The sequence below is a fragment of the Danio rerio genome, chromosome 10 (assembly GCF_049306965.1).
Source record: "Danio rerio strain Tuebingen ecotype United States chromosome 10, GRCz12tu, whole genome shotgun sequence".
Taxonomy (NCBI): Eukaryota; Metazoa; Chordata; class Actinopteri; order Cypriniformes; family Danionidae; genus Danio; species Danio rerio.
In genome coordinates, this window is record NC_133185.1 from 9,266,677 (window position 1) to 9,338,765 (window position 72,089).

Consider the following 72,089-nt stretch of genomic DNA (forward strand, 5'->3'; position numbering starts at 1 on the left):
CCTTTTTAAAGATTTAATATTAATATTTTTGGTTCTTCTGAGTGTGCCAGTTTAGGTTCAGTTCAAAACACAGTTCAGATTTTTTATTATAAAGAGTTCAAAAGTGTCACGTTGTGGGCATGTACACAGGTTGCTGTTTTAGGGGTGTGTTGCTTCACATGAAAATAAGTTAAGACTTCCTGCCCAACGTAACAAAGGGGCGGAGCCAAGAGCTCCCCCACTCTGTGTTTGGCAGACAGAGAGAAGCTAAGCTAGATGGGTGAGAGGATCAGAATTCAGCCGTACATGTACGACTCGGACACAGACCAAGCAGAGAGTACAAAATCATTTGTGTCATTGTACAGTTTTACAGCCAACTGCTAGTTTAAAGAGCCCATATTATACATGAAAAAGGGTCATATTTCGGTTATATGGGTCTCCAACAACATACTGATATGCATACAAGGTCAAAAAACACTTTCATGGTCTTATAATATGCATTTATTTTTACCCAATTATCCCAGCGACTCCCATGTGAATTGTTCAGCGATTCATTTGTTCCCAAACACCTCCTTAGCGCGAAGCTAATCTGCGCTGATTGGACCGATGACAGCCTGTTGCAATTGGTCGACAGCGTTCAGCGCTAGACAAATGCCCAGTGCTAGACAAATGCCCAGCGCGGTTTGTCAAGCCCCCGGCGGACGGGCCTGCGCGATAACCCCGTGACCGTCATAACCCCCCGCACGGGAAGTATGAACGGCACTTAGCAGTGAAAATGAAACCAATAGTATGCTCATCATTTACTGAGCGTGATTTCTGTGACCTAGTTTTTCTCCCTTCCTAGCTGTAACTCAGCTGTAATTTATTGCTGTGGTACCTCTTGCTTGAAGTGTTATATGTTCTCAGGGCTTACCTGTACTCTGCTTTGCACAAAGATCCCATCCCCAGCCAGGGGGTTGTAGTGATTACCAGTGTGTTGCATGCAGAACTGTTGCAAACAATTTATTTGTGTTGAATTTAAAAAAACAAATTAAATTGAAAAATGTTCAACTAAATTTGTTTGTTTAAATTCAACACAATCAGATTGTTTACAAACACTTAACGTAAAAAAAATGGAGTAAATCCAACCAAATCATCTTTGAATAATTTTTTTCAGTGTAGCAGGCTGCCATTGTGCCTGATAAACTAGCCGTATTTTGCATGCACCCCTGGTGTATTGTCTGCCCATTCTCACAAGTCTCATACACCAGTCTTTTCTGATTCTTTCTTTAACAAACGAACGAATCGCCCACTGTAAGCGTGTAGACTGCTGAATCAATTATTTGCCCTCACACTTTCAATAATATCCAGGTAAGCACAGCTTCTTCTTGACTTGTTACTTCAGGATCTGTTTGTCTTCGCGGCTGTGTTAGTGGGCGGGGCGCAGGTTTACATTTTCCCGGGTTTGCGCCCATAACAACCATGTTTTGTAGTCACGCCGAAACAGCTAAAGACTCGTTATGAAGACGATTCATTCTAACCACTACGAGTCGACTCTTTTTTTAGATGAATCAATAGTTTTAAAAACTGTCCACTTTCAGATTTAAGCTTTAGCTGGATATTTCACTTCACTTAGATCTGTGTTACACACTACATGGAAGCTCATTTTTGAAAACCCACAATAGGGGCTCTTTAAAGTTCTGAGCTTGTACACCGAGACTAATAACCACGCACACTGGATTAACTTTGACTGAGGCACCGGATGCGCCGCTCAGAGCTGCGACATGGCACACCAGACACGCACATTCGCATGTTATTTAAAATAAAAGAATTCAAATGGCGCTCTGTGGCACGGCAGAAATATGAAGTGTCCCGATTCATGGCTGGGCGCCGCGAACAGCCACCGGCTGGGAGCACGGTTGTGTGTACTCTGACAGAAGGCTTGCACTTTCCAGCTGCACCTAGTTAAGAACAGGGAGCATCTGTGACCGCGAAAAAAAACGGCTGAAATTTAGGGTAGACGCAATGAAAAGTACACATTTGCAAACCTACCTACAAACAAACTAAATCAAACAATAATTCTGATTACAACAGTGCTCGAAATTGCGACCATTTTGATCGCATATGCGCCTGAAATTTTATTTATGCGACCTTAAAATATATTCGGGAGCACTTGTGCGAGTGCTAAAAATTGTTGTGCGCGACCAGTTTTTACTGCAAAATGTTCAGCACATGCGCGGATTCGGAAGACACGCAGAATGCATCTCTAAGCTCTTTGTCTGCACTTAAAACGCGAAACGTAGCGCTCGCGAATGGTTTAAAACAGTTGTAATGTCGACTTGCTGCAGTAAAAGCCAAGTCTGTAATGCTTGCCCCGCCTCCGCGCTCTTCTTATTGGCCCACCACTGCTCTAGCACTGAACGCGAATGATTGGTTAATATCAGCTGTCAATCACTGCCTTCTTGCTTGGGATGACTACGCGAAAAACTAAAGTGCTTAAGATGAGAATGAAGATAACACTGGCAGATTTTGTTTTAGAAACCACCCATTTACAAATAATGACACATCTTACTAGTGATCATGTGCTGAATGTTAATCCACCATCTACACTTTTCCAAGAGTGGATAAAATACTTCCGTTGGCTTTAAGTCCGCTATAAAAAGTCAGTGGGATGGAGTTTTCAGGTAACTGTTTGCCACATTTAGCACGAGAGCTTCTGTTTAATCCTTCATATAAATCGCCAAATGCTATCTACCGTGCAAGGGGCAGCTATATGTAAAATTGAACACCATGTACACAATTAATATCGCTACTCATATAAAGACCGGTATTGCTATTAACATGTATGCATATAATAAGGTACAGTATGTCAAAAGCATCAGTGCAATATCAGACAGCACTTGTGAGAACAGCAGAGTTATATCGGTAACAGATTCATTCAAGCAGTGCGTGCAGGGCTGGTGAGCGCTCCGTGTATCTTTTGGTCACTCAATTCTATTATAAAAATGTATTATCTTTGGATAACGGGATTTCGTTGAGACATCTTTTCCTCACGCTTGCATATATATATATATATATATATATATTTTTTTTTTTTTGCTTGTTAGTTTGATTACTGTTGATTTCAAATGCAATAAATCTGTTTGTATAAAACTTGTAGTAACGGTGCTCATAATTGGTGGGTGCGACTAACTTTTGGCTGATGCGCCTAAGTTTTTAAAGTTAGGAGCACCGGTGCTACCAAGCAAAAGGGTTCATTTCGAGCCCTGTTACAACGATCATGTGGTGAATGTTGATCTTGTGTTGAGCCCAATGAGCCTTATATCTAAAAGTAGAGCAAGGGTGTTCCTTTAGTGACATCGCTTTGACTCTCATGCAGAAAATGGAAGACGTGAAACAACAAGCTGAGGATATGGTGATGCGCGCATGTCAATCAATATTAGTAGGCTTGGGGAATGCACTCCTATGTCAAGTTGCGGTAGATTAAAAAAAAAAAAAAACGCTCCAATTGGTCCACCGTATTTATATTGTTAAATTGAAAAAAAAGGACTGTGTTTATATCACCCCAATATGATGGTCTATACACTATACCTACACACGTCTGTCCAAACAGCTTGAAAAGTAGATTTTTCACCATAGGTGCCATTTAAATCAGCTTTTATATTTAAATATGGATTCCGTGTTCGCAAAAAGCAACATTTCAAAAAGAAATATAATTGACAACTCAACAATGCTGAATTAAAGCAAATCAAAACCACATACATGTGAATCAAATCACCAAAATGGCCACAATAACCACTGCAATTATGTTAACAAAACACGCACCTTTCTGGTCAGCAAGCTTTTTCTCCTCATGCCAGAAGCCTCCAGTTGCAGGCGTCCTCTTATGGCTAGCTCAATGAGCATACACCCTCTCAGACCAGACGATATGCAATCGTTCCAGAATGATGTGTAACCCTACACAAGACAAACAAGAGTTATTTACTGTTCTGCAAATAACATCCGCAGATAACATTTACTGCCGTCATAATGGCTGATATAAAAAAGGCATGCTTCCATATACTAGCAGGTGTGCAAATACTGCAAAAAGACGTTTACTTACACTAACAGAACAACAAATATGATGCACATCAACCGTTGGCACAATAAATAAACAACAGTCAGATGTCCATATGCAAAAAATAAATAAATAAAACTATTAATAACTATTTGTAGATCCGCTTGCTTCTACGAGTGCTACAGAGATCACACAGTGCATCAGTGTTTTCATCGTGAAAGTGTGAAGACGTTTTTCAGACTGAAAAAGAAAGTTGTGCTGTTACAGAACCTGGTATTAAAATTATTTTTACCCTCTCCTTTTCAAATCATTAAGTAATTTGCTTATAATTGTTGAATATTTAAAAATGCTCAAGATTTTTCTTAAATGCACACTGATACTAATTAATTATACAAGTAATATTTATTATTGACCTTCATAATCATGTTGAACTCCTGTCTCTATCCTACAGTATAATTAGTCATTTTATAATGATTAGTATTTATGTCAGTGGTCAGTCGCTTGGAGCAAAGGGTCTATTGACTACCTCTGTACACACTGCTCTATGGTTTAGGAAAGGCGTACCTCTCCACACCAGCCATCTCAGTCCCCGGTGAAAGAGTTTTCTCACCAGCAGGAGACATTGTAAATGTGCAAAAACCTCACCTTATGCTAGAAAACAGTGATATGCTGATATTCCTTTTTAAAAATGTAAAATCCCAGCACAGTCACAGTTTTAGTTTGTTTTTATTGATGTCTTTTTTAGTTAGTATAATAATTTTTTTGCAATTTGTTAATATAATTTGTAAATAGCAATTGAGTTATGACCGTAAATATATTATTTTGCAAAAGATCTGCAGCATTTAAGAAAAATTAAAGGGCTTTTTTTACATTAAACTAGTTTCAGAGAATTTTGTTTAAAAAATCTTAACTAAATCATATCAGATCATAGGGCTGGGCGATTAATGAAAAAGTAATCGAAATAGACAATCAGAACCTATAATTGAACAAATTTTTCCAGGTCAATTTTTTCCAATAACTTTTACTGCCACATGTGGAGTCATGTGCCCCCGCTCTGTTAAGGGTGATTTATACTTCTGTGGCTAAAGCATGGATATGGTCCAGCGAAGCCTTCACAAGCTCGCCTACCTTTACCTGTGCACCTCTCAAAAAATTTACATTTGCACTACATTGACGATGATTGAAAGCTGCACCAGAGATGCCTTGAGATGGCATATATCATATTACAATAAAATTATTATGTACATTAAAATATTTGTTTACAGAAGATTAGAAAAGTGCACTGTTTAAATATTATTTACAAGATATACAACAGTTATTTTATTTAGAAGAGATACTGCTTATTTTCTACTTTTAATATGATTTCCAACATTATTTAAAGCATATTTGTGTTTACTAGAAGAAAAAAACATCAAAGGGGTGAGTAAATTAATACATAATTAGCATTTTTGGTGCAAACTACTCTAAGACAACTTAAAAAAATGTACTATATGTTCCAGACTGCATTAGCTTAGTTTAACATCTCTATAGATTTGATCTTTAACCTAATGCAAGTATCTATGCGGTTTTGCATGTTTAACGGGAAGGAAGTTGTAAAGAGTTACATAATTCACAATTACGACAGAAGACTTACTTTAACTCTAAAAGATCTTTGCCTTTAGTCATTAAAAAAATGTTGACACGGAGGTAAAGTTGGTTTTACATTTGCACATTTGGACTTTCTACTTATTAATATAATTTTAGAAAAAGGTATTCTTTGCCAATTGTAAACAGTGAATACATATAAGCAGCCAATGACTATCAAAGTACAACATTATAACAAATAAATAGTACTAATGCTGTTTTGAAGTCATACTTGCATGCGATTTCAGACTGATTATTCAAGTAAGTTACCATGGTAAACAGTATAAGGCGCATGTCACAAGTTGTCACTTAACGAATACGCGAGTAAATAAACAACTTTATCTCAATAACAAACCCCTAACGTTACTGGGACCCTTATAGCATGCTAAACCGAGGGTCTCCAAGAACAGCTGCTCTTAACACACTTAATCTCTATGGTATTACAGGATTTATCTAGTCCTCATGTTAACTTGACGCTCCGGGCGACTAGCAAAGCCACACAAGTCAAACCTCTCGATCCTTCAGTCCGAGCAGCAAGACTTCCTCCATCAAAGTCAGCCGTGTCTCTTTGGAGTCGCCCTTGTCTTCGTCCTCCTCCTCCCCGCGGCGAGACTCGAACTCATCCTCACCGTCGATTTTCTCCTTATCGGCGGCGGCGGCGTTACGCGAGGCCTCGGTCCGTCTCTGCACCAGGCCCGAGTTTCTCTGCGTTAGTGAAGTCATTGTTCGCACGAGCCTAAAACACCACCGTGTTCAGCAGTCTTTTAATTATACATCCGTCAGAGTCTACAATGACAATATTCGTGTTGTCTCGTGCCTTTATGAGCGTTTCATTAATATCCTTTCTGTTGACGTGGATGTTTACATGCATCCGGGCGGGACGTTCCTCCTCTTCCACTCTTATTTCCTTATTCAATATGGCGGAGATTGATGACGCAATGACGCATGCAATGTGACGTAAACGTGGACGTTTGAGAGAAAACACGCGTGTTTCTATTTCTGGGGGTGACAAATTTGTATTTATAGTTTTGATCAGATGTATGGTCTAACAAGTAACCATGGATTTCTTATAGTAAGAGTGTAGTGGGCCTACAGTAAGCATGTTATTTTTGGTAGTCGTAGTATCACCATTTTAGTAATAAGCTACTATACGGTGTAAAACAGTCGTTCAAGTGTAACAATGTAATGTGCTATGATGAGTGAAAACCTCACAAGGCTGGGGCTTGCTTACTGAAATTAATCAGTTCGATTGTCAGAATGAAAAAAATCAGAGTTAATTCAAAATGTATAGGCCTATATTGAATATTTGTGAATTTAGTTACTCTCAGCTCTTTTTCTATAATTATTACATTATTATTCATTAAACTGAATTGAATGTTATAAACATTATGATTGAACCACTCTCCATTATAGATTGAAACCTTATGTTTTAGGTAACCATATTATCTTTTGCATGTTTGCTATATATTCTTGCTGTAGTCCTTTATTTGAGAAACTCTTTTTTCCAGATTGATTTTGAGTTTACAGTGTATCCGGAAAGTATTCATAGCGCTTCACTTTTTCCACATTTATTTATGTTACAGCCTTATTTCAAAATGGTTAAAATGCATTTATTTCCTAAAAATTCTACACACAATACCCCATAATGACAATGTGAAAAGATTTTTTTAAATTGTTGCAAATTTGTTAAAAATAAAAAACCTGAAAAATCACATGTACATAAGTATTCACAGCCTTTGCTAAATACTTTGTTAATGCACCTTTGGCAGCAATTACAGTCTCAAGTCTTTTTGAATATGATGCCACAAGCTTGTCACATCTGTCTTTGCAGTACTTCTCATGCTCTATCAGGTTGGATGGGAGGTGACGGTGTACAGCCATTTTCAGATCTCTCCAGAGATGTTCAACAGGATTTAGGTCTGGGCTGCGGCTGGGCCACTTAAGGACGTTTACCGAGTTGTTGTGAAGCCACTCCATTAATATTTTGGTGGAGTGCTTTGGGTCATTGTCCACATTCACTACAAAGAGTTCAATTTTAGTCTCATTAGAACAGAGAATTGTGTTTCTTATGGTTTGAGAGTCGGCGACGCAGTGGCGCAGTGGGTAGCATGTTCGCCTCACAGCAAGAAGGTCGCTGGGTCGCTGATTCGATCCTCGGCTCAGTTCGTGTTTCTGTGTGGAGTTTGCATGTTCTCTCTGCATTTGCATGGGTTTCTTCTGGGTGCTCCGGTTTCCCCCACAGTCCAAAGACATGTGGGACAGGTGAATTGGGTAGGCTAAATTGTCCGTAGTGTATGAGTGTGTGTATGTTTCCCAGAGATGGGTTGCAGCTGGAAGGGTATCCGCTGCGTAAAAACTTGCTGGATTAGTTGGCGGTTCATTCCGCTGTGGCGACCCTGGATTAATAAAGGGACTAAGCCGACAAAAAATGAATGAATGAATGAATGAATGGTTTGAGAGTCTTTCGGATGCCTTTTGGCAAATTCCAGGTGGGGAGTGGTTTCCGTCTGGCCACTCTACCATACAGGCCTGATTGGTGGATTGCTGCACAGATGGTTGTCCTTCTGTAAGGTTCTCCTCTCTCCACAGAAGAACGCTGGGGCTCAGACAGGGTGACCATCGGGTTAGTGATCACCTCCCTGACTAAGGCCCTTCTCTCCTGATCACTCAGCTTAGATGGCCGGCCAGCTCTAGGAAGAGGCCTGGTGGTTCCAAACATCTTCCACTTACAGATGATGGAGGCCACTGTGCTCATTGGAACTTTCAGTGCAGCAGATGTTTTTCTGTAAACTTCCCCAGCCTTGTGCCTCGGGACAATCCTCTCTTGGAGTTCTACAGACAATTCCTTTGTCTTTATGCTTGGTTTGTGCCTTGACATGCACTGTCAACCCTGGAACCTTTTAGACAGGTGTATGCCTTTTCAAATCATGTCCAATCAACTGAATTTACCACAGGTGAACTCCAATTAAGCTGCTGAAACATTTCAAGAAAGATTAGAGGAAACAGAATTTATCTGAGTTTAATTTAGAGCTTTACTGCAAAAGCTGCTGATGTACATGTGATTTGTCAGCTTTTTTATTTTTAATACATTTCCAACTATTTAAAAAATATATTTTTCACATTGTCATTATGGGGTATTGTGTGTAGAATTTTGAGGAAATAAATGAATTTAATCTATTTTGAAATAAGACTGTAACATAAAAAAAATGTGGAAGAAGTGAAGCATGAATACTTTCCGGATGAACTGTATATATATCTCCCAAATAGCAAGTTTCAAGTTAATCTCTTAATAATCTAAACCTGAGTTTAAACTAATGATGCATCAAGATTAGGCTATAGGTAATCCAAGATTATTGTGAAATTACAAAGGATAAAATTGTTAAATTATTAAATTGATCTTCATTGGTGCAACTCACCAGTAATCTGCATGACATAAAAAATGTCAACACATTCTCTTACAAATTTGTCCTTTAGCTTGGTGTAAATTGTGTTTTTACCTTTTAATCTGCTTATAGGCATCTAATGAAAAAAAATGTATAGAGAATTTTTATTTGTTCATTGATTTTCTTTTAGCTTTGTCCCTTTTTATCAGGGGTCACCACAGCAGAATGAACCACCAACCATTCCAGCATTTTATAATTTAACGGAGGCCAGCTAGCGAAGTGCTATGCAGGTAAACTTACTCCTTCTGACCTGAAGGTGCTCTAGTGACAGATGCTAGAGGCCATGGTCCTTAGCCTCCTTATTAGAGCAACCAACTCCCATGCAAAGAATCACTCGTTCGACCCCAGCTCAGTCCAAGCTGGGTGTAGTAGGATCGGTGGGTTACAAAAACATTAAAACAAAATTACAAAAATGAATATATTATATATTACTATAACAAATAACAAAAATAATTTGTGTTGCCCTTGATGAATGAATTACTGTGTATTGAAATACACCCAAAGCACTTTATTAGTTTCTCCACACCTCAATTTTCTATAATTAAACAAGCAAAACTACATACATTTTTTATGGGAATATATTTATTTAAGATGTGCACAATACACAAACACAATCTACAAACATAAATCAGCAAATTTTCTGCACAAATCGTCAATCGACAGCTGCTGATGACTGGTTTTGATTTTTTTCACTGGAACTGAATGGTCCACGTCTGCAGTGTCCTGTTGAAGAAACAGACATAATCAGAATTCTAAATGAAAATTTGCATTAAATTATTTGCATGTGGTTGGTTGACAAATATGTTTTTAAAAAAGTTTATTTTTAACAATGTTTTTGAAGAAGAATTTAAATTTATTAATGTAGTTTGAAGTCTGGTGTTTGAACAAATATAAGGAATCACTAACTTTATTTATCCCACAGTTTTTTTTAATGGAGCAGCACAGTAGTTAAGTGGTTTGCATAGTTGCCTCAGAGCAAGAAGGTTGCTGGTTTCAGTACCGGACCCTGGATGTTTTTCTTTGTGGAGTTTTGCATGTTTTCTCAATGTTTACTTGGGCTTCCTCCATGTTCTAGCTGTGAGGCAACTCTGCTAACCACTTAGCCACTGTGTTGCCCTAATAATTTTACCATTTTCTTTTAATTTTTAAAAGTTATAATTTATTGAACTATGTTTGAGAAAGTCTTACAATAGGCGAGTGTAGAAAATGTAATAACAGTTGTAGTTGTAGCTTTTTTAATGAGAAGTCTATGGAATAAAAAGAAATGTTTAACCATTCACTGTTTTTGTAATAATTTTCAAGTGTGACAGTGAAAATCAACGATATTTTAGTGGACAAAAAGTAAAACCAAGAAAAAAACTATTGGCCAAAAAACTAATTTTTTGTTAAAGTGAAATAAAGTAATAGAAACTAACATCATGAACTGAAATCTACAGGGTGTAACCGAAATAAAATAATAAAAAGCAAAATAATAATCATTTTCAGAATTAAGAATCACTAATTTTATGCAAAAACACCTGTAGATTAGGATTTTAGAGCTAAAAAACAACAGTGAAGTGCATTAATATATAGGAAAACATATTTTCTATAAAAAGATTCATTTTTTTCTTCATTTGCCAAAAAAAGGTAAAACATACATGTTTAACTACATTATTTTTGATATAAAGAAGTTTTTATTTTTATTAATTTAAGTTGTGTTTTTGGGTTCAGTGTCTGTTCAAGCAATATTTTTATTCTTATGAGTAAGATATTTGCAAGGGGTTAATGTTAGTTGTGGAAACACTAAACTTTGCTCAATACTGGACATATTCTGCAAACTCTGAAACTATTATGACTAAAACTGAAACTATATATATATAAAATTAGAAATGTGTTCACGAAATAAAAACTAAAACTAACAAAATCTTTAATCAAACAAACAAAACTAAAATTTACACCAAAAGTACAATAATATCAAAACAAAAACTAATTTCAAATAGCAAACCTATCACAACCTTGATGAAAATTCAACTCCATCTTAATCATCCATATTTCAAATAAGGACGCAGAAAACATTAAATTCAATATATTTTTAAGTAAGTCTAAATTATATGGACAGAAATTAAAGTTAACTTACAGTTACAGGTGTTCCCTGTGGTGAATTTGGGGATCTCTGCTGCCGCTTCTGTCTACGTAGCTCCTCCTTCCACTTCTGCCTCCGCTCCATAAGGATGTCACTAAACTTTTTGTCCATTGGCAGAGAAATTGTGGTCAAAGCACATTTTGCAGTAAACATTCTGAAGGACACATGTTCAGTCTGGCTGCTGGAGACAGGCAGTGATGCTGAAACTGCAGATCCCTGTGAAGACTCTGTATGTCCTTCCTCTATGGGCTTCACAGCCATGGGGGACCTCTGTTTATCTGTGACTTGAGGCTCATGCTGTTGCACCTCCTGGTTCATTGACTCATGGATCTGCCTCGGCTCCTCAATCCTCATCAGGATTGCATCCGAAGATGCTGAACTCTGAGATTCAGCCTCCTCAGATGCATGATTGAAGACTATCGGTGAGGGCCATGACAAATCTCCTGCCTCCATTATTTCCCACCTTGGCCATTTGTTGCTGTCCCCATAGTCAGGCTCTTCAGAAATGGGGTATGTGACCTCTACCTGTGCCCACCACAGGCCTGCAGCCAAAGCTGTGCTGAGCTCAATTAAGAGTTCCTGAGATGAGGACTGCTCCATGGCCGTTGGTGGAAAAGTGTCTGGAGAACTGAGAGCAATAGTTGACATGTTTATACTGATTTGATGGTCAAACACAATCAGATTTGAATCAATTCTGCCAACTGATATCTGAAAAACACTGGTTGTCTCTTCTCAGTGGTGTCTTGAGCTTTCAGTTCATGAAGAAATGTTCACAACAGTCTGCTGGAATGCAGGCTACTTCCAATATTCCAGTGTTCCAAAGTTCTAATGTTACCACGGCAACGCAACTTTCAAATTCAAATACACTGCAGTGGTTTTGAATACAAAAAAACAGTATTGCCATAACTGGAGGAAAGTTGGTGGAAATTTAAATATATTTAATATTAATGTCTAGAGATGTTAAAACACGTCTTAGACCAGGGGTCTCAAGCTGCCGGGGGCCATTTACGGCCCGTCCTCCTCCTCGCAACTGACTATCACTATCAGAGCAGTCGCGTCTAGCAACTTGTGGTGTTGATCCGCCACCTAGTCGACATTTAAAATACTGCATTCAGATTAGTTTTACTTTTATTTTCCATGTGTACTACACACACACATGTGTTTTAATTCTGTGGCTGATTTAAACGTTACAATGTCACTATAAGTGCTCTATTTTTAGCCTACTAAAGCTCTGTTTTTGTAAATATTCAAGGGTTGATTATTCTCAGTTTCATACCGCCTGTATTTTGTTGTACAAACACTTCTTCATGGCTGACACGTTATTCTGGTGATGTAATAAATCTGATAATTTTGCTAATATTCGATTCAAATGGTCTCATTTAATAAATTTTCCTCATTCACTTAATAACATTTGCATAAAAACTATGTAGCCTACATTAGTAAACTTGTACTGCTGGTTGAATTGAATATATGTACAAAAAAGGAAAGATATTGAGAAGAACAATTAAATGCCAGTAAAGTCACTTAAGTTACCCAAACTGCGTTCTGCTGTTCTTATACTATTGGGACTATACAATTAGTTGGGACAGAATAATAAGTGTTATGCTTATTATTTGTAGTATTTTCATAGCAACAATTTTGTATTGTTCTGCTTTTATTTTATTTGATATTCGTCTGCATTATGAAATAAGAAAAATCAATAATAAGTTCAAATCCTAAAAGCAGTATTGCCAGTTCAATTAGTGGTGAATTTTGGTTCAGCTTTGAAGCATCTTTCCAGAATGCAGTTTCATCAGTCAAGCTAAATTTAGTTTGTATTGTCACTGGATCAGAGCAGTCAAATCATTATATATTGACATGTTGACATGAATATTACTGAACATTAAGCAATATTATGGTTATTGCTAATAGCTCACCTCAAAAAAAAAAAAAAAAAAAAAAAAAAAAAAAAAAAAAAAATATATATATATATATATATATATATATATATATATATATATATATATATATATATATATATATATATATATATATTACGTATTGCAGTTATTTAAGCTGTATTATGTAAATGTGTACAAAAAGAAAAAAGTTTGGATACGCATTGTGTTTGTGCTGAAGTTCATTCAGTTTAATTAATCTATATAGTGCTTTTACAATGTTGATTGTGTCAAAGCAGCTTAACATAGAAGCTATGCTAAATTGAAACTGTGTCTGGCTATTTTTATAAGTTCAGTTTATAGTTCAGTTCAATGTGCTTTAATTTTGACTGCTGCAACACTAGATAAAATCTATTTATGAATTTATCCTTCAGTGCAGTATAGCAACATTTCACTAGTATTTACACTATTCACTACATTTAGTCATTTAGCAGACGCTTTTATCCAAAGCGACTTACAAATGAGGACAAGGAAGCAATTTACACAACTATAAGCATGCATAAAAAAACCAATATTAGTGTTGGTAAAAACATGCACTCGTTTTTATTAATTGAAATATATGTAAATGGCACATAGAGCCTGCAGTACGTTTCCTTTACAAATGGTGAATGAGAATAAGCTAAATTCTATTCTAAAACATAAAACCACTTACAAAAAGCTAACATAAATTCTAATCTTATATACAAATCACATAAATAAATTATGAGGCTATTTATTTAAAAAAATGTATTATGATTATTATTATTATTATGATTATTATTATTAAGTTGTTTATCGTTTTTTAAGTCTATTTTTTAATTTGACACTTCTATACTTTTATTGTTGAAAATATACAATATTGGAAAATGTATACAATGTATTAATAAAACTAAACCACACAATTATACTAGACAAGTAAAGTTAATTGGGAAAAAATGTTATATACGGATTCACACAAGCTAAGAAAGTAAAAAAATATTAGGTAGTGCTTCCCATTTACAGTTAACCCACTAATGTAGTTCACGTGAAGGAGCTGAATAAAATGTTTTAAAATAATATTTTTTTATGCATTTAGACATTGACTGCAAAATCACAGTTATAAACATGTGTAAAGTCAACAAAAAAAATCTGAAATGCCTGGTAAAACGTTTAGCAAAAGTATAGATTCATGTATAAAAAATACAGAAGAAGATAAACCTGCTGTGGCCGTATCTAACTGTTTGAGGGCGGGGTTTTCGGTAATTAGCTCAATGGTCCAGTGCTTAAGGCGGATACTGATTGGCTCTACTGCACCCACATCAAATCAAACACATAAAAAAGAGCGAGACAGACTCACATTGGTCACCCTGTAAAAGTGCAGTTCAAGAGAAATCTCTATTTAATCGTCAGTGTCTAATATCGAAGATAACAGCGATATATGCTTCTGTCTGACATGGGAGAGCAACAAAACAGTAAGTTGTCATTGTTGCCTGTGTAATGTTTGATGAGAAGCTATAATTCGCATTTTCTAGTGACATTAATGGCTACAACTTGCATATTAGACGTGTGTAATGTAGTGCTTGTTCTTAAAGGAACCAAGCTGTCTTCATTCTGCGTGGGTTGTGGGCTTGAGATCCTGGACCGCTTCATTTTGCGCGTTTCCCCTGATCTGGAGTGGCACGCGCGGTGTCTGAAGTGCGCGGAGTGCCATCAGTTTCTGGACGAGTCCTGCACCTGCTTCATCAGAGACGGCAAAACCTTCTGCAGAGAACACTACAGCAGGTGAGTGGAGCCTATACAATAAATGAATAACTTTCACAAACACTATTACTCCTTTTTCTTTTACTACTTGAAGTATACACATGGTGTTAAAGAAAGTTTTATTTATTTACTTACGTTTTTGGTGGTTTACTGCAATAACTAATAAATGTTAGCCTATTCAACGCTATGAACAGTTATGAAATCATTTACTGTTCCTTAAAGAAAAAAATAAGCTTGTTTTTTATACGTTTTCTAAGACGGCTTTCTTTTCTTTTTTTTCAAAATTTTTACAACACAACTACAATTTAAATTCACAAATACAATCATATGTGAAGATGTAAATGCACAATATTTCTTTTTCTCTTCTTTTTTTTCTGAAATAAAGCATTAGTTTTTCCGTCGTAGTATTTTCTTTTTAACAAATATTTTAAATAATTTGCTAACATTGTACTGCAAAATTACATAATTCTTAACAAAATGCAAGCTTTTGATAATATATTGTGTTTTGACAATTAAAAAAACATACTGTGCTAAATAATTTTTGATAGTTTTTTTTAATAATGGTCTATGTTTGATACTTAATGTATTTGCTAAAATGAACTAATTATGAACAATCTTGTACAGCATTTATTAATCATAATTCAACATTTACTAATACATCATTAACATTCGTAGTTGTGTTTGTTAAATGAATGCACTTAGAATTAACATTAACTAACAATGTTAAATGAATAAATACTGTAATAAATAGATTTTTATGTATTTGGATGTTCATGCTAATAAAAACACAATTTTGTATGAAATTTTAAGACGTAAACTTTATTGAATGTAGCCTAAATATTTTAGTCATGGTTAGTATTATTACCCTAATGATAATAATGATGTGGATGTATTATTTTTTACGCAACAAATCCTCTTTGTTCTGCAGATTATCCACCAGCAAGTGTGCAAAATGCGACAAAGCCTTCATAAGCAAAGAGTTTGTGATGCGTTCTCAAGTGAATATTTATCACATCCAGTGTTTTCGATGCGAGGGATGCAATCGTCCATTACTTCCTGGAGATGAGTATGTTCTGCAGGACGGTCAACTGCTTTGCACCGATCATCATAACAAACTAATGAGTGCTTTTATAAACCAACAGAAGGAGGCTGGCGATCCATTCGGTGAGTGTATGTTTTTCGAAAAGCTTCTCGTCTGGCACTTCAGTGTTCATTCATAGGGTAATCAAGAAATTCAAAACACTATAAAGTCTAATGTGAATATGTTTTAAGTTTTGAAGAGATACAACTTCAGATGCAGTTCAGCACTATGCCTTAAATGAGTTAATCCAGTAATTTGAAAATGTTTGACACAAATCCCACAACTTTTGTCACCATTGCCTGAATTTGGTGAAAAATTTGATTAATGGAATTGTTTGTGAGCTGGTCATCAATGTCATAAAAGACACCATGTTTGGTCTGAATGAGCTAAAATATTGCAGAGATAAAGCCTCATGTCTACTTTGGTAAGCTGTTTGTAGAGTTCATTTGTATGTTATTCAAGAAAAATCTAACACTGGTCACTTTGTATTCTGTAACGTCTTGCCAACATATTTTAAACATGATTAGGAAAAAAAAATTGAAAATTAGTTTTTTCATGAAAAAATTATGTTGTTCTTTGTGAAGAGATAACAAGGAATTTTACTCTAGCCTTTTAAGTTCATTAGCATAAACCTATTCAACATTGTACTGTTAAAACACTATTGCACTGCATGACGGTGTGGTTTGATTCAGTACAGCTCACTTTTAGGGATCTTAGCAGATGCTTTTGCACTAAACAACTTAAATTTGAAGAGGCATTTAGCAATTCAACTAGAAAAGGCTATACGTGCAAGACGTACTAATAATACAAAGGAACTGCTCCGAGTTCGAAGGGGGTGAGTCTTTTTTATAGTTTCAACTTGGTTGAGGTTCCAAACAAGCTGTACCATTACCAAAACAATACACAGTACTAATCATCAACTACTAGTCAAAGGGTATTATCACTAGTGTTGTTGAAGTTGCAACATGAGCCACCAAACCGGCTATATTTCCATAGTCAGCAGCAGCCATTGCTGTATTATTAATCCCCCTTGACTAAACCATTTTTATACCACAGCAGAAAAAAAAGATACTGAAATTGCAGCATCATAGTCAGTAGAAGAGATCCAGATGTTCTTTTCATTAGTTGTTTTAGTGAGAGCAGGATGAGATGACCAAAAGTGAAAATGTTTTCAGGTAGTCATGGTACTAGAAGCTGCGCAACTATAGCATTAATCCCATCCACTTTTAGTGGAACTAAATTGCAGTGAAAGTGCGAACCGAGCATAGCATTTCCATCCAAAGATGCTTTTTAGAATTTTGCACAAAATTAGAATATCGCATAAAATATTTGTACATAAAACACATCCAATAAGTAAAAGAAAAGAAAATGATTAATTTCTGATAAACCGGTGAAACATTTTGAAAGATGAAGATGAAACACAATGAAGACAATGTAAAAAAAGCTGGGTTCCACACAATTCCTTTACGTTCTTCCAGCACAAGTCAATTAGTTAACTTCAGCTCACTTTAAATAAGCATTTTGAAAAATAACAGCCATAATCCTTTTTTGGGGTGCATGCGGTGGCTTTTGGTGGCAGGAGAGCTCTTTTGGTGGCTCTTTGGGAGCGCAGACGCTCAAGACAGTACTGGGAGGTAATAATACTGAACCACTTTCATAATCAACATCATCGGTCCACTGGTTTGTCTGTTAATGCCAATCTAAGACATATATTTTTGTAAATTTTGTTAAAATAATGTTATTTTCAGTTAAAAAATGTATTTAAAAATCTGATAAAAAGTTTATCCTATTCACAGTTATGAGTATGCATGCGCATAAAAATAGGTTGATGGACACATGCTATTGTTACAGATTCACGTAAACAAGGATTGTCATTAAATTAAATTCTATTCACATTTACTTGTTTAGCACTTTTACAATGTAGATTGTGTCAAAGCAGCTTCACATAGAAGATCATAGTAAATTGAAATAGTGTCAGTTCAGTTTTCAGAGTTTAAGTTCAGTTCAGTTTAGCTCAGTTCAGTGTGGTTTAATATTTACTACTGAGAGTCCAAAAAATAAAGAGCAATCCATTGATGCGTAGCTCTACAGATCCCGAACCATCCAAGCCAGTGGTGACAGCAGCGAGGAAAAAACTCACCAACTGGCGAAAGTGAAAAGCTAAAAAATCTCGAGAGAAAACAGGCTGAGTTGGGCACGACTATTTCTCCTCTGGAGAAACGTCTTGTGCAGAGCTGCAGACTAGGCGCCAGAGGCTGGAAGCTGGACCTAAGCGAAGACTCATCTGTCTCTGTGGAAAGCATGAGAAAAGAATGTGGAAAGGCTTGCTTTACTTTAAGTTAATAGCTTTTTTAATTATTTATTTTTGTGAGTATACTTACGAGAAGTACATTTGAAGAGAAACAGGAATATGGGATGGGGAAAGATCCAGCAGTCAGGCACTGCACTGACCATTCTATTGACCTTTAGTTGGATTATATAAGTCACTTTGGATGTAGCAGGTTTCAGTTAGTAAAAAAAGTGTATATTTTGAAATTACAGTGTGTTGTTTTAAAGTAAACTCTCTCTTTATGTCACACTACTACAGAGGAGATCAAATCCACACTGTCCTGGTCCTCAATGCAGAGGTGTTCAGAGAGGGCGACCCGCGTCAGGACGGTTCTCAGTGAGACTCAGCTCTGCATGCTTCAGACCTGTTACACTGCAAATCCCAGACCTGATGCTCTCATGAAAGAGCAGCTGGTTGAAATGACTGGTCTCAGTCCTCGGGTCATTCGTGTCTGGTTCCAGAACAAGAGATGCAAAGATAAGAAGAGAAGTCTGACCATGAGACACACACAGAAGCAGCTTGAGGGGCATCTGGTTAGTAGCACTTACTTTAAAACTAAAGCTGCAGTCTGTAATTTTTATTTATTTATTTATTAAGTACATAACCAGTCAGTGTTCAAAACTATTTCCTTACCCTAGCCTGATTCACAACGGTGAGCTTGTAATAATGCTTTATGTTTTATAATTTCATTGCTACTGGTAGGTTTTCGCATGAAAATATGGGTGGTCTGTTGTTCATTGGATGGGTCAGTCAGTTGACAGCGGCTTCTATTGGAATTATGCAAGAACAGCAGGCGTGAATGGCACTTGAGAAAAAAATTTGAGATCTCAAAAAGTGTACACAGCGGCCTCTGGTGGATTCGCAAAAAAAAGAAAAGCATAGCTCCTGGGACCAATTTGGCGCTCTCCAGAAATGTATATTGCGGTTCATTTTCAGAATGAGCCTGGATTGTTTTTTTATTTAAATGAACAATTTCCCATGAAATTCAAATGTTACATCAATTAGAAATTAGACTATACAAATACTAAATGTAACAGTAAAATCATGTTGAAATTGAAATCCGGTTGAATGGGAAGTTGCTGAGACTTATTTCAGTATGTCAATGTACTTCCAACTGAAATGGAATATTGAGTAGGGACAGGGCTTATTTGGGGCTTATTTACTGAAAGTAAACTGAAGTAAGTTGTCAAACTGACATAATCAGAGAAGAGCCAGCACTACAAACATGGAAGCAGAAGATCAGACTTTGAATTAAGATCACATTTAATTAAAGAATAACAATGTGAGATAGGAAAATATTTTTTTTTTAATTTCACACAGACTTTAACACTAACAGATTGAAAACAAAATATATCAATAATAATTTGCATAAAGAGGTGTGATATAAGCTAATTTGTTAAATTTGATCACTATATATACACAGCATGACTAATTTGTGATACATTTTTATCCTCAGCTAGTCAAAACAAAAAGGTGGACATTATTTATTGGTTCAGATGACATTCTCCGGTAGAATTTGTTATTTCGATCAAAGTATTAAGTACCTCCAACTCCATCGGCGCAGTGACTGACCACCACATACACTGCAAAACATTAGATTATACACACCACGACACACAAACCAATGGAAACAAAAAGCAAAAAGCTGCAGTTGCACGTTTTAAAATAGAGATGGCGACAAAGAGGCAAAACTTACAGTTTGCAGCTTTAGCATTAGCTGTGTTTCCTTCACCCTGTCTTGATGCAAATTTGAAGTATCAAATCACAAACAAGAAATGGAAGTTTAAAAAAAAAAACTTAGTTTGAAAAAAGGTTTTAACATTCACTTGTGGCGGTTTTGATGAGAAACGGGGTTTATGTGAATGGAAACCCATTTCCCAAATAAACTGTGACATAGAGAGCATTACACTCATGAGACTAATCAGCTGTTTCTGCTATGGTGAGTTGTTTACTGTCTGTTACAAGGTTACCAATACTACAGTCAGCTTCTCTAACAACTTGATGGAAATTATTATTATTTTTTTTGAAAACTTAAAAAAACATTCATTTGGTTAATGAGATCTGGCTAATGACACATTCTTTAAACATTGTAGGTTTCAGAGGAGCCGCTACTGCTGGTCAGTACAGAGAGTCAGGACAGTGATGTGATGATCAGCCCACCATGGAAACTACTGACCGACTTCATTCTGGAAAACGAAGCTGAGCACAGATCATTCCCACAAATGGTAAACATCAAGGATTACTGAGACTGCATAATGGATACATTTTTTGTACTGTTATTAATTTGTTTTGATTTGGGTTCCAGCTGTCTTTACCAACAGAAGGCCCGTGTTCTGCTGGAAGTGAAGTTGCGTCAGTATCAGACACCGCCAACAGCCTGACAGCAAGTCCAACGGACATCAGAGAGTGAACAGAGATACACCAGCAATTCAATGTATACTTGCTCAATTGAAGTATTATTTAAGGTGGCTGTGAGAGCTTAACGTGCTGCAATAAAAAAAAAAATACAATTACAAAAAACAGCAGCAAATTAAGAAAAGATCTTCATCCGTGTGACACATTAAAAAATGTTTAAAAAACACAACAGAAATGTTTTGTGGGACCCAAAAACGTGACGAACGCTGCTGTGCCATGACTATTGCTCAGTGAAGTTGTAGGTGATCTTTGAAAGGTGAGTTTTTGTTTGTTTATTTAAACGTCCAGATTCCCTTTGTTCATTTTATTAGCCCAAATAACCATAACCTAAATGGTCTGTCACATTTTAGGATCCTTTTAAAACATTTCCATTGTGTTCCGAGCTATTTTGCAAGTATTTTATGACAATGTAGTACATTTTATTAATTTGTTTGCATTGTAAGAAAATGCAGTGCATTTTTTTAAAAATGTGTATGCGCTGTAAGGAATTGCAGAATGTGTGCTGTTAAACGGATGTACCCCTTTTCTTAATTTGCTGGTGTTTTTTGTAATTGCATGTGTTTTCTTAAATTGCTGCACCTTCAGCTCTCTTAACCACTATAATTAATTTTTCTGATTTAAATCTTGTAAACACAGTGTATATTATTAAAACAATAGTAATTTATTATATTTAAAGCACAAGGATTATCCTGTGTGGGTAAAATGTGACAGCGTGTTAGTGCTCTTATTATTTTGCAATGTATTTGCTTATTAAAATGAACTGTTGTTGTATTTTTTTTTTAATTTGCATTCAATTCAGTTTGTTAACCAATGTGCCTATATGGTTGCGCCAAAAGTACTGGTAGAAATGAAACAAAAATTATTAAAATTAATGTCTTGTATTGCACAGATCGTCTAGAAAGTTTGATAGATATTGTATTTCATTATTGGTATATAAATTATATTATCACAAAGTTGCCTTGATGTGTTGTTGAGCTGTTATTTTTGTCATGATTCTCCAGCACCGTTTCTGCTTTTTTGTTTCTCTTATTAAATAAGTAACACAGGGCCCAGTTTTTCAAAAAATGTCATCTGGATCAAATTGGTACAGATTTGGAAAACCCATGTTTTGCTATCCAGGATTAACTGATCTATCTTACTACAGTTTTTAAAGGTACACTGGGATGGACCACTCTGATCCCAATATCAAATTTCAGGATTACGAAATACTGTTTACCAGAGCCTTAAATGGAACCAATTGCGTAGCCTACTGGCTTAGCAAAAAAAAAAAAAAAAACAGGTATGCAAAATACCAGCTGCCACAAACAGACATAGGTTGTTTTAATGGTTACAAACAGAATCACTTTAATCAACAAATATTTAACCTTATAGTTTGTTCTAATACAAAACTGCTTTGATATTGTTTTGTTGTTGTTTACCAGATCTTATATACCATCTAGATGTGATATGCTTTATAAAGGCTTTAAATATGAAGGAATGTATTTCATCAGCAACCATTAAGTTTTTGATCATTAACTTAATAAATTTAAAATAAAATAAAACTTAATTTTACTTTTGAAAAATTTGGCTCTGGTGGCATATATATATCTCACTCACTGCTAGTAGCTGAAATATAATCATTAAAATTATTTTAAATGATTAAAAGTTATCCATTATGTAGTTTTATGTCATTTGATACCACTGCGGCTATTTTTAGAGTCCTATTGCAGTAGTTTTAAAAATGAAAGCGAAAGAAAGTTATTGCATCACGAATGCATTGCCCAGTGATCCACCGCTCGTCCTGACATCGCACTCCTTTGTAAAAGAAGAAGAAAACGGTGAGTAACATACATCCTTCATTTACTTACAGGATTTCCTCTGGGTTAGTCTACGATTTGTGAATGTCTTTGAGATGTAAAATGCATTATCAATGATCCGTGAAAAGAATTAGTGCTATTGCAATTGCTACCTTTAAACTGCACCTTACACATGCATAAAAATCTTCGTCATATACTTGCCGTTTTGAGCAAAAATCTTTTATCTAGCACAAAATTATGTTATAAATGTTAGCATTAACATTTGTCATTTATCACGCAATGTTTTTACAAAAAAATCACGTTACTACATTTTGTGCATTTCTAGGCAGGTTAGACCACATCTGCATGTGCTACTTCCTTGTTGCTCGTAAACACTGACAAAATAGTCTGATAGACTGCAGTGTAAAGTTCACAGAGCACACACTAAAAATATGTCAGTGAGTTATTTAAAGTGTAACTATAGGAGCAGGTCATAAATGCTGTAGTTATGTTTAGGTGTAATGAATGATATGTGCCTCATTCAACAAACATTAACTACTTAACTTTCAAATTAGCTATGTTCACATTAGACTGGTGTTATTTACAAATCAACAAAACATTTAAATCTTTCTTGGATGATTAGTTAAGTAGAAAACAAACAAATAAGAATGGCATTCCTATATCCCATTTACTGTAATATAAGTTATTTCTCAAAGCGATTTATTACATATTATATATATTTTCATGTAATAAATGTTGGGGTGACGTAGTGGCGCAGTAGTGCTGTCGCCTCACAGCAAGAAGGTCGCTGGTTCGAGCCTCTGCTCAGTTGGCATTTCTGTGTGGAGTTCTCCCTGCGCTCGTGTGGGTTTTAAAAGACATGCGGTATAGGTGAATTCAGGCTAAATTGTCCGTAGTGTATGAGTGTGTGTGTGTGTGAATGAGTGTGTGTGGATGTTTCCCTGAGATGGGTTACGGCTGGAAGGGCATCCGCTGCGTAAAAAACGTGCTGGATAAGTTGGCGGTTCATTCCGCTATGGCGAAACCGGATTAATAAAGGGACTAAGCCGACAAGAAAATGAATGAATGAATGAATAATAAATGTTGTTATAACTTAACTTGAATTAAATAATTGTATATAGGCAGGCAACAATTTTGAACTCTAATTTCAGCTTTACAGTAGCTTCTGACATGTTTTTAGTCCTGGAATGTGGATCTTTTTTGCAAGTATGCAACATTCGTTCATTCATTCATTTTCCTGTCGGCTTAGTCCCTTTATTAATCCGGGGTCGCCACAGCGGAATGAACCGCCAACTTATCCAGCAAGTTTTTACGCAGCGCATGCACTTCCAGCTGCGACCCATCTCTGGGAAAAAGTATGCAACATTGTTTAAAATTGTGTTAAATGTAAGACATTACTGTAAATGTAGCCTATAGGGCATGATTTCCTAAGAATGTTCACACATTGGTTTGCAAATTTGACTTGAAATAAATGAAATACACCTTTTGTTTCATTGCTAGCAATCAGATTAACTTGTCCTTTTTGGGCACTATTTATTCAATTGGAAATATACTAATTTATTTAATAAAGTAGCATTTTATCTTCATTAAAATGAACCATGTTCTTTGGTATATTGATTAGCATTTTCAATAGGTTTAGTTTCTTTTAGTTAAACTATGGTTATTGTAGCGAAGCCATGATTAGTTTGTGACTCTGGACCTCACAAGTGTCAATAAAAAAATGAGATTTATACATAATGGAATCTGAGGATTAAAATAATCAAAATACTGAAAAAATCACATTTAAAATGGTCTAAATTAGCTTCAATGCACATTATTAACTAAAAAATCGGTTAGTAAATGAAAATGTACTAAAATTTCCTTTGGTAAATTTACTAATATTTTCCTTCATGAAACTTGATACTTCCTAAATATTTTAACGATTATGGGCATTAAAGATAAATCAGTAATTTTGATCCATACAGTTTTTAGCGCTTGCCAAAAGACCCTTGCAAACTGGTCCCATTTGTGAGTACCATGGTTTAAATACAATAAACATATTTGTTTGGTTTGAATTGTAGCAAAATTTTCATAATGGCAATGAAAGTTTGAGTTTTTAATAGGATAATAATTAATTTTCGCTATTAATTATATTTGTTGTTTTACTTCATTGTAGCAAAATTGAATTTTCTGAATTTTTTTGAATGCAGGACAAACAATGGATTGTGCTGTTGACGATTTCAAGAGAATGCTTCATAATAAAGCATCTGGCCTGAAAGAGTCCTCTTCAGTTAAGAAGTGTGATGTCATATTGTACTTCTGCCCCATTACTTCACGAGCAGGAACTGATATTGATGCTGCAATGAAGCACCTTAATCAAATCACAAGTGACTTACAAGGTAGATGATTACATGATTAAAAGGCAAGGCATAGCAGGAGACCATGCAGGGTAAAATAATTACTAATATTAATCATGATGCTTCCCCATTGATTGACTACAGTAAGAAGTGCAAACATTTTGTTTGTATCACAAGTTTTCTAAAAATGCTACATTTTATTGATTAAATATGCACACATTTGCATACATTTCTAGAGCAAAAATCTGAACTTTGAATAAAGTCAGGTTATTTAATTGTATATTTGTTAATATTAGAGAAAACTTGTTTTATAGAGTGGATTTTAGGAATTTATTTTAACCCACACAATTCAGAAAATACTGCAAACAGTGAGAAATTCAAAGAAACACGTTTGTGTAAAATGTTGCACATAATAAACCATATATACTGTTGCATACAATCTTTACTATATATATAACGTTTAAACAACCTTTAAACATATACTGCAATTAAAATCTGTAGACTGATTTAAAGAGATAGTTCAACCCACAACTAAGATTCTGTGATCATTTAATCACCCTTCACTTACCACAAACATGTTTAAGTCTCTTATGTTGAACATACACACAAAAAAAGTTATTTTGGAAAATGTAAAACTGTAACCACTGGCTTAATATTTGTCATTGGTTACTGGTTTCTAACATTCTTTGAATTATCTTCTTTTGTGTTAGAATTAGCATTAGTCTAGAAACTTTTTAAATGTGTATTTTGGTAGTTTTCTCTTTACATTAGATCAGGGGTGTCAAACTTAATTCCTGGAGGGCCAAAGCCCTGCACAGTTTAGTTCCAACCCTGCTCCAACACACATACCTGTAGGTTTCAAACAAGCCTGAAGGACTCAATTAGTTTGATCAGGTGTGTTTTATTAGGGTTGGAACTAAACTGTGCAGAGCTGCGGCCCTTTTGGAACTGAGTTTGACACCTGTGCATTAAACTGAAAAAAAAAAAAACACTTTATGAAACCAAAATCCAAAATCTTAAAAATTCACAGGTGCGAAAAATGTTTTTATTTTAATTCTCCATTTAACCACCCACTTTTAACTGACTTACAGCTTCCAAACTTGCCATCGTTGTGGTGCTCCATATCACGTTTGACCCAGATAAAATAATATCTGACAGTGAAAAAATTATCAAGCAAGAGAACACATATGCTGTAGACTGTCTGCTTTGTGAAACTGATGGATTACTGGAATGTCAGAAGAATGCAGAAGCAATTAAAAAAACTGCAAATCACTTCAAAAGCAAGGTAGGTTCATCACCATTGGCCATTTGCACAAACTGTGAGGACAAGTTTTGACTTATGAATAAATATCTAAGAACTTTCATTTATTTTCAACACAACACACATTACCTTGGCACAAAATCTAAAAAAAAAAAAAAAGATCAAATGTTAAATCAGCTTTCAAACATTATATTTGCTGTAGTTTCTAGGTTCAAAATTCATGACAACCTTAATTTCATGGAAACTTCAGAGTCTAAATATGTGATTTGATGTAGTATGTTCAAATATGTCTTTCCCTTACAGAAGCTGACTTCATTTTATTGCTTGACAAGTAAGTATTTCAAGCTAACATTTCTCATTTGTGACCCTGGACCACAGAACTATTTTTATGTTACCAGTGATTCTTTCTTACAGTGTATCCGGAAAGTATTCATATATTTCACTTTTTCCACATTTATTTATGTTACAGCCTTATTCCAAAATGGATTAAATTCATTTCATTAAGTTCAATTTATTTCCTCAAAATTCTTCACACAATACCCCATAATGACAATGTGAAAAGATTTTATTTTTTTTTTTAAATGTAGCAAATTTATTAAAAATATAAAACCTGAAAAATCACACGTACATCAGTATTCACAGCCTTTGCCTTGAAGTTCTAAATTGAGCTGAGGTACATTCTGTTTCCACTGATCATTCTTGAGATGTTTCAGCAGCTTTGAGTTGATTGTACATTATTTGAAAAGGCATACACCTGTCTATATAAGGTCCCAGGGTTGACAGTGCATGTCAAAGCACAAACCAAGCTTGAAGACAAAGTAATTGTCTGTAGACCTCCGGAACAGGATTGTCTCGAGGCACAAGGCTGGGAAAGGTTACAAAAAAATTTCTATTGCTCTGAAAGCTCCAATGAGCACAGTGGCCTCCATATTCCTAGAGCTGGCCGGCTATTTAAGCTGAGAACCTTACAGAAGGACAACCATCTGTGCAGCAATCCACCAATCAGGCCTGTATGGTAAAATGGCCAGACGGAATTTGCTAAAAGGCATCTGTAGGACTCTCAGACTATAAGAAACAAAATCCTCTGGTCTGATGAGACTAAAACTGAACTCTTTGGAGTGAATGCCAGGTGTTACGTTTGGAGAAATCTAGGCACCCTCATCACCAGGCTAATACCATCTCTACAGTGAAGCATGGTGGTGGCAGCATCATGCTGTGGGGATGTTTTTCAGCAGCAGGAACTGGAAGACTAGTCAGAATATAGGGAAGATGAATGCAGCAATGTACAGAGACATCCTGAATGAAAACCTGCTTCAAAGTGCTCTTAACCTCAGACTGGGGTGACGGTTCATCTTCCAGCAGGAAAATGATTCAAAGCACAGCGCCAAAATATCAATAGAGTGGCTTCACAACAACTCTGTGAATGTACTTGAGTGGCCCAGTCAGAGCCCAGACCTAAATCCTATTAAACACCTCTGGAGAGATCTGAAAATGGCTGTACACCGTCGCTTCCCTTTCAACCTGATAGAGCTTGAGAAGTACTGCAAAGAAGAATAGGCAAAAGTTCTCAAAGACAGGTGTGCCAAGCTTGTGGCATCATATTCAAAAAGACTTGCTGTATTTAATGCCAAAGGTGAATCGCCAAAGTATTAAGCAAAGGTGATTTTTTCAGGTTTTTTATTTTGAATAAATTTGCAACAATATTCACATTGTCATTATGGGGTATTGTGTGTAGAATTTGGAGAAAATAAATGAATGTAATCCATTTTGGAATAAGGCTGTTACATAAAAAAATATGGAAAAAGTGAAGCACTATGAATACTTTCCGGATGCACTGTATATGCCAGAAATCATTAGAATATTATCTAAAATCATGTCCATTAAGATATTTTCAGAATTTTTGCAACTATAAATATATTACAACATGTTTGATTAGTACATTTATGCATTGTTATATGGATAATTCACCCAAAAATACAATTTACTAGCATTTATTCACCCTAGTTTCAAAGCTTTGCATATTGCCCTGACCTCACAAACCATATGTCAACGGAAAGCTAATATTCTGCTTTCAAATGATTCTAAAATCGAAATAAAAATATAAAAAATAAAATTTTAACTGAATGGTTTAGTTGTCCAGGGTCACATTTAGCAATATGTCTTCACTGGTAATGCTTCTTTACGCTGGCTGAAGTTTCCCAAATACTAGACCAGGGATGACAAACTCAATTCATGGAGAGCCGCAACCCTGCAGAGTTTAGTTCCAGCCCTGCTTCAACACAGCTATTTGCAGGTATCAAACAAGACTACAGCACTTGATTAGTACAATCAGGTGTGTTTAATTAGGGTTGGAACAAAACTGTGCAGAGCTACGGCTCTCCAGGAACTGAGTTTGACACCTGTGTACTAGACCATTGATCTGACTAATGTTAAAATCAAACCAGATCATCTTCAATCAAAACAAAAAATGATTTGTGAAGTTGATCAACAATGTCAATATCCCAGACTTTGACACAGCTAACATATATAGCTTAACCATATAAAGCTTGAGCATGTTAAACCTTTGTGAATATGTAAATTTTGCCAAAGAATGTTCATATTTGAAAGCACCAAAACAAACACACTCATAATTCAACAGGACCTCACTTCTTACCTCACCCCACACATAGCATATACATAACACTGCTAATGATGAAAAAACAACCCAAAACTACAGTTCTTAAAAGTTAGATTATTTCCAAAAAACTAAACTTCTGTCAATAATTATTCACCTTCATGTTGTTCCAAAGCCCCACTTCAGAGCACTTTAGAGTAAAAACAGTTATGGCCGCCATATTGTAGTGTTGTTTCAAACTGTAGAGCTCAAAACTGGCCACTTTTTTTTTCTCTCCGAAATTAAGGATTTTAAATGGTACACCTGGTGCACACTTCAGGCCTCCATGATCTTTTGCACAGTTGTTTGCTGTCAAACTGAATGTTCCATTGAAAGGACTCATCCAGAGGATAAACGTTTCAAAGAGATTAGGGTATATTGGGATAAGCTCTTCCAAATTGAAAACAGTGTTGGGTTATATCCAAAAATCGCATACTTCTATACTATATACAGTTAAGGTCAGAATTGTTAGCCCCCCTGACTTATTAGCGCCCATGTTTATTTTTTCCCCAAATTTCTGTTTAATGGAGGGAATATTGTTTCAGCACATTTCGAAACATAACAGTTTTAGAAACCTAATTCTAATAACTGATTTATTTTATCTTTGTCATGATGACAGTAAATAATATTTTACTTGATATTTTTCAAGACACTTCTGTACAGTTTAAATTGACATTTAAAGGCTTAACTAAGTTAATTAGGTTAACTAGGCTGGTTAGGGTATTTAGGCAAGGTATTGTATAATGATGGTTTGTTCTTTAGACTATCGGAAAAAAAAATTGCTTAAATGGGTTAATAATTTTGTCCCAAAATTGTTTTTGAAAAAATTTAAAACTGCTTTTATTATAGCCGAAATAAAACAAATAAGACTTTCTCCAGAAGAGAACATATTATCAGACATACTGGGGAAATTTCATTGCTCTGTTAAACATCATTTGGCAAATATTAATAAAAGAAAAAAAAAATCAAAAAGGGGCTAATAATTTTGAATTCAACTGTAGTATGATAAAAACAGCATGCTAGCCGAGTAATATGTCTAAATTCAAAGAATTTAAAAAACAGTATTCGATAAGTACCCAGATGACCTACTACTTCTGGCGAGATTCTAAAGTGTTCATCCGATAGACATTACGTTATCCCTTGAAGCACCACGAAAGAATTCATGAATAGGAGTCACCGGAGTGATACAATGCAACTGACGCAGATAGGTCACATGATCATGACAAAATGGCAGATATACAGGGCACCTGAAACAACGGATACTGGAAGCCTGTGCTGGCATTTCTCCTGTGGTGTTGTTATCAGTGTGTAAACACATTTTATAAGTGGTCAGAAACTTGCAAATAACCTACGAATTAATAAAGTTATGTTAAAACCAAGCACACCATTGTTTTTCTTCTGAAATTCCCAATAAGTTTGATGTGTCAAATGACCCTTTTCCTATTGAAAAAACAAAAGTTGGATCCACGATGGCCGACTTCAAAATGGCCACCATGGTCACCACCCATCTTGAAAAGTTTGCCCCCTCACATATACTAATGTGCCACAAACAGGACGTCAATATCGAATATCGACGTTAATATATATATATTAATATATAGAACATAATTTTCTAAAGGTCGAGTAGTACATTTAAATTCAAATGTAGTACCTACGGAGTGGTATGCACAGGCCCGGATTGGCTAATCGGGAGGACCGGGAGAATTCCCGGTGGGCCGGTCCATTTTTTGGCTGCGAGGGCCGGTGTCCCTAGCTCCAGAATCTGTTGCTTACAGCAGTCACACTTTTTAAATGAATGTATTTATTTACTTGACCACAGTCTTCTTATTCAATATTTTACCGCAGTCTCTCTTTTTATCTATTTTCTCGCAGCCTCGTGATCAAGATGCAGCCTGCAGGTTGATTATCATGTAAATGTTGTGGTTGAGTGGTTAGCACGTTAGATTTTGACACCACCGACCCGGGTTTGATCCTCGTCTGAGTAATATTTTCTTTTTCATTTTTATTGTTAAGACATAAAATACTGTTAGGGTTGTTGAACATTTGAAGTTCTAAAGCAGCTGTTTTCTCAAAAAAGACGTGATAGTTTAAATATAAACTGAATTGGAAATGACCTTATTTCAATATAGTCAGTCGTGAACTGAGGTGGGCCGGTCTGAGGCTTGAAACTCCAGGGCTGAAAAGGAGTCCCACTCCGGCCCTGGGTATGCAGTACCGATTTCAGACACAGCCTTAGAGTTTGTTCTAACCTCTAACTTACAAAAACACTTCTTTTTAACTATATAAAAATTTTAAAAAGTTCCTTTTGTCATCTTTGGTCAGATTTCTTTGATTGTGTCAAAAACATTGACAAATTTGGCCAAATTATACTGTCATCATTTCATTTACTTCAAAAATTTTGACTTGGTGCCAGCTGCATCTACGACAGCATATAAAGCTTTGACATTTTGAGACCAAACTTTGTCATTTTATATAAGTTGTCTTTCATATTTTGCAGAAGATGATAGGAACACTTCTTCACCCATATACGAGAATACAGAAAGTACCCCGCTGATTCACAGTGACGACTCAAGTGAAGGAGTCATACAAAGACAAGAAGATGTACCAAGACATGAAGACAAACTAAGACAAGCAGACAAACTAAGACAAGATGCTTGTTGTTTTTGTGGGGTTTGCTTCTTCTTTTGTTGTGGTTGGCTTTGTGAATGTAAACCTTATAAAAGAATATGTGCATGTTGTCACTGTCAGAAATAATTTGTGGCTGTGTAGCTTGATGAAATCAAACTATCATGAAAACAACTGTAAAAAAATATCAGTAAATTATCAGTTTTCCATATCTTGTGATTCATGTTTTTATTTTTCCCCCTTTGTTTATGCTTTTGAAATACATTAAAATTGTATTATCAACAACTTTTAATCTTTAAAGATCGAAAAAGTGACATTGATTAACATTTTTGATAGCTTAAAGAGTTTGTCTGGGTTGGTGTTGTATATTACGGTACATATACTTATTTTGCTATACTTTGTTTCTGCATTATATTAATTCAAACTATTACAAACTATTCAATAGAGCAGCAATCAACATCCAATGATGCAATTCACAATGTGAATAAATCAAAAACGCTTGTGAAATCACAAAATATGGAAACTGTTAATTAACAGATATTTTTTTTACATTGTACAGAGAAACAAAGAGTGCAGCATAAAGAGACTTAAACTCTGAATACAATTAGCAAGCAACTGGCTCTGACAAATACATAAAGATATTTTATTTTGATGCTGGGTACATAGTTGGTTACATGTAATATGTGTCATGATTAAAAATGAAGTACTTCTAATATCATTATTTTACAAATTAAATATAACTCATAGCCATATTAAATTATGTTTTATAATTAATGACATGATTGCATTATGCTTTACTACTGTGAAATCATATACAACTCTCGAGTCTGGTATTTGAATTTGATTGGCTGAGAGGCCTCCACTAATACCACCACAGAAACCTTTTCACCATGTCACTCCATATACCAGGGGTCACCAATCTCATTCCTGAAGGTCCGGTTCCTGCAGGGTTTAGCTCCAACTTGCCTCAACACACCTGCCTGGGTGTTTCAAGTATACCTATGACCTTGATTAGCTTGTTCCAAGTGTGTTCGATAAATCTGCACAACACCGAACCTCCAGGAACAAGTTGGTGATCCCTGATATATACTATATGTCATGGACTAAAGTCAAATACTGCTGTTGTGTTTTATTTTAGGCAAAAATGTAGTTGTTTAGACTTTATATAAAAGGTTTGTTAGTAAGGATAACACCTATTTGAATTTTTGTTTCAATGATTTTGGAGATATCAGGATGACAGTGGTTGTTTAGCTAAAGAACCTGTCAACCTTACCTCAGACACTTCATCTGGAATCTGCCATTGCTCTTTGACATACATCTCTATAGTGGTTAAACATGATGTAATTTGTTTTGGGTATTGACAATATTTTTTCTTAAAAATTCAATTATTTGTTTCTGAGCAAATAGATCTGACTGAGGACAAAGTAAAAATTGTAATTATTAATTAAGTAATGTATCAAATTGTGGCCATTTTTTAATTTAACTGGTTTTCTTGTGTCTTGGTTATAAATAAAGTTTTTTACTTTGTCCTCAGTCAAATCTATTTGCTCAGAAACAAATAATTGAATTGTTTAAGAAAAAATATTGTCAATACCCAAAACAAGTTACATCATACACTATACATACTGTAAATAATAGTATTTAATAAAACTATTCTGTATTGCCAACAGTGTGTTTGCGGTGATTAACAGAGTGACTGGAAGTAAAATCAGAATGAACAAAATCTACTAAAACAGACAAAATTTAAAACAGAAAAAAGACACCTTTGACTGGTTTGTCCAGGGTCACATTTAGCAACATTTTCACTTTTGGAATGCTTCTTTACTCTAGCCGTAGTTTTGCTAGATTACTAAATACTAGACCATTTATCTGATTAATGTTCAAATCAAACTAGATCATCTTCAGTCAAAAAACAAATAAAAACAAAAAACATTAGCTGTGAAGTTGATCAGCCGAACTGTTCTCCAACAACAATGTCCTAGAATTTGACACAGCTAATTAAAGAGGACATGAGGCTATATTTTTATAAACCTTTAGTATGTTAAATGTTATGAAATGTTATTAACATATAAATCTTTTCAAAGAATGTTCATATTTGAAAAAAAACAAACATACCCATAATTTAACAGGACCTCACTTATTTAGATATCGCCACCCCACACATATAGTTTATACACTACCGGTTAAAAGTTTGGGGTCAGTTTTTTTTTTTTTACTATTAATTTTTTTTAATAATTTTAATAAATAATTCTGTTCATCTGTTTATTTATTAAATATTTATTTATTACTAATTGTATGTGGTTTTAAGTGAAATTATTAGTCCAGTCATTATTGCTTTTATTACTATTATCATTAATAAGCCTCGGCTGGGTCAGTTGGCGTTTCTGTGTGGAGTTTGCATGCTCTTCCTGCGTTTGCGTGGGTTTCCTCCGGGTGCTCTGGTCTCCCCCACAGTCCAAAGGCATGTGGTACAGGTGAATTGGGTAGGCTAAATTGTCCGTTGTGTATAAGTGTGTATAGATGTTTACCAGAGATGGGTTGCAGCTGGAAGGGCATCCGCTGCGTAAAACATGCTGGATATGTTGGCGGTTCTTTCTGCTGTGGTGACCCCAGATTAATAAAGGGACTTAGCCGAAAAGAAAATGAATGAATGAATGAATTAATTAATTAATGAACAGTTCACAATTTTACAATTTCTTCTGTAATTTTAATCAAATAAATGCAGTTTTGGTGAGAAGAATAAGCTTATTTTAAATCATTAAAGATCCTACTGACCCCAAACCTTTGACCGGTATTGTACATAACCCTGTCAATGATGAAAAAACAACCTAAAACTACAAACGCAGCTCTCAAAGGGTTAGTTCAACCAAAAAAATGTAAAATTGTGTCAATAATTGCTCACACACTATGTTGTTCCAAACCCCTACTTAAAAGCACTTTAGAGCTATGGCCGCCATATTGTAGTGTCGTTCCAAACTGAAGTGCTCAAAACTGGATATCAGGATTGTGAAAATTAAGTTCAATTTAAATGTTTTAGGAGACTGAAATTATATATTCCCTGCATTAGTCATGTGAAAACTGGTAATGAGCTGCCAGTACTTCTCTGTTATTTCATATAGAGTTGATTTCTTGAGTTTTGAACATCGATAGTCATGTCAAGGCAGAGGTCAAGATCCCATAATTAGGCATGGGCCGGTATAAGATTCTGACGGTATGATAACCTTGGGTAAAATATCACGATTTCACAATATCTTACTAATATTACTGTTCTTTTAAAATGTCTGGTTAAAGAACAACATCTTTTTCCCCTTTCATTTATTAATTAATTTTCTTTTTGGCTTAGTCCCTTTATTAATCCAGGGTCGCCACAGCAGAATAAACCGCCAACCGAACCAATCTCTGGGAAACATCCACACACACTCATTCATACTCATATACTACTAACAATTTAGCCTACCCAGTTTACCTGTACCGCATGTCTTTGGACTTGTGGGAGAAACCGGAGCACTCGGAGGAAACCCATGCAAACGCAGAGAGAACATGCAAACTCCACACAGAAACGCCAACTGACCCAGCCAAGGCTCGAACCAGCGACCTTCTTGCTGTGAGGTGACAGCACTACCTAAGGCATCACTCCGTCGCCTTTTTCCCCATTCAACATGGTATATATTTTTTAACATTTAAAATATTTTGAAACAATAAATGTCAGCAAACATTAAATGACTTCTGCTGTCTCAATTTCAAAAACACAGATTTCTTTTCAACTTGAAACGGCATCTTTAAAAATCTTTATTTACTTTGGAAATAAAGTAAGCCACTGCACTGTTCAGCTCTACAGCACACTGGATGTTAGTTTATATTTGTTTTTCAGATGTTTCCTGAATCATGGACTGAAAAAAAAACTTAATACAATAGATTTAGAAAAAAACATTAAAAACAACAAAACTTACAAACACCTATAGGAACGGTTTTAAAACCTTGACTTTTAAAAAACCGAGGTAAACTTTAAAACCGGTTATCGTCCCATGCCTACCCATAATGCGATTTTAAAGATGTTAATCACAAGATGTGAACTAATAATTGACAGAACAGTTTTACTGTGGAACATTTTTTTTTTAATCTTTGGTGAGCTGCTGTTTCTTTACAAATCAAGCACTATGCTTTAATTTTTTTTTTGAGGTGATAACAGAATTATCACACAGAAATTAGTCTTCGATAAATGTTCAGAATTTTTAAACAAGATTGTTTGTTTTACTGCATCTGATGTGCATTTTAGCTATAGTTTTCCTGAAATTTAGCTATATTTTCCCAACAATCCAGTGTTGCTGTGAAAGATGGTTTTAACACTTAAAAACAAGGAAATCAGTTGTGCTGTCCTGTAGTGGATGTCCTGCACAGCAGACTCATATGAAGGACCTCTCTTATGTAGGACCTGTGTTTTGAACCGTATAATCAAATCAATGCATTCACTAATTCCCCCATTTCTCAGTGGTTGAGCATGTGAGTGAATTGAAAAGATCTTGTTTGGAGATGGTGCTTTACACCATTGCTTCAGGCTCTCAACCTTTTGTGCTGTAGATCAAATAATGAAAGAGGTGCTGCACTTCAACGGGCCAATTCATCCTCACAGAAAGAGATGAATTAATGGATCAAATCTCTGCTTTTTGCTCTCAGAGCTTTCATCTTTGCCCCTACCTATTTATTGTCACGTTACAAAACAGAGTGAGAAATATCAAGCCTCAAGCGCAATTATCCACGTCTTTCAGAAGGTTATTAAAATGCTAATTTAGCGAATGTGCCTAATAAGAGAAGTACATTTAGAGGGTGTAGTTCACAAAACTGAAAAACTGCTTTTAATTTACTCACTCTCAGGCTATCCAAGATGTAGGTCATATTTATTTTTATTTCAGTACAGCTTTAAATAAGAATTTTGCTGAAAGTACAAGTGTTTTTGTCTTTAAAAGATCTCTAATGGTCTAAAACAAGGCTAAATTTGGGCTGTCAGTGAATATCTAATAAATGTTTGCTGGGATGGTCCGGTTACTTAAAATGCAATTCAATTTCAGCTACCTTACAGTCTAATACAGACAAAAATAAACGTTACCATCAAAACGTCATCCAAAAAACAAACAAAAAAAAAAAAACATAGAACAAAGCATAGTGGTGATGCGGTGGCGCAGTAGTGCCTCACAGCAAGAAGGTTGGCATGTTCTCCCTAAGTTCGCGTGGGTTTTCTCCGGGTGCTCCGATTTCCCCCACAAGTTCAAAGACAAGCTAAAATTGTCCATAGTGTATGTGTGTGAATGAGAGTGTATGGATGTTACCCAGTGATGAGTTGCAGCTGGATGGGCATCCATTGCGTTAAACATATGCTGAATAAGTTGGCTGTTCATTCTGCTAAAGCGACCTCCGATTAAAGGGACTAAGCCGAAAAGAAAATCAATGAATGAATTAATGAATGACAAAACATAGTAGCTACACGTTTATTCTTGCTAACAATGTAAGCCATGCTCGAAACATGCTATCAACATAATTAGCATGTCTAATTGATACAAGCTGCAAGCAATCTGTTAATTAATGCTAGCAAAATGCTATATTCTAACAACATGTAAATTCATGCTAGCCAAATATTAAACAGTCTAGAAATGCTAACAACATGCTGATTGTATTAGTAATACTTTTTTAGGAATTTGCCATTCTGGTCTGTCAACAATAATGACGATTTAAATGACTATGATTATTTTAAAACTATTTTAGTCAATCTTACAAATTATTACACAGATTTTAGGGATAGTTACCCACATCACTTCATCATTTATTCTCCTCATGTGGTTTTAAACCTTAAACTGAGAGTTTTTTCTTCTGTTGAATACAAAATAAATTATTTTGAATAATTTTAAATGTTGATCACTAGAACCCATGGACTTCCATAAAAAAATACTATGGGAATTGATGCGTCCCAGCTACCAGAATTTTACAAAATATCTTTTGTGGTCAACTGAAAAGGAAACTCAAATAGGTTTTGAACAAGTGAAGGCTCATCAGTGACAGAATCTCTTTAAGTCTGAAGTTTGAAGTAGATATTTTGAAAATATTGCTTTCAAGTATAATGTTGACTACTACAATACATTTAAAAATGACAGTAAAGCCCATTTCACCTGCCAAACAGAAAAAAAAGTATAACAAACATTACAATAAAATCAATATGAGTAGATATTAACATACCACTTACTGACAGCCAATTACAGATGCAGAAAATTATGAAACAAGCACATTAATATGCATTGTCTATTATTTAAAATAATTAAATAGACATTTAATTAAAGATCAAACAAGATGTCTTGCTTTGAGGGAAGTAATTTGGAAAAATTTTTGTCATAATTTGCTATGTATGCCAGCAAAGTAGCAAGTACATTTACATTTACATTTAGTCATTAAATGGAAAATAAAATATATTTTCTTCTATGATTTCTACTATGAGATAATATAATCATTCACTGATACTCTCCATTTCTCAGCTATGAGAGCAGATGACGGTGATTTGAAAAGATCTTGTGCTCTTCTGGTGTTTCTCTCTGTCCTCTCGAACCCTTACAGGCACCTTTGTGCTCCACATCAAATAATGAATGAAAGCGGTGCTGCACTTCAACAGCCCAGAAAGACATGAATTCATGGATCCAGTCTGGTTTTTGCTCTCAGAGCTTTCATCTTTGCCCTGATCTATTTCTTTTCTTCCGAGTTGGAAACATTAAGAAATATGACAATCATATATTTTGATTATATATAGGAACTCATTAGGAATGAAATAAATATGTTTTGCTCATACATTTCTTCCAAAAAATGTACATTTGTCCATAAATTCACCCTCATGTATCTATTTTTTTAGCTTCTATGTACCATGAAAAAGATATGGGTGGATTTTTTATTTATGTCACAGTTATGTAATTACTTTTATGTACTGTATGGAGCACAACACACTCACTATCATTTAGTTTATTCCTTTCAAGGGCCACAGAGGAATGAACCACCAAAGCAAATAAATTAATAAAATAATAATACTAATTTCAAAATGAATCCATTGTTTTCCCTTAAGTTTTGAAATACGACTATTGAAATATATATATTTGATTATTTTCAGCAACACTGCTGTTCAAAATGCAAAAAAAAGCAACAACAACAAAAAATAAATAAATAAATAAATAAATAAATAAATAAACAGAAAAAAACGCAGCTTTAAAATAGAATAAATTATATATTTTATTTTAATCTTTAGTTTTCAGGAATGCTGTTGTACACAATGCTTATGGGTTTTGAACTATTATAATGACCTCTGAGAGTTTAAACAGAAGATAAAGCGTGTACAATTATGAAAAATATTATTAAAAAACAAATGCACAGTCCCCACAAATCCACACCGATATAATTAGATGAAGCCGTTTGGCATGTGATTATTAAACTACAAAACAAAAAACGTAGTAATAACCTGTGCTGTGTAAAAACACCTTCAGCCACTAGATGTCAGACTAAACACTTTTTGTTTAAAACATGTACTTAGAACTGAAACAGGGGTGTTACATGCAGTACATATGGGCTGAAATAAAAAAATGTAATTGTTAAAAAACTTATACATAGTTATATTGTATATATAAATATATATAAATAAATATATATGTATGTATGTATATATATATATATATATATATATATATATATATATATATATATATATATATATATATATATATATATATATATATATATAGTTGAAGTCAGAATTATTAGAGTTTTCGCAGTATGTCTGATAATATTTTGCCTTCTGGAGAAAGTCTTATTTGTTTTATTGCAGCTGGAATAAAAGCAGTTTTAAATTTTTTCAAAAATCATTTTACGGTCAAAATTTATAGCTATATATATTTTTTCAACAGTCTACAGAACTAACCATCATAATACAATAACTTGCCTAATTACCCTAACCTGCCTAGTTAACCTAATTAACCTAGTTAAGCCTTTAAAAGTCACTTTAAGCTGTATAGAACTGTCTTGAACTCTCATCATGGCAAATTTAAAATAAATCAGTTATTAGAGATGAGTTATTTAAACTATTATGTCTAGCAATGTGTTGAAATAATCTTCTCTCCGTTAAACAGGTAATTCTGACTTTAACTATATATATATATATATATATATATATATATATATATATATATATATATATAAAACCCTTTTCAAAATAAATCGAAATTAACTAAGATAAAAATATAAAAGAATAGCTGAACTTGCTGCATTATGAGTTGTGCTGCATGCTCATAATAAAATAAATTATAATGTAATTATAAATGGAAAAAAAATTACATCAAAAATGTATGACACTTTAAGTAATTTAAAGCATTTTAAGTAAAAAAAAAACTAAAAGATAAGAGATAAATATAATAATTAATTTTTTAAAATAAAATGGCAAATGTGAAAATTACATGCTGTGGAATAAAAATTCTATAAAAATATAATAAATAAATAAATTAATTAATTAAAATATAATAAAAAATATAACTGATCTAGCTGCGTTGTGTAGAGCTGCACTGCTCATAACAATTCAAATAAAATCGAAAATAAATATTTTTATAAATAAAATAGAATACAAAAAATATATTAATTATAACTTGGCGTGTTGCACATGGCAGTGCTGTGCTGCTCATAATGAAATAAAATAAATTCCAAATTTTTAATAATAAAATAAGAATAGGAGGAAAGAATAGGAGAATAGGAGGTAGGAGACCTATAAACCAGTATTTGAATAAATAGGTTGAATAAGAAGACAAGAATAAAAAGAAACCATCTGTAGATTTTACATGTGTGTTTCCTCCCCTCAGTGTTCAGAAACTCAGCCTTTGCCCCTTGTGGCCGCCAGTGTAACTGATAGCTGTGTGAAAACTGCACATATTTACACTATCAAACATCCAGCTGTGCTCATTATTGACCATGACAGTGATGATGATGATGATGATGATTACCTTCTGCTCAGAGGAAGACCACTCTTAATGCGTTTAGCTTGTTCTGCAGTAATGATGCCTTTGCAGTCTAATCTGATGTGAAATCGAGACACAAACACACAGTTTGGATGATCCAACGGTTGCATCTCTACAATCCCCAAAAGGTACTGAAATATGTCTTGTGTATACACGGGCTTGAATAAACAGTCGCATCCACATGCCTTCCTCCCTGACCATTTCAGTAGCATATTTGTGTGTAGTCCAAGAGCTGCATTTGATTTAGTCTCGGTGAGGATGACAATGCTCTGTAACATGAGCTGCTGAGAGGATTAGAATCACTGTAACATTATTATGACTGTTTAGATTTTTTTAAAATTAATTTAGATTTTGAGGAAGACCACAGCAAGATGGTCGCTGGTTCGAGTCCCGGCTTAGTTGGCATTTCTGTGTGGAGTTTGCATGTTTACCGTGTGTGGGCGTGGGTTTCCTCCGGGTGCTCTGGTTTCCCCCACAGTCCAAAGACATGCGGTATATGTGAATTGAATAAACTAAATTAGCTGTATGAGTGTATATGGATGTTTCCCAATACTGGGTTGCAGCTGGAAGGGCATCCACTATGTAAAACATGTGCTGGATAAGTTGGAGGGTCATTCCGCTGTGATGACCCCTGATGAATAAAGGGACTAAACCAAAACAATAAATAAATAAATAAATAATTAAATGTGTGTTTTAAATGTTTATTTTGTTTTTTGTCTTATATATTAAATGAAATCTGAACTATTTGTTTATAAATATATAATTACAATTTTTTTTTATGTGAAAATAAAGGATCATGCAGTCTTCTGTATTTTAAACAATTAACTTAAGCTGTTTTGATAACAGAAATTAATGAAAAATAGAAATTAGATCATATAAAGGTATATAGTACAAATATTAAATGAAAAACTTTAGAAATAAATAAAAATTAGTTGGCTACAAATTAAAATGAAATAAGTTTTAAAAAATGTAATTATAAAAATTCCAAAATATTCAATTTAATTTTAACTGAAAATACATATAAATATAATTTATAATATAACAAATACTAAAATGATTGATGATAGTTCACTGAAATAACACTCCTTTGTTATCTCATATGAAAGAAATATCCGAAAGTTTTAGTTAGTATTTATTTATAAACCTTCAATAAAGGTGAAACATTATAAAAACATTTATTTTATTTATAATATAGTTATATAATCCATCTTTATATTATGTGGAAAAGAAAAATATTATCGTAAACAAAAACTAAAACCACTATAAAGTTGGTTTTTGTCTTTACTTAAATGTTTTAGCTCAGCTTACTTGATAATGTTAAGGCAATCTGTTTCCTAATATTTTCATAGTAATGTGAACACTAATAAAAAGTTAATACAACAAATAGTCAACGGTACTGAAGTTTACTTTATTAAGAAGTTGTAAATCCAAACTTTAGTTTTGCTGACTTATAATGAATGCCCTACTTTACTTAGAAATTTCAAGACAATCAGTTTAATCAATTTTTCTAAGGTCAACTTAATAGATTTTACAGTGTAGTTTTTGTTTATTAAAATAACTAAATATAAACTTTACAACCTCAAATGTTCCCCTAACAGAACTAAAACTACAAAGAAATAGAAAAAATAAGTTGACAAATATATATCCTAAAATGTAACTGATTGAATATTCTAAATATATTATGGAAATATATATTTATAAATTTGGTGTGGCAGTGGCGTAGTAGTTACTGTTGCCTCACAGCAAGAAGGTCGCTGGGTTGCTGGTTCGAACCTCGGCTCAGTTGGCGTTTCTATGTGGAGTTTGCATGTTCTCCATGCCTTAGCGTGGGTTTCCTCCGGGTGCTCCGGTTTCCCCCACAGTCCAAAGACATGCGGTACAGGTGAATTGTGTAGGCTAAATTGTCCATAGTGTATGAGTGTGTGTGTGTGTGTGTGAATGTGTGTGTGGATGTTTCCCAGAGATGGGTTGCAGCTGGAAGGGCATCCGCTGCGTAAAAACTTGCTGGATAAGTTGGCGGTTCATTCCGCTGTGGCGACCCCGGATTAATAAAGGGACTAAGCCGACAAGAAAATGAAATTAAATATTTATAATTTTGTAACATAATTTCAGCAAACTAGCAAAAAGGCTAGGTAATTATGTAATGCAGAATGTCAAAACATATTTTGACTATTTGTTTAAGTATTTTCAACAATACCATTAAAGAAAAAAAGCATTATTTCTTATTTGATAGAAAGAATATTTTAGTGAAAACTTTAACATTAATGCAATAGCCTACTGATCAGATTGTAGACTATAATCTAGTGACGCTGTAAAAAGAGCATTTGGCATCAATATTCAGTATACTCTTTAATGAGTATATCATAATAACTTGTAATGACTATGAACCTATTAGGATACTTGAAACAAAATGCCTGCACTAGTAAATCAATGATAATGACTCCAATAACTCTCAATGAAAGTTCACGGCTTTCTTAATGTAGTTTAGTGCCCCTGCTGTTTTCATTAAAGAAAACACCGAGCATTTCAATAACGGAGGAAGAGAAACCAATTAGCAGGCCTTAAAAAGAAAAATAATCATTCGTTTTGTGCATTTGCACGCAGTGAACCCGTGACAGAGCCTGACAGGCGCTTTAAATCATCCAGAAAGGTCGACGGTGAAGAAGACCTCCAGTCCTCTCGACCCATAACTGGAGACATTTGTTTAGCCGTCAACCCCCCAGTGTGAGGCAGCAGTCAGAGCCCCTCTTTAAAGACATCAGACACCCGATGAAAGATCCTCTTACCCTAAAAACTGTGGCACACATGGGCTCCTCAATCCCCCTCAGTAGATATGCGACGCGAAAGCATATAAAGAGCTTCGGTAAACGCGGAAAAACGAAACACAGGTAAACACAGATGGATGCTATTTTCTTATTTGTATTGTTAATTTATTTATTTTTGATCAACATGATCAGACGCCATCTGTAAATAATTCAAGAGTCTGTATTTCCACATAAAAATTACAAAATACAGAAATGCTTTTGACATGTTGTGGTAAATCTATAGATGTGGTCCAATGCTGTATTAAGTTTTCTACAAATATAATACAACAACTGTTTGCTGTTGGTATCACTGTATTTATTACTAGTTTATCAGTTCATGATAATGAATCCTACACAATGCTGTTTCATTCAAGGAGTATACTATAAATACTAAGCGTAATACACTTTACTATAAAATACTATGTACTATGTTTTATGTGGGATACTTAAAATATGACTACTTAATCAAACATCCATGTGATGAAAACGAATATACAAACCATAACACTAATGGTTTCAACAACAACTGATATTAAAACATTACAACCCATTAATAAATGTTATCAGAAGAAAGGAGCAAACAGCTGTGATTCTCTCAAACTTGTGCATTATCTTGCTAGTTTGTGAGTGACTTTAGCTTGCCAGCTAATGTTAGCTAAACATTTTCATTTAGTTAATAAAGAAAAATGATGAACAAATGCCAAATATTAATGTGGACTTATTGTTTACGCCTCAAGTAAACTTAAAATGGAGTAAAAAGATCGATACATAATATAGGTTCATCAGTATCAGTCTTAAAGTGACAGCATCCTGATATTTATTCATTTTCTTTTCAGCTTAGTCCCTTTATTAATCCAGGGTCGCCACAACGGAATGAACCGCCAACTTATCCAGCACGTTTTTACGCAGCGGATGCCCTTCCAGCCGCAACCCATCTCTGGTAAAGCATCCTGATATATCCTAAGAAAACATTGGATCAACATGAAATATATTTTTATATATTGTACATTGAAGTAATTTAAATTTGCACTTAATATAGTTGTCTAATATAAGCATATAGCTGTCAATGTTTGTGGCTGAATTCCAACAAACAATAACACAAAAACCTTGTGCTGCATTTCCATGTATCTTTGTATTCAAAATGACTATTATTTTACTTTTATTAACAAATTACTAGTAATTTAATTCAATAAATCTGAAAAGCAAGGATCTGTAATTTGTCGTAACGTACTTTTTGATGTATTTGTGCCCATCTCTGATGATGGCATATGAGCAGTGTCAGTGGTGCCATGATGTAAAAAAAAAAAATCTATTGTGGATTATTTATGAGCTGAGGGGACAACAAATGCAGATGATGGGCTGCTTTTTAAAAGCTTTTTCCTTGAGCTACATCATAAGTGAGCTCCATGTAATCTCATTTAGAGGATGTATGAAGAGACTGAAAGACAGCAGCAGCATTGGAGCAAATTCACTGCCGGATCACATAATCTGTTTACTAACCAATTCTTTTGGATTTGAGTCTGTTTACACAACAATAAATATGTGGTTTTGTGTGTAATTAAATTTGATCTTTTGGGGGCATCAAGTGAAAAAAAAATGTTAGTGCAGTTTAGTATTTTATTAAGTACATTATTACATGGCAAAGAGACTTGATTAATGATGAATACTAAAAGTAATTCACCATAAAGATGCAAATAAACATGTAAAAATGTACTATCAATTTAATTTAAGCCATGAAATCACAGTGAAGGTGGCATTTTATTTAATTAATAAAACAAAAAAGAAGGTTTTTACTTGAATCTGTTGTTTTTGTGATAAAAAAAAAATAAAATCAAATCTAATGGTTAACAGCACTTTGAAAATAAATAAATAAATAAATACCTCTAACTCCTGATGATACAGCACATTGATGTCTTATTAAGTAAAATGATTGGTCTGAGCAAGAAAATAAACATGATGTACAATCAGAGATGGAAAGAGATGTTAGAAAGTGACCATAATCCACTGTTGAGCCAACAACTTAAACCATTGTCATATTGATGTCAAATACTGACATTTATTTGTCAGGTATAGCAACCAAAATCCAACGTCTAAGAGATGTGATATTGGTAACGTCCACACAACGTCAAGCTGTAACATCATTAGACATTGTTATTTTGTTGTTTTTAGGTTGTGTAGAATGTAATCAAAATGCAACATCTGTCTGATGTTCTATGTTAATGTCGAACTGACGTTGGGTTCTGACATCAACCCATTTTCATTTACAAACAAAATGCAATGTCCTACCTCCCCAATATGTACATTTTTCTGGACCAATTTTTTTTGTAAAGTATTCAATGGAAAAGTGCATGGTTATTACCTGAAAAGTTCAGCATATCCAACAAAATAAGAGATATTTTAAAGATTTTGAATAATGTATATACAAATTCCCAAATTGCTAATTATTTTAATATAATATATTTAATATATATATATATATATATATATATATATATATATATATATATATATATATATATATATATATATATATATATATATATATATATATATATAATATATTTAATCTCATTTGTACATATGAAGAACTTTATTTCACTTATCCTATAGTTGCACTTACATTAAACTTAATATAAAATAATAAAAAAATAGATTGTCCTTGTTTAGATATGATTTTAATTTGTCTAAAAATATTTATGTCTGTATTTCTCTTTAGTAATGATCACGCTCTTAATCTTATTGTTAATTTTTTTGCATTACACTGTACATTTTTACACACAAAAATAAGTTCCTAAAGGCAATACCTAGATTTAGTAATTTCTTGCTGAAATGTCGTTTAATATTAAATAATTTAAGCTTATTAATAATAATAAGAAGAACACGTTTCTTAAAGCTCATGATATTTTTTTTCTTAATAACGGAGGCTTTGTAAAGTTTTTTTTTCTTCTCTCTCTTTCCTAAGTTTTTGTTATAGAATTTTCGCTTCAATGCAGTAATGTTATATTTTGTATTCAATATAAAAAATAATAATAAAAAATAATAATAAAAAAAACAGGGTACAACATCAATCAGAGGTCATGTTGACGTCCTGTGCCTGCTGGGGTATTTGAAATAGAAGTAATTCGTGATTTGAAAATACTAAATCACAAAGTTTACAAGATATAATGTTGAGTGCCATTACAAAAAGTTGTGACGTGGAATAACAATATGAATGATTAAACTTTTCTCGCTACTGCATTTAATAATAATTGATTTTTTCAATTCATAGTTGAGTCATAGTTGCATTTTATTGGGCATTCAGGCACAGGAAAAACCATCAACCCTAAAACTGCATATTCATAGTGCCATTATCTGCACACATTCCTCAGAGTTCATAAACAAAACCAAGGCTAAACAGTCAATGCCATGTGCTCTCACAAGCTCGTTAAATGTGTAAATTGAGACCAAGCGAAACGGGAATGCTTTTTTGAAAGCATTTCAGATGTCATCGGTTCAAGACAGGACAATTAGAGGAAGCTCTGTCTTGTTGCTTTACTTTTAGAAAAAATGCAGGAACAATCATCAAGGCTTAATGGAGCAACAATAACACTGGTGCAATCTGAAGAGACTTGAGCAGTATAGTCAGTGGGTGGGAGGAAAAGGAATGTGACATAAAAGTAGTCAAAAATAAGAATCAATCAATTTAATCTATAAATGACACGGATGAAATCAGATAAGTTCAGTTATTCAGTTCCCCAGATATTGTGGTATGAACTCAAAAGTGCATGAGTTTATACCCTGCAAATCTAAGAGATAGAGAGAAACATACACACACATCTAGGTTATTATAAATAAATCATTGTAAATATACTGATTATTATTTATTTTTACTGTTTTATCCTAAAATGTTGATTGTTAAATGTACAGTTTATTCTGGTTTATTATTATTTTTTAATATATATTATTTTAAATAATAATTATTGTTATTTTTTTAACTACTACTATTTACTGTGTTTACAATGTTTTTAAATTATATATATATATATATATATATATATATATATATATATATATATATATGTTCTTTTTTAATGTAAACTTTATGAAGGCTTTGGCAATACATTTGTCATGCCAAGAAAGCAGTTATTGAATTGAATTGAACTGAACTGAATTGAGACAGAGAAAACTGTAAATTCACTAATTGCAAGAAATAAAGTTGCAATATAGTCATAATTGTGAGAGGTCTGCCTGTTAGGAGATAAAAATGCCTGATCCTTGCATACAATGTTTTTTATTGGTAAATATAAAAAACTAAATCTCAGTTACTTTGTATAATTATTGAGCATTTTACAAAAATACAATAAAATAATAATTATTCATTCATTTATTTTCTTTTTGGCTTAAGTCCCTTTATTAATCCAGGGTCGCCACAGCAGAATAAACTGACAACTTATCCAGCACATGTTTTAAGCAGCGGATGCCCTTCCAGCTGCAATCCATCTCTGGGAAACATCCATACACACTCATACACTATGGATAATTTAGCCTACCCAATTCACCTGTACCACATGTCTTTGGATTTGGGGAAACCAGAGCACCCGGAGGAAACCCACGCAAACGTGGGGAGAACATGCAAACTCCACACAGAAATGCCAACTGATTCAGGCAAGGCTTGAACCAGCGACCTTCTTGCTGTGAGGCAACAGCACTACCTACTGCGCCACCGCGTCATTCAATAATAATAATAATAATAATAATAATAATAATAATAATAATAATAGGCTTAAAAAAGGATTAGCAATTTGGGTAAGTGAAATTCTCCCTGTATGTTGCACTGCATAAAATCAAAAGTTTAATGGCTTATTAAAATTTGTTTTTAATATCATAAAAATATATAATAGATGTAAAACCAAACTAACCAAACTAAAAGCATAGTGTGAAATCAGAATGTCCAAAAAGGCATACAAATCATGTTTACTCTCAGCTGGCCCTATACTGCAGAGGACCAATTAGAACCTGCATGGACCCAACATTCACACAGAAATCAGTCAAGTTTGGTGAAGGACAAATCATGGTTTGGGGTTACATTCAGTAAGGGGGCATGTGAGAGATCTGCAGAGTGAGCGGCAATATCAACAGCCTGAGGTGTTAAGACATTTGTGCTGTCCACTACACTACAAACCACAGGAGAAGGCAAATTCTTCAGCAGGATAAAGGTCAAATGTGCAAAGAAGGTGCTCCAGGATTGGCCAGGCCAGTCACCAAACATGAACATAATTGAGCATGACTGGGGTAAGATGAAAGAGGAGGCATTGAAGACGAAATCAAAAAATCTTGATGAACTCAGGGAGTCCTGCAAGAACGCTTTCTTTGCCATTCCAGATGACTATTAATAAGTTATTTGAGTCATTGAGATGTATGCAGATCAAAAGAAAAAGGAGAACACACCCTAAACATGCACTCATGTTGGCTCTTTTTAATTTACTGCTTTGTCTTTGTTCCTCTTTTAACACTTTAAAAATAAAAAGTATCTCCTAAAATTAAACATGCATATGAAATGATATTGCACTTTATGTGTCTGTATACGTGCATTTTAATAACCAACTAACTTCCTGCATAGCACAGAAAAGACAGAACAACTTTCTGCTAAAATTTCAATGTGCTGATGGAATACAGCCAGATTAAATCCATTGACATGTTCCCTGCTGTAACCTCCCTTTCCGCTTCCCTCCGCAGAAGACGTGCAGGAAGTCAACAACAATGGGACCCCCTTCTGCTCAAGACTCAAAAAGAAAGCTGCTAACCCAGGCCTGTGTTTACCATTAATCCAGACCAGGTGATGTGCAACTGAGGTCAGGAGAGAGCAGAAGTCATAACCCTAATTCCACCCACCGATCAGCTCTGTCAAGTGAGTAAATGGAGCCACATGGTTTCCCAGATGTGATGTAACAGCATGTTGAATGGCGTGTCAAAATGAACATGAGACTCCCTGCTGTGACGAATTTTTATCGCAGTTGATCAATCCCCATGAAAGACCCTCCACGAAGGAGCTGTGGAGAGACTAAAGTGAGCATTGGATTTCAATAAATAGTGCGACCCGAGTGTGAAAATCTCAGAGAGAGTATCAGCATATCGGACTGGTCCTGGCAGTCTAGCCGCTGGACGGTTGACATTTGAACTTCATCGTCCTCGTGGAGCAGGTAGCTAGTCTCTCTTCTGCTCTTGTTACATTACCTTCGGCCTCCTTCTTAAATCATACCAGACATTTGTAACTCTCGCACTCCTAAAACATGATCATGGAGGGGCTTTCTGTGAACTCTGAACTCTTGTGATTGGTGTTGATTTGCTCGGGCACCTGCTGAGGCCTGTCAAACAAGCAGATCAGAAGAGATATATCTGGTTGCTGCCAGTCTGAGAGCATGACTGTGTAGATTAAAGGATTGAACTGAATGTGTATAGGTCTCAAGCTTGATGTATCTGTGTATAGACGTACACAGATTACAAACATATTCATATTATATGCACCCAGCATCAAAAAATAGATTGAATCAACTTCAATCTCATTGTGAAAATGCCCATTGTGAAAACGTAGCCCTATGTACGTTTCTGGAGAATGCGAATTATTTAATTTTTTAAATGATTGCTATGGGGCGGTATGACGCCGTTGCTTTTCCTGCTTAACAGCTGACCACCTACCTCCATATGGACGTTTTTCCCTCTCTTACCAGTTTGTCCTGTTAGCTCACCATGTATGTTGGTGGACTTGAGATGCAGAGAAGAGTTAAACCACAATGACAGGGTCCGAGTCCCATGAAGAACGATTCCAGAAAGCAGGTAAGACAAAAAGACATGGTAAACATCAGGCAGGGGCTTTTCTTTTTCTGGATTGCTTTTGAAAATTGTTGATTGGGTTAAGGGAAGTGGATTTGTGGGTCAATCAATCCAATTGGTTGGGTTTAAGGAAGGAGGAGGGTGGGTCAGTCAGTCAGTCTGTCAGTCAGTCAATCGAAAGTGGCTTTTCGTTGGTTTATGCTAGTACAGTAGGCACGGATGGCTCTCACGAGAGGAATTTAAGATCTCAAAAAGCGTACACAGCGTACACATCACGTCTCTTGGACTTGTGAAAACAAAATCTACAAAAAAACGTACCTCCTTGGATGTATTTGTCGGTCTTCAGAAATGTATATAGAGGTACATTTTCAGATTGAGCCTGGGTTGGATTAAATGTATGTGTGTGATTACATACACTGTAAAAAAAATCTGTAATTTAACGGTTTATTTCAGGCAGCTGGGGTGCCGGAATTTTTTTTAAAATAACGGTCGTTAAATTACATAAATTAAACATAAAATAACAGACATTAAATACCAGAAATTTCCTTCAGTTTAATTTTTTGGTAAATTATTGGTTATTTTAAACTTTAAAACTCATATTATCTGATGGTTCAGAAAATCTAACTACTGAGAAAATCACTTTTAAAGTTGTTCAAATTAAGTTCTTAGCAATGCATGTTAATTACAAACTCATTTTTGATAAGGGGTATGTACAGTAGGATGTTTTTAAAATGTCTTCATGGAACATTATCTATATGTAATATTCAAATAATTTTTGGTATAAAAGAAAATTTATATGCAACATAAGACATAAAGTTATATATGCCATAAGAAGAAAAAAACAATAATAAATTGAAATTAAATGTAAATTACATTAATTTCAGAATATAAAATATTTTTAGATGTGAAATATTTAAATTATTATTAATTATAATAATTAATGCTTTGGTGCTTATAATAATTATGGCCCTATTATTTCCAACTATATGTATTATCAAATCATATTATCAATGACTCATATATTATTTACAAATACATAAAGTATGCATATTTATTTATTTATTTATTTATTCATTTTCTTTTTGGCTTAGTCCCTTTATTCATTAGGGGTTGCCACAGTGGAATGAACCGCCAACTTCTAGCATATGTTTTACACAGCAAATGCCCTTCCAGCTGCAACCCATCACTAGAAAACATCAATACACACTCATTCACACTCATACACTTCAATGATTTTTTAACGCATGTCTTTGGACTTTGGGGGAAACCGGAGCACCCAGAGGAAACCCACGCCAACACGGAGAGAACATGCAAACTACACTCAGAAATGCCAATTGATCAACCAAACCGGGACTCAAATTAGACCTTCTTGCTGTAGGACAACATTGCTAACCACTGAGCCACCATGTCGCCCATATGTATTTATGTCAGTTTTAATAATTTGTTTGTTTGTTTTTGTCACTATAGCCAGTCAGTGTTGTCTTCTCAGTCTAGGAGCAACCTAGAGAACCTGCTATGTTCCAATTACTCTAAATGCTGGAAATCTGTAGTATTTGATCTGCGAACAACAGCGTGACGGGCAGAGGAAGGAAAAAACACAGGCATACGCTGAATTCCTCCAAGAAAGTTCACACAGATCCATGCCAAGCCAGCACAGTTGCACAAAAACAAACAGGCGTGAAACTGGGCTAGAGGGAGCTTTGGATCTTCATTAATGACCCGTATCACAATGTCCAACAAACTTCCTGAATTTCTACAAAATCCTTCCAGTTTCCTTCGTCACAACAACAAGCACTTGATAATTCAGTATAATACAGTAAATCAGTGACTTCCTAACGAACTGTCAGAAAATGAAATGAAAAGCTGCTGTTTAGCTTGAACAGCACATCTGACTCTGTTTAAATATTCACTGTTTACCACAATGAGTTATGAGTGAGTGAGAAGGCTACATTTGTGTTGCCGATAACTGATTGGGAGTGTATGGGGTAAACCACAGAGACACACACTGCCAGCTCACTCAATCATTACTGATTCAATTGGGCAAGAGAAGCATGTTGAGTTGAACTCTGTGTGCAGTAAGGCTGCGTTTCCAGCACATTCTAAATCCCACAATCTGACAGTTAGTCACTATATAAAGGGTCAAGAAACCAATGGATGTCAACACTGGTGGAAGGTTCTCTGTTTCAAAGTGCTGTCAGAGTGTGTAACAATGTGTTTTGGCACACTGATTATAATTTAAAAACCACAGTTTTATTACAAATAGCATGGTTAAACTTTGGTGTTGCGAAATCATGGTTGATTTGGGGTTATATTGGTTTAACTACAATTACCATGTGTATTAAAACTTTGGTTAATTTTCATGAAGGGGAGTGTGGAGGAAGAAATAGGAAACTGTCAACACATCAGTTTTTATTAAAGGGATAGTTCACCCAAAACCATTTACTTGCTCCAAACCTGTAAGACTTTTCTTCAACCCAAGCTCATTCTGGAAACGTAGCCCCGCGGACGTTTCTGGAGACCGCGATTTACGTGGCCGGAGGTACGTAAAGGCCGCGTTTGTTTTTTTTCGAGCGAACGCTGCGGGGCGGTGTGGCGCCGCTCCGCCCCTCCTCTTCGCGCTCGCCGGCCGACGGCTCGCCTCCGAGTGGAGGGCTTTCCCGACGCAATCAGTTTGTCCGCTTAGCTCACAGCGTTGCGTCGGCGGAGCGGAGGCCCCAGATGAGGAGGAGGAAGCGCCGGCCGCGGTGGACGACGACAGGGATCAAGTCCGGGGAACAGCAGGTCCCGGAAATCAGGTAAGACGAAAAACGTAATCCGAAAAATATAGGCGAGAACGCGGCGGGATCCGAAAACGCGGTCGAAATCGAAGACGAGGTCTTTTGCTTTTTTTTTTTTCAGATCCGGCGCTTTTCGCGCGGGAACGGCTCCGAGAGGCACCCGAGATGCGAAAAAGCACGCACAGCGGCCTCTCGCGGATCCGCGAAAACAAAAAATGCTTGAATACGTACCTCCCGGGACGTAAATCGCGGTCCGCAGAAACATCCGCGGGGCTACGTTTCCACAATGAGCCCGGGTTGCTTTTCTTCTTCTGTTAAACAAAAGAAGATGTACTGAGAAAAGCTGGTAAACTGTAACCATTGATTTCCATATTTATTTATGTTACACTGCCTGACAAAAGTTGTGTTGTCGATCCCAGTTGTAAGAGCAACAAATAATAACTTGACTTTAATTTGATCATTTGGAAAAGTTGCAGGTAGATTTTTCTGATGAATCATCTGTTGAGTCCATTACATGACAAACCACAGAGGAGGGCAAATTCTTCAGCAGGATAGGGCTCCTTCTCAAACTTCAGCCTCCTCATCAAAGTTCCTGAAAGCAAAGAAGGTCAAGGTGATTCAGGATTGGTTGACAAGACTTTTGTCTAAATGAAGTCAGACCTTTCTGTCCTGATTAATTAGTTCAAAATCAAGGCAAGATGGCGAGGCGGTGGCGCAGTAGGTAGTGCTGTCGCCTCACAGCAAGGTCGCTGGCTTGCGGATTTGAACCTCGGCTCAGTTGGTGTTTCAGTGTGGAGTTTGCATGTTCTCCCTGCCTTCGCGTGGGTTTCCTCCGGGTGCTCTGCTTTCCCCCTACAGTCCAATGACATGCAGTAAAGGTGAACTGGGTAGGCTAAATTGTCCGTATATGTGTGTGTGTGTGGATGTTTCCCAGAGATGGGTTGTGGCTGGAAGGGCATCAGCTGCGTAAAAACTTGCTGGATAAGTTGGTGGTTCATTCCGCTGTGGTGACCCCGGATTAATAAAGGGACTAAGCCGACAAGAAAATGAAGGCATGATCATATTGTATTTTGGTAAAACTAAGCGTAATCTAGAGGCCTTTGCCTTTCATGTAAGCCACTTCTGATACCAAGTGATGAACTAGAAGTCAGGTTATTATTTGTTGTTCCTAAAACTTGGATAAGGGACAAGACTTTTGTCTAGTGCAGGGCCGGAGTGGGACTCTTTTTCAGCCCTGGAGTTTCAAGCCTTAGACCGGCCCACCTCAGTTCACCACTGACTATATTAAAGTAAGGTTATTTCCAATTCAGTTTCTAATTACACTATCACGTCTTTTTTGAGAAAACCGCTGTTTTAGAACTTCAAATGTTCAACAACCCTAACAGTATTATATGTCTTAACAATAAAAATGAAAAAAAAAAAATGTTACTCAAACTAAACCCGGGTTGGCAGTATCATAACCTAATGTGCTAACCACTGTACCACAACAGCTGAACATTAAATGGTGACTTATCTAGTTATATCATCATTAACCTGCAGGGAGCAGAGCTGCGGTAAAATAATGAATAAGAAGGCTGTGGTCAAGTAAATAAATAAATAATTTTTAAAAAGTGTGACTGCTAAGAGCAACAGATTCTGGAGCTAGGGACACCGGCCCTCGCGGCCAAAAAACGGACCGGCCCAACGGGAATTCTCCCGGTCCTCCCGATTAGCCAATCCGGGCCTGGTCTAGTGTAATAGTCGAGTTACTCAGGTTACATATTTTCAGCTTTCTTCAAAATATTTACTTTTGTGTTCAACAGAAGAAAGTAACTCACAAAAGTTTAAAACCACTTGAGACAAATGCTGTACATTAAAATACAAAGTACATTAAATACTGTAAATATTGAGTACATTTTCATTTTGGGGTGAACTGTCCCTTTAACAGACTTTTATATTTCACTTTGGAGTGTAAAGCATTGCAACTTTTGACAAATGCACAGTGAAATTCACCCTCACACAACAAAATGAACATTTTGACACAAGGCTGTCAGAAACAAACACTACAGTGGCTGTGAGAACTAGACACAGCAAGTTAAGAAACTTTTAAGAGACTTTACTTTTCTTTCACATCTACATAGAAAAAAAAAAAAGAAAAGTCTTCATCTGTACATTTATAGGTCACAGGTTCCTTGTTGTTCTTATATTTTAGACCTAAAAAGCTGATGTTAAATTAAAGAAGAAAAAATGTCAATAAAGTTAATAAAAAATAGCTTTGACACTTTTTGGGATCCCCAAACACTTTTCAGTTGTGCACTGCAAATTTTAGATAGTAGATATAACTACCTTAGAGTAAAAATTAACACTCCCTCAGAGTTTATATGGGAAGCAGCTGTGGTTGTTTTATAAAACTGTTAAAATGTACGGAAAATAACCGTATTTCATGAACTGATACAATGTTCTGTTTACAAATTCGTAGCTTAGTGCACAAAAATGTAAAATCATTAGATGTATTAATATGTTCATGTATGATTGCAATTAACAAACAGATCTTCACTGCATTAGTAACACAAACGAAAGAAGATGCAGCACAACATCCGTTATGCTCAGTTAATCTTGGACTTAAACACAGACGCTACTATCCTCCACAATAGTGAAACAAAAAAAACGTTTTGCTTTTTTATTTTTATTTTCTTGTTTTTACAGAAAAATACTGACAGCAATGTTTGCCAGTAATCTACAGTTTTTAACATTTTACATTCATGAATTCAATCTACAGAATATTTCTGTTACAAATACCTTCCACAGACTGCATTTTTCATCTAACACATCTGTATTTGTAGTGCCTTTCTGTATTTGAAAGTGTTGTGAGAATTTGCCTGCAACAATGACAATGTACAAACATTGTATAAAACTTCTTTTGTCTGTTCTTGCTTGTGCCACAGATTCAAATCTCAAGTTTACAGTTTTTAACGGCTGAGCAAAGGTCTTTACTGCTAATTAAAAAACTAAATTTTCAAACAAGTACAAAAGCACATTTACAAATAGGAGCTATATTTACTTGAATAAAAAACAAAAAAATTCTCAAAACTCAAAACCGGCGACCTTCTGCATGGAAGTTGGTTGCTCTACCAAGGAAGCTCTTCATAAGCTGGCCTCTGCTACATCAACAAACAAAGCATGAAAGTATGAGCTTGAACAATCAAATAATAAAAAACATTAATCCTTTGGACTTAAGTGCAACAGTAAATACAAAAAAAAAAATGTAATATTAAAACAAGTAGCACCTTAACTTAAAATACCCAGCAGGCAATCCCAAGTTTACATATCTCACACTTTGCTATGGCAATGTTGTCGTCATCAGCTTTATAATACCTCCAGACCGCAGACATACTTGGACTTTCTGCTTTAAGCTGCCTTTGTGTTTTACTTAGTCTGCATTTAACCAATAGCGTCACTGCAACAAACTGATGTCATGCCGTACGCTTTGCTGTTTCTGTGTAAGTCAAAAAAGAGGTCTAACTTAGTGCCACCTCATAAGTATAGAGATGTGTTGAAAATAATAAGAATATATTCCTGATAGAGTCCTGATCGGGAGGTAACACTAAGTCCCGTTTTCTGATCAAGTGATCGGCTTTGGACATCCCTGGTTATATGTGTTTTAACACAAACAAACACATTGACTGCATGTTTTAATGCACAAATAAATGCACAGACATTTGTTATTTATATGATGAAAACACAAATATGAAGCATCTTTTATAAATTAGGTGCTTGTTTTGTGGTTTTTTATGCAAGTCATTTGTTTAAAATGAGGAACAGTAAAGACTGTTTACACCCACAAAGTGAGTCGGGGTCTACAGAAAGTTTAAAAGGTTAATTCACCCAAAAATAAAACTTCTATTGTTGATTACTCACCATCATCTCATTCCGAACACCACAGACCTTCATTCATCTTCAGAACACAAATGAAGATATTTTAGATGAAATCTGAGAGCTTTCTTGCTCTCCATTAACAGCAACGGCCCTGAGATGTTCGAAAAAGGAACCAAAAACATTGTGAAAACATTTTGTGTGACTTCTTCAACTGTAATCATGTGAGCTGCCAAAAAACAAGTTTGTTTGCCTATATCCTGTAAACTTGTGATCATTAACATCTATGTCATTACTCATGCAATGTAAGTGCAATTCTTAAAGTGACCTGCAATCTTTAAGTAGCACTTATTTAATAAACACATTATTAAACTGCAGATTATAAGACTAACTATTATGCAACAAATATGACATATTTCATTATTAGAGTCACAAGCACAACACACAACCATTGTATAGCCTGTAGTAAACCGGCACCCTGTTGATGTCATGGGAGACAGTCAAAGAAGTTTTTACAGTTTTTTTTTACCACACAAAAGTGTTTTAGAGCACTTTATGAATAGAGTTAAACCTCTGAAGTCACATTGAATGTTTGATTTTGAACGTCTTGGGATTGTTGCTGTATGTAGAGGAGGAGCTCTTGAATTTCGTCTAAAATATCTTAATTTGTTTTCTGAATATGAACAAACGTCTCAGGGGTTTGGAACAACATGAGGGTGAATAATTAATAACATAATTTTCATTTTTGAGATGAACAAACCTTTTAAGCCCAGCAGAAACTCTACAAAACAAAAACACCCACTTTTGAGCAATGAGCACATCTCTCCACACAGTGTCTATTTCACAGACAGACTGGATGTCAGGACAGCAAAGTGTGCTGTCATGAATAATTCAGTGAAGCATCCTCTCATAGCATAAAGACAAGGAGTTTCATGCATTTTTTTTTTTTTACAAAAATACAACAACATCATGTAGTAGACCTAGGTGGAGACAGATAAGTATCCACACTGTAAAATTTGATTTTTTATTTTTTTTTACAAAGCAAGTAATTACAATTTATTACTTTAATTTTACGTAATTTTAAATGTACTTAAAAACCGGAAAAAACACTAAATAATACACCAATTGTTTTGTAAAAAAACAGACAAATTGCTGTAATTTGTCATTACTTATATAGTACATAAAATAACAGTCAAGCTGTTAATTTTTGTAATGTTTACAAACTTTTTAATATAATTTAAAATAACAGAAAAAATACTGTATAAATAATACTGTAATTTCCCTGTATAAAAACAAAAATGTCAGTAATTTGTCTTTAATAATAAAGTACCTAAAATGAAAGTCAAACGGTTAATTTAGAGAGATTGGTTGTCATTTTCCGAAGTTTTGAATATAATGTGAAATGACAAAAAATTACTGTAAAAAATTTAAGGATATTTTCTGTAAAATTAGTTTTTTTTTTTTACAGTGCAACCAAACAGGCACATTTAATGAAAAGATACAATAAGTGGTTTAAACCAACAACTTACAAATAATACATTTTTTTCTCAGGAACTGTACTTTACTAATTAGTTTTTAACATGTAAACACTTTTTGTGTACTAGAGTACATTTTAGTGCTGTATTTGTGCTTTTACTCAGGGCCTACTCACACTATGCTATCCGAACCGTGCCCAGGCCTGTTTCCCGGATTGTTTGAGAAGTGTGAGTGCTCTGAATTAGGCTCAGGCGGTTCACTTTGGCTTTGGCGCGGTACGCTTGTGTGTGGGTGCAAAACGCGCCTAAGCCCAAAACTGAAAGCGAGACTTGACTTTTAAGGGACTGTTTCAAATGGATTTATTAATCATTTCTAACGTTCAATGAACGCAAACTGTCATAGTTTATTAAATACACAAACTTCTCTTAATACCTGCAGTGTCACCGCATCCCAAACGAGTAAAAAAATTAATTATTAAATAATAAATAACTAGATATATCTTCACTGTGCTGAGCGAGAGCGCTTCTCTTCTAAACAGCGCATCATCAAGGACGCAAGCGTGCCCAGGCCCGAATGTAATGTAAGTGCAGGCCATCGGGGGAGGCGGGAAGGGGGACAAGTGTTCTTTGGCCTAGTTCAAGGCAACTGTACATAGTGTGAGTACACCCTCAGGGTGTGAATTACATTGGCAATCAGGGGGTTCAACTTTTTCTATAATATTATAATACATGCTTCAGCAAATCAAATGTTTGTATTTATTTAAATTGCATCTAATTAAAAAAAAAAAAAAAACTTAATTAAGTTTTGTTTGTTTTGTGGGATACTTAGCATATTCTGACCTACAGTAACCTCTGACTAGCTGTTTCAGAGGTTAGTATGCAGCTAACTTAACTTTACTTTTAGGCTATATGTAGAAACAAACACTTATGGTGTCCGGTGCTCTAGATCTGCCGCTTACAAACTGTTAATTATTTTTTTTCTCACGACCACTCATTGGCACGATTATGCATTCACAATAGTATGTACCTTTATGGGGTATATCGTCATTTTCTTTTCAGCTTAGTCCCTTAATTAATCATGGGTCGCCACAGCCGAATGACCCGCCAACTTATCCAGCATATGTTTTTACACAGCAGATGGCCTTCCAGCTGCAACCCATCACTGGGAAACATACATACACACTCATTTACACTCATACACTACGGTCAATTTAGCTTACCCAATTCACCTATAACGTATGTCTTTGGACTTCACCCGGAGGAAACGCGAACACTGGAAAACTCCACATAGAACACTGGAAGCATTAAAATTGTCCAATCATTACAAGCAACAACTGTTTCATGACTGAAATAGCCAAATGGCCTTGACTCATTATTAAGTGCACTACAGGATTGCATGCATTCTATGAATGCTGAATGAGCTTGGTTTGCAGTGCCGATTGCTGAACATTCATAACCTGTTTGCCTGGGTTTAAAGTGCATAATAAATAGTAATATGTCATCACAGCTTTTTTTAATCTAAAGAGAATGCCACTGATTTAAGCTTTATTTTTTAATGTGTAATACTTTTATAAAATTAGGAATTTCATTTCTAAAACAGAATAATACTCACTACTTGCTGATCTTGAGTGTTTTAAGAATGGCTACTCATTTTTACTCCTACTTTAAGTAGTATTTAGAACAGATACTTTTACTATATAATTTTATATAGTAAACTATTTTATATAATAGTATAATTTTGTTGGTTCTTTTTCATTTCCATACCATGTCTATCTTTTACGATGGCTCATGGGGTTCTGACCAAATGTCAAACTGTGACAAGTTAGAGGCGAGAATCTGTAGTTGTATCATGAGAAAACACCCTGAGGTTTATTTGCTTTCCATCATTCCTCATGTCCCTAATTTTGTAGGCTGTCATGAAATATGAGTGATCTGGAGTTGTTTTTGAGTTCTGTATTCTGAAGTTACAACTTTTTATCCAAGAACGAATCTTGAAAAGTGAGAGGAACAGAACACAAGCTTGAAGAACAGATATCAGCCTGTCCTGGACACGACAAATCAGATTATGGTGCTGTAAGAGGAGTCATTGTGCTTCATCAAACATCTTTCTGCCCACATTAAGACAACTTTATTATTTTAAACCAATCTGACAGGCATCTTCTGTAATAATGGCTCTCGTACGGCAGTCTGCTGAAAAGCAAATGACATCTTAAAAGCTTTTCTTTGGTAGCAGGGTAACTAATCAAGATCACGCGGTGTCCAGAATAAACAGACCCGCCACAAATGAAAGTCAGAAATTTTTTGAGTGTGAGGGAAGTAATTACAACCTTTTTTTTTGTTGTTGTAAAGAACAGAACTTTGTGAATAATAATTGTAAAATGGCATACAGGTATATTTTTATGCAACTAGCGATAAATGATTATATTCATTCATTCATTTTCTTTTTTGATTAGTTCCTTTATTAATCTGGGGTCGCCACAGTGGAATGAACCGCCTAAATGATTATGTTCGTTGTGAAAACAAATTAAATTAGTAAAATGCTAAAAATAATGTAATGGTGTTAAGCAAAAAAACAATGCTATCTCAAAGCAATTCATAACTTTTTGATTTAGTGGCTAATTTGTATAAAATTGTACGATCTCATTTGTAAAATTTAGTATAATTTGCTTATCCTCCAGTGACAGTTGGGTTTAGGGCTGGAGTTTGGTGCCACTCCTCCTTTTAAAAACCATACATTTTCATTCAACTTGTTTGTCACTAAATGACAAAACATAAATAGTTATGTTTGAAAAAAACGTACACAAGCAAAGACAAAGAGGTTCATCTCATAAATGCAACATATTGCATATTGCAACATATATCATTCTGAAAACGTAGTCCAATATACATTTCTGGGGATCGTGATTTGTGTAGCCAGAGCTATGTATGGCTGCACTTTAAAAGAAATGCTTTGGTGTGATGGGATGCAAAAAGGCAGAAGCCAATCATGTGCGTTTAGAGCCGGAAAGAGATTTGATCCTCTCATTTCTCGAGTCCTCGGGTTTGAGTCATGTCTCTTTACATTCTGTCACGTGATGAACAAACGTCTTAAAAACCAGAAGACTTGAAAGATGAACTAATCATGGCTCTTTTCGGCTCAGACTGTGTACATTGATTAAGATTATATGTGATTGTCAGTGTGACGTGAACGAACCACTGAAATTTAAAGACATAAAGAGGTGAGCTGAGCAAAGAGAAAAAAAATCTTTAAAGACAAAAGAGCAGGAAACAATGAATTTTTATTTTCTCCTTCTTATACCATTCTATTTATGACTTGTATGTAGTGTGATCAACCTTGGGCTAGTTGTAGATGTGTTTGAAAGCAATTCGTGACATTTTACTAATATTTTGGCAAATTGAACGAAATGACTCGAAAAAAGATTTGTTCATCTAGATGAACGAGACTCAAAGATCAGAATCAGTAAAATACACCGAACTTCCCATCACTAGAAGGGGGTGGGTGGGGTCATCGGTCGGTTGGTCAGTCAGTCAGTCGACATCAGCCTCTGGTGGATTTATGTGACAATCACAGGCGCAAACGGCAAATTTGAGGTCTGAAAAAGCATACACAGCGGACTTGGTGAATTTGTGAAAACAAAGACTGAAAAAAAAAAACATACCTCTTGAGACATATTTTCAACCCAGGCTCATTCTGAGAAATGTGTAACCACGAAATACGTCTCAGGAGGTACGTATTTGTTCAGTTTTCCATTGGATGCCAGATAAATAATTATCTCAAAATGAAATAGAAAAATGAAATTGGCTACCTTTCTTCGCCATTTACATTCAGTATGCTAAACTCAAAAACAAAACTCAAATAAAATTGGAAGCAAGATATAGCACAGAGAAAATGAAATTGAGTTTTAAAATAAATTGTATTTTGCAAGTTTCTTCAAAACAGTTTTTTTAATTCAGTAACTACAAGCAAACAAACAAAAAAGGAGCACTTTTTAATCACTCTTTTTATAACAAGCTATATATTTAGCTTAAATGAGTTGCCAATGTGTATAGTCATTATAATTATTTTGGGTCATTATTTGCTAATGATTTATTGTCAACTAAATTATTTTCATGAGTTTAATGATAAATATAGATTAAACATTTTTATAATAATATGACTATGGTTATAATTATAATAAACTGGACTTCCCTCAAATATTTGTTAGCCAAACCAGGCTCGTTTCCTCAGTCGGGATTATTTGTTTGGGATGTACCTACATAACTGTCTGAGGGACATGACTTGTATGTGTAGGATGTGTAAGGTCTCTTCACTCACTGATTCTTCAAAGAAAGCTCCTCCAGACGGGTGTGGTGTAGGAAATTGATTAAAGGAAGACACAGAAGAAAAAAAAATGAAACACGCTAATCAGTGTTTTCCTGAAACGTGATTCGGGGAGGACCTTGAGAACAGAGGAAGCTGGAATAATGTAAACTTTCCTTCTCTCCAGAGATTCTCAAGATTATATTTTTGATTATAGTTTTGTGTCAGAAAAAAACAGAAGACAAGGAAACTGTTCACTGGATGGCCCCTAAACTCTCTTGCGATAATTGTAGTTATTATCTGACAGCTTGCCTTCTGAAAAGTCCCCAATACTTCCGTAAAACCTTTGAGGAAGATCAAGTGTAAAAGACTTGTGAATAAATAACTAATGACTAGTGAAGTTTGCTTTGATGCACTGCAGCAGACTTAGCTGACTTAGCAAGATCACATGGAAAAGAGCAGAAGCTAAAATGACAGAAGAGCTGCAGAGCTGACTATATCCACACAGACTTGCTAAGAGATTAGCTAGTTAATGACACAGAAGAGCTAATTGCCAGCCTTAAGAAATGACCTGCTTTGACCAACAAGTTTACAGGTTTGGCTAGCTAATCAGCTGGCACAGAAAAATGGCATCCTATTAGCAAATTTAGACCAGCTAATTATATATTAGCTAATTATATATTAGCTAATTATATATTAGCCTTCTATAACAAATGTCATGCTAACCAGCTAATTAACTGGTAAATCCAGCTAATTACCAAGCTGGACCAGCTATTTATCAGCTCAAACAGCAAACTTCCTAAACAGACCTGTTAAAACATTTGGCCACACTAGTGAAGGACTAACTTATGATATTTGGGATATTTGCTTTGATGCGCTGGTTTCTAGCACTGCTGGTGTCATAGCAACATAAAAACAGTATTTCTAAAAACAGAACTGACTTAGCAAGGTTGCAAAAGAACGAAGCAAGCTAAACAGATGCAAGAGGCAGTTTAGTTAATTATACAGACTTGACTAGTAACCAGCTTAGTCCAGCTAATTATCAAATTGGACTGGCTAATTATTAGTGTAGATCAGTTAACCTGCTAGTGACCAGTTTAATCCAGCTAATTATCAGGCTGCATCAGCAAATAACCATTAGGTTATAGACTAGTCAAGCCCAGTTTAGACCAGCTAGTTAGGCTACCAAGTTAGACCAGCTAGTGACCAGTTTAAATCAGTTAACAATATGTTTAGGCATGCTAATGATCAGTTCAGAAAGGTAGCATTCAGATTTGACCAGGTAAAGACTATTTTAGACCAACTAATTAACAAATCGGCTAATAGTGACCAGTCTAGACCAGTTTAGACTTTCTAGGGACCAGTCTAGATAATTGCCAATCGGCATCGGCAAATGACCAAAAATCACCAGCTAAGACCTATTTAGACCAGCTAGTTAGACCAGCTAAAGATTAGTTTAAACCAGCTATTGACAAGATTAGACAAGCTAATTGTGATTTGTTTAGAAATCTATAATGTGTAGCAAAACCAACAAGTCACAGACTATTTTAGACCAACTAATTACCAGGTTGGATACTGACTAGACTAGACCAGTTAATGACCGTTTAGACACCGTTTAGTGACCAGCCTAAACCAGAATTACCTGGCTGGATTTGCAAATGATCAGTATAGACCAGCCAACATCAGTTTATACAATGTACTTATCAGGTTAGGCCAGCTAAGGACCAGGTTAAATCAGCTAGTGATCAGTTTAGACCACAGGCCAGTAGACCTGCTGAAGACTCTGGAGACAGTTTATAGATCAGTTTATAACTAGTAATAACTGGCTAGTTTAGCCTAGTTTAGATCAGCAAACAATCAACCTAATAACTAGGTAGTCTAATTTAACCTGGTTATCTAACAACCAGTCATAAAATTCACATTTATAAAAATAACAATATTAAATATAATAAATTTATGGTAGTTTTTTATTTGGTTCAAGTAACAATTCACATAATTACTGGCTTATCACAAAAACTACTGGCTTATACCCATCTACTACCTTATTAATAAGCAACTAATAATAATAATAATAATGATGATAATTATATATATATATATATATATATATATATATATATATATATATATATATATATTTTGTGGGATATTATTATTGTTGTTATAATTTTTGTTGTTATTGACATTTTTAATTGTGTGTACGTTTATAAACGTGTCATGAACGTTTTTCTAATTTGCTAATGTAATAAATGAACATCCTTCTCTCAACTGCTTAGAAACTCCCCTCTAACAGTTCGTCTTACTGCTTTAAATAAAACTCGGTTAAACATGAGTTCAGGCGTAAGGTGTAAGATAGGACTTTGCAGAGGAAATGCCCTCTAGCTAACTGAAAAGCTGAGCCGAGTTTCTCTGTCGCTGTTCAGTCGAGCGTCTGCGCCTTCAAGAGCAGGAGCCTCCATTCAGGCTCTGACAGGGAACCGCGAAGATGCTTTCTGGAGTCTATCAGTTCACACTAGCAGCACTACTAGGTACGTTTTCTTTTATTATTTACCATTTGATCTAGTTAATTTTGCATGTGTGTTGTTATGTCTAGAACCAGCACGCATAACTGCGCGCAACATTTCTTGCGTTTCCCTCGGCGCTTTCATACAGGATTATATAATGCATTATTGATCTGGTATATCCACTTAGACATAATGCTGAGTGGTTAGCTATTCTGAACATAATTCATTTTTATACGTATCATGTAGTAGACGGAGATCATCATGTTATGTTATTTTGTTCCGTTTACTTGTACAACGTGTGTGTGTGTTTCTCTTAAATCGCGCTTCTAATTTTGAGCAGCTGGATATGTTTAGCAGACGCTACTTCCTCCTTTATTAAAACTATTCAATTAAATATATTGAAATATATCAATCAATTAAAATATATTTAGGGAAGAAATCTATCTATCTATCTATCTATCTATCTATCTATCTATCTATCTATCTATCTATCTATCTATCTATCTATCTATCTATCTATTTAAAAAGTGCACTAACTCGTTTAATAGATATAAAGACTGAAAATAAAGTTTCATCTGTTTTACTCAGTGACTGACAGCTGCCATGCAGATCATGTGACCTGCTGTGTCATGTAGGCTACTCAAAGATGATTTTATTTTAATGCAATATTATGTTTACTTTACATGTTACCTCCAAGCCAGAATTAAAACATACCCATTACATCCAAACCAATAGGTGTCAGTGAAGTACAAATAAATACCAGTACTAATAGAATGAATTACAGTCATCCAAATAAAAATGAAGACTTACTGAGAGTAACTTTAAATATTGAACATTTTTGCTGTTAATCCATAAAGCTGGCAACCTTTTAAATGCCTGTCATGTTAACCTTTAATTAATGTTAATGACAGTAGGAAGAGTATGAAGAACAGCAATCAATGTTCCCTCCCCGTTTAACCAAATTTAGAGATCTCAGATGTCTCCTAGGGTTCAGATTCCTGAGAATGCATGTGATGCAGACTTGTGACCTGTGTTAAGGAAATGAGTTGTGGATGCAGCTGCAGAAAGAAGTTCACAGTGCTCATCACACCATCACTTTATTCATGCACTTAAAAGGAGAGTTCATGAAAGGGGAAAAAATGCTGTTAGTTTACTCATCCTCAGGCCATCTAAGATGTAGATGTCTTTTTTCTTCAGCAGAACATTAAACAATGATTTTGAGCCAAAGACTGTGGTTCTTTGTGATTTTTCTTCGAAAAATGATAACCTGCACTCTGAGAATCAAAAACTTACAGACAAGGGTTGTCGCGATACCATTAATTCATCTTACAATTCTATACCAGCTGAAGTATTACGAAGCCAAGTAGTATTGCAATACTGTAATTCATAACTCAAATTATAAAGAAAATTGTCAGAAATACTATGTTTTACATGTTAAAATAGGTAGGGATGTCCCTTGAGTCCGAATCCGAGTCACTGGATTTTGAATATCTACCGATACCCCATCTAATACTTTTATAATACATAAAAAATAAAAAAAGCGAAGAAACAGATCCAGGATGTTCCTTATTTTTTATTTAGTTCACCTTATTTTAACATTCAATAACTCTGTTAATAAACAGAGCACATCTTTGAGATAGCTTGAACAATCTAAATAACATCAATTCTTCACTTTTGGACTTTAGCGCAACAGTAAATATAAAAGAAATCTAATATAAAAACAAATAGCACCTTAACTTCAAATACCCGGCAGACAAATCCCAAGTTTACATATCTCACAGTTTGCTATTGACCTTATTCTAAAATGCGGAAGTGAGCCTGTTTTCGGGATTGTCTTAGAACTTCCGTTTCAGTCGCCTATGGGAGAAATGACAAGGAATAATAAACGGCAAAAAATGGTCAAACTACTTGCTCTACAAACAAATGTTTGCATGACTATACAGACCAAGTAGAATAATAAAAACAAGGAAATATCAGTTTGCAACATCAAACAGCGAAACTGGCAGTTTTTAATGTCTAAAAATGAATGGAAGTGAATGAGACCGGAAGTCTCGTGCCAAAAAGATTCAAATGGCAGCGCCCGCTCGTCTGTGGAGAATAAGGTTAATTGCAATGTTGTCATCATCAACTTTATAAGATCTCCAGACCGCAGACATACTTGCTCTTTCTGAGTCAAGCTGCTTTGTTCTAATTTGCCGGTATTTAATACAATAGTGTCTCTGCAAGAGGTCTAACTCTGTGCCACCGCATAACCATAGATGTGTTAAAAAATAATGGGAATATATACACATATATTTTCGAGTCCTGATCAGGAGGTAACATCCGATTCCGATCGAGTCTGAAACCGCATGATCGGGCCCGATTTCCGATAACGTGATCAGATAGGTCTTGAATTTAGTTCATAATTCCCTTATTTTTGAAAAAAGAAAAAATGAATATTTGCACATCACTTCACCTCAAATTTATAAATTCTTTTTGTTTATTTTGTAAATAACGGACCAACAAAAAATACATTAAAACAAAGATACAAATTATACCAAATGAAATTTGGTAAAAAAAAAAAAATTGCATTTTCCCCAACAAAATTGAAGTGATCATAAATTGTTTTAATGTTTCCTGTTGCTATTATTGCCTTATCAGGTAAAAATTAAGTAATTCAAAATTTCATTTTGTGAGTCGTTCTTTTTTAGAGATGGTCACGATTGTTTTAGCCACTAAATTATATTGAGAGCAACAGAAACGAACCAATTCAGATGTGCATTTGAAACGTCAGAAAACTTGCAACCTTGAAGAGCTCCACAAACTATTCAAATAAAATGGTCTATTGTTGCGCTAACGTGTGAGCATTTTAGTGAATTTTCCACACCCAACATTATCTAGATAGAAAACTTATGACAATACTACCGTTTACTAACTAACTCGGCACCACCAGTATTTTATAGTACCAGTAAACCATGCAACCCTAATACAGACTAACCAAAATGAATCCCTTTTAGTGCTTTTAACTCAGCATGTTGGGTTCTGTCAACTAAGGAAAGCAAAGTCATGAGATGTGGTCAAGTGCAGCGTCCCATACTCAAAATTTGAGCTCTGCTTTAAACACACATACATGATGAACACACACCCAGTGCAGCGAGCAGCACTATTGTGGCATTCAGGGAGCCTATACAATCCCTGCTTGTACCAGGACTCAAATCTGCAACTTTTGGTCCAAATATGTAACCATTAAACCATTTATTGTTATGTTTGACCCTAACTCAGATGTACGCAGATGTAAGACGCAGATGTACTTATTGCAGTGGTGACATTTAATCCGTGTGAATTCCTAATGGAGTCGAGCAGGCAGGTGTTTTTGGTTTGAGACCAAAAAAAAAAATCATCTGTTTTCAGTTAGCATACATGTGGATGCTTTGAACGTTGGATGCACATACATGTTTGAAGGCTGTGTGACATGGTATAAATTTATCTGATCTATAGATGTGGATTGTTGTGCCATTATCTTTAGAAGATCTTCTCAGAATGTCTGTAGATGTTGAGTCATTGCAAAGGTGGAATTTTGATTCTTCTTTTAATTAGCTTGTTTACTTTTTGGACAAGTATGTAAAATTTTATGTATGTAAAAAGTTTTTTGTTTGATTTTTATTTTATTTCTACATATTATTATGGTAATAAACAGAACTCGCCAACTCTAAAAGTGTTCCAAAAGGGAGGTCTTGCACCGATGCCATAGACCTATTTTTGGTTTGTTTGAATAATTGTGAAGACTCTGTTTTCAATATATACAGTTGAAGTCAGAATAATTAGCCCCCTGAATTATTAGCCCTACTGTTTATTTTTTTCTGTTAAACAGAGAGATTTTTTAGCACATTTTTAAACTATAGTTTTACTAACTACTTTCTAATAACTGATTTATTTGATCTTTGCCATGAAGACAGTAAATAATATTTGACTAGATATTATTCAAGACACTTCTATACATCTTAAAGTGACATTTAAAGGCTTAACTTGGTTAATTAGGTTAACCTGGCAGGTTAGAGTAATTAGTCAAGTAATTGTATAATGATAGTTTGTTCATTAGACTAGGGGTTCTCAAACTTTTCAACCCGGGACACCCAAATAAACAATGCCAATGACTCGGGACCACCACTAATCACTTTTCGGAAGTGGTTATAATCATACAAACACTGCACACAACACTAACACAAACCAATAGGCCTATATAAACACAAGCATATTGACAACACAAAAAAAGTGCTTATTTTTATTTAATATTAACCTCACCTTATGAGATTGGTGGGCACAATATTTAAGCTACATCACAGGTCTTTTCTTGGTTTCATTTTGGAAACTGACACTGAAAGATCATCTTTCATGTTCAGTCGTGGTCTGTATTTATTTTAAATGCATGTGAGTGCTGTAATGGTGTCAAAAAGTTTAGCTAGTGCCGTAAAATCAATCTGGCGCAATCTGGTCGTTAATCTAAAGTAAAAACCCTAGGGGTTGCAATCCAATGTTAAAAAACACCAACAAAAAACAAAAGGCTGATGGCTTTTTGTTTGGATATTGTATTTTTTATGTAACTATTTTTATCTTTTGTAGGATATGGATTAGCAATGGTAATAGTAAAAGTTTATTAAAATGTATTAGATTTTTTTAAATCACCAAGCGACCCCCTCTCATGGTCCCGTGATCCCCCAGGGGGTCCCGACACCCACTATGAGAACCACTGCTGTAGACTAAAAAAAAAAAAAAAGAAATTGTCTAAAGGGGCTAATAATTTAGTCCTTAAAATAGTGTGTTTAAAACATTTAAAACTGCTTTTATTCTAGTCGAAATAAAACAAATAAGACTTTCTCCAGAAGAAAAAATGTTATCAGACATGCTGTGAAAATTTCCTTGCTCTGTTAAACATCATTTGGGAAATATTCAAAAAAGAAAAGAAAAATTCAAAGGGGGGGTAATAATTCTGACTTCAACTGTATGCTACATTGTATAATCTAAGATTTACATGCTATAATATATATTAGTAATAGAAGTGTAGTAATATTTCATATTTTACAAAATGTTTAATTATATATTAGACAAACATATATGCTAAAGGTAATCCTGTGAATGTTTTCCATAGATAAATGGTTTATGTCCAGGCTTTGAAAGGAATGCATTCCTTCTGTGTGTGCTTTATGTACTAAACGTCTGCACTGTCTCAGTGATAATGAGTTTATTGGATGTTTAACTTAACATTAGAAGAGTTTGTGTGCCCTGTTCCTATTTAACATTCAAAGGCATAATTTACAAAGCAAATTTTTATTCTTTACACTCGTTTTTATCTTTAGTGTAAAACAAGGAAAGGATATTTTGAAAAAATCTACACATTTTAGACTCAATTCATTCCCAGTGTACCTTCTTTATCTTTTATGTTTGAAAGAGACCGTGAGAAAAAGGTTAGGAATGACATGAAGGGGAGTACAGTGATGATAACAATTAGGGCCTAATTTTAAAATTATTATGAATCTAAAAAAACAACTACAGCCATTGCAATAACACAGAAAAGCAGATAAACAATAAACACACTGGTGGTCAGTCAAGTCTCCATCTTGCTTTTTTCAAGCATTTAAAAAAAACTGAACATTTAATGAAGCTGACAATGAATAAACAGACAAGTAAGCAAATAATTCAACAGAACAATGTTATGCATTGATGTAAGCAGTGAGCCCCATCATATATGAATATGTAATTATTTTAAATATTAATGAAACAAGTGGTTGTCTTGTACCAATTCGTAAAATGCCATTTGCACACAAAAACGTTGCTCTTTTCAAAGGAAAGTCCGCCTCTAACCACACCCCTGAATATAACCATTAGAGGTGTGAACCTACAATGGTCTCAGGGTTTGGTTTGGTTACATTACGATTATCATGCCTTCGATTTGGTTCAATTCGATATCACGGTACATTGACGATGCTTACCATACAAAATTTTAAATTCTCTGTCATTTACACACACACACACACAAACACACACACACACACACACACACACACACACACACACACACACACACACACACACACACACACACACACACACACACACACACACACACACACACATAGAGAGCACCAAAGAAGTGTCTCACAGCATCACGCTCTCTCTCATTCACACACATAAACACACACACACGCGTGCAATATTTTTAGACCACCTGCTCCTGTTTAAATTATAGTTACCAACCGTTCCCAATCTTTATTTGGACATTTGTTCCCGCACTGCAAGAAAGAGAGAGAGAGAGGGAAATGGAGTTTACTTTCATTCTCTCAATCGTAGTGAAATAGGTGCTTCTGCTGTAAGTGTCAGTGAAAGACTGATCCAGCAAACACATACGCAGTGAAATTGTGCACAGTTACTTCGTTTTTAAGTAGTTGGAGCGTTGTAAATAATCACGCTCGCCATAGTAAGCTACGGCAAAATAGCACATATAAGATAAATGATGTCAGTACATAACCGGTCATGACTATTACTGAACCAATACCGAATTGTCCGTGTCTGCATCGCGGTGCACCGAAGAAACAATTAATTTTGACACTTCTAATAACCAACAATGTTTTCGTCATCATTTGTTGGAAAACATACAAATTCAGTTCTACAATTTCTTACAGCAGCATTTTGGAGACCTGATAAAGCTTTTTATGTGATTGTTTATTAACTTTATTTATTAACTATTATTTCCATCCAAACTACACTGTACACTGGATTCCATAAAACCGATTTTTTGACAACATGAAAGAATATAGTTAATTCTTTCACCCCCCCCCCCCAAAAAAAAAGAATATATAATAAATAAAAATAAATAAATAAAGAGAATTGTGTAGTTTTAGCTCAATATAAATAAGTAGTTTGAACAATTAATTTTTTGAGTGCATAAAAAAATGCAATTTAGTTGGAATGGTGATGTGCATTTGTATTATGTGTTCATGCATGAACTAGTACTCAAAGAGCAAATCTATGCTGGATTACAGGACTTTTTTCTTTACACAATGACATCGCCACCTACTGGTCTGCCATATATAATACAGTACATTGTTATCATATCAATATTACGAAACCCCGGAAGGGACGTAGTGGAGGAGAAAAAAATTGGCTGGGTGAAAAAAAAAAAAAAAATGGGTAAAAGAAAAAAAATGGGTGGGAG

General features: G+C 34.9%; 5 protein-coding genes and 1 long non-coding RNA gene across 11 annotated transcripts in view; 4 read left to right on the forward strand and 2 right to left on the reverse strand.

The window, feature by feature from the left end:
- Window positions 1-6,540, reverse strand: part of golph3b (golgi phosphoprotein 3b) — a 13,423-nt gene extending 6,883 nt beyond the window's left edge. Inside the window, exons 1-2 of the mRNA XM_021479254.2 lie at window positions 6,149-6,540; window positions 3,784-3,915 (exon numbers count right to left, since the gene is read on the reverse strand). Coding sequence (XP_021334929.1) covers window positions 3,784-3,915; window positions 6,149-6,361 — 345 coding nt within the window. The 5' untranslated portion in view covers window positions 6,362-6,540. The remainder of the gene's footprint in view (window positions 1-3,783; window positions 3,916-6,148) is intronic.
- A 3,156-nt stretch (window positions 6,541-9,696) lies between these two features.
- LOC137490366 (uncharacterized) lies at window positions 9,697-13,116 on the reverse strand. The gene is made up of 2 exons (XM_068218566.2): window positions 11,198-13,116; window positions 9,697-9,804 (listed from the first exon to the last, which is right to left on the reverse strand). Exons 1-2 carry the CDS (start codon window positions 11,849-11,851, stop codon window positions 9,697-9,699), a joined length of 762 nt encoding a protein of 253 aa, XP_068074667.2. The 5' UTR covers window positions 11,852-13,116.
- Window positions 13,117-14,458: 1,342 nt separating this feature from the next.
- isl1b (ISL LIM homeobox 1b) lies at window positions 14,459-21,640 on the forward strand. Of its 2 annotated transcripts, XR_012385869.1 has the most exons (7): window positions 14,459-14,570; window positions 14,691-14,880; window positions 15,788-15,925; window positions 16,002-16,023; window positions 18,528-18,802; window positions 20,363-20,494; window positions 20,575-21,640. XR_012385869.1 is itself a non-coding variant. In NM_001002043.1 (6 exon segments), coding segments are annotated over 6 exon segments (972 nt in total). In that variant the 5' UTR covers window positions 14,476-14,536; the 3' UTR covers window positions 20,680-21,640.
- A 59-nt stretch (window positions 21,641-21,699) lies between these two features.
- si:dkey-27b3.4 lies at window positions 21,700-33,262 on the forward strand. Of its 3 annotated transcripts, XR_012386122.1 has the most exons (6): window positions 21,700-22,501; window positions 24,670-24,858; window positions 25,908-26,101; window positions 26,381-26,408; window positions 31,228-32,695; window positions 32,960-33,020. XR_012386122.1 is itself a non-coding variant. In XM_021472223.3 (5 exons), the coding sequence occupies exons 1-5, from the start codon at window positions 22,405-22,407 to the stop codon at window positions 31,482-31,484; spliced, it is 765 nt and encodes a 254-aa protein (XP_021327898.2). In that variant the 5' UTR covers window positions 21,700-22,404; the 3' UTR covers window positions 31,485-33,262. The 3 variants fall into 3 exon arrangements, 2 of the variants coding, with proteins under 2 accessions (XP_021327898.2, XP_073770550.1); XM_021472223.3 differs by having other exon boundaries at window positions 31,228-33,262; XM_073914449.1 differs by lacking the exon at window positions 26,381-26,408 and having other exon boundaries at window positions 31,228-33,020.
- Window positions 33,263-43,116: 9,854 nt separating this feature from the next.
- LOC141376308 (uncharacterized) lies at window positions 43,117-54,167 on the forward strand. Of its 2 annotated transcripts, XR_012386134.1 has the most exons (6): window positions 43,117-43,266; window positions 44,019-44,122; window positions 48,898-49,069; window positions 49,176-49,361; window positions 49,890-49,995; window positions 51,460-54,167. It is a non-coding gene; the product is annotated as an uncharacterized lncRNA (long non-coding RNA). The 2 variants fall into 2 exon arrangements; XR_012386133.1 differs by lacking the exons at window positions 49,890-49,995; window positions 51,460-54,167 and having other exon boundaries at window positions 49,176-49,615.
- Window positions 54,168-64,813: 10,646 nt separating this feature from the next.
- Window positions 64,814-72,089, forward strand: part of itga1 (integrin, alpha 1) — a 110,838-nt gene continuing 103,562 nt past the window's right edge. For both annotated transcript variants that reach the window (XM_073914404.1, XM_021479255.3), the window contains exon 1: window positions 64,814-64,924. Coding sequence is in view for 1 of the 2 variants with exons in the window: in XM_021479255.3 (XP_021334930.1) it covers window positions 64,882-64,924 (43 nt within the window). In the remaining variant the exon portion in view is untranslated. The remainder of the gene's footprint in view (window positions 64,925-72,089) is intronic.

What these genes read in the sequence shown, in the direction of transcription:
- LOC137490366 (XM_068218566.2), bottom strand. Translation starts at nt 11,851, where the DNA reads ATGTCAACTATTGCTCTCAGTTCTCCAGACACTTTTCCACCAACGGCC. An exon ending in CACAGGGAACACCTGTAACT is followed by an intron (nt 9,805 to 11,197) that starts GTAAGTTAACTT and finishes TTTCTTCAACAG; the next exon opens with GACACTGCAGACGTGGACCA.
- si:dkey-27b3.4 (XM_021472223.3), top strand. Translation starts at nt 22,405, where the DNA reads ATGAAAGCGAAAGAAAGTTATTGCATCACGAATGCATTGCCCAGTGAT. An exon ending in AATCACAAGTGACTTACAAG is followed by an intron (nt 24,859 to 25,907) that starts GTAGATGATTAC and finishes ACTGACTTACAG; the next exon opens with CTTCCAAACTTGCCATCGTT. An exon ending in CAAATCACTTCAAAAGCAAG is followed by an intron (nt 26,102 to 26,380) that starts GTAGGTTCATCA and finishes TTTCCCTTACAG; the next exon opens with AAGCTGACTTCATTTTATTG.